This window comes from Paramormyrops kingsleyae, chromosome 13 (genome assembly GCF_048594095.1).
Source record: "Paramormyrops kingsleyae isolate MSU_618 chromosome 13, PKINGS_0.4, whole genome shotgun sequence".
Lineage (NCBI taxonomy): Eukaryota > Metazoa > Chordata > Actinopteri > Osteoglossiformes > Mormyridae > Paramormyrops > Paramormyrops kingsleyae.
In genome coordinates this window covers 26,417,628-26,472,210 of record NC_132809.1, presented here as the reverse complement: position 1 = coordinate 26,472,210, position 54,583 = coordinate 26,417,628, and the positions used below count along the sequence as shown (strand labels likewise).

Genomic DNA, 54,583 nt, shown 5'->3' with positions numbered 1-54,583 from the left:
GTGAATTTTAAACCTTCCCATGAAAGCCTTGATTGTAATGAGGAAAAAATAGCCTGGTTTTTGTTTTGCAGTTGGGGGAACCCCAAATTGTGCAATGAGTTTCACACTAGGTCATGATGGGTGTATCAGGCCCAGGTTGGGTGTTTGGGTTGTGAGGTTGAGGACAATATGAATGTGGTACCTCTGCATTCTCGTCCTCTCTGGTAAAGGGCATGATGACCATTCTGCAGCACAGTCCATGTCAGCTAGGGTTCTGCACAGGTAAGCAGCCCCCTGAGGGACGTTTTGGGCAGCCAAGGTTCTCTGGGACATCCGGCGCGGGGCAGAACTGCAGCTGTTTTTCGCAGTGAAATCCCATCTCTCTCCTTGCCAATGTCAGACGTGTTTTTCCTGCTGTTTCCTTCAGCAGAACCTTGGTGTTGTGAAGCTGAGGTGTTCCGCTTGTGCGAGCGGTGTCGGGTTGCATTCGGATGCCCGCGGGGGCGGCCTGGCATTTTCGGGGATTGGGTTGTGCTCGCCCGCGCACTCCTGCGATCTGCGGCGTCCTGACGGGTTGCTGCATCAGCGTGGTCAGGGTGCTGAGTGCAGTTTGCACAGTCAGCAAAGGCGTCAGTCTCTCTCCTCCTTCTTCTGCTGTGACTCAGCTCCACGATCTCAAATCCTTCTACCTTCCAGCGCCTCCTGGGAAGGAAGTGGGATTGAGCAGCGGCGGCTTCAACTTCAGAAGCGCACAGACTGCGGCTCTGTGTGACAGGCCGGCAGCAACAGAGCGCCAACGTTACAGACCCACCCTGAGCACGATGGCCTGAGCACAATGGTTTTCAGGTACCGTAGGCCAGCCCCAGCCACGTTCCTCTCGGTGACCCAATGCTATCAAAGAGCTCAGCACAAGGGGCCCCTCTTGTTGACTGTAGAGCTGACATTGCGACTCTCCTTATCGCCATGACAACCTCTGCCAGCTCCCCTCCCAGGTTACCGTGGTGCACACCGCCAAGCAGGCTTTGAACAGCAGCCAGGGGTGTCACGTTCAGACTGTTCAGTCACGCAGGAATGCGGTGGCGCCCCGGAGGGTAACGGCGTCACAGAATCCGGGGTTGGGATCGCTGCTCTTAACGGATCCGTTCCATGTCCGCGGCCTGGATGGAGTGTCGAATAAATAGCAGGATAACGGGACGGTGGTTTTGATGAGGCTTGAAGATGAAGTTGGTGTTGAGAAGCTCCATCTGGTGCCACTGATTGTGCTGAGGGCCGATTGCTTAATCTGACGAAGCCGGCCAGACATTTCTAACTGTATTTTCCCCTTTTTTTTAAAAAAAAGGCGTGAGTTTATTGACACAGTTTGGTCACTGTACATTTCTTACAGCCAACACCTTCGCCCATCGAAAATTACATGTTTGAGTATCGATTCATTCAGAAGAGTGAGCGAGATGTGACATAAGCATTGGACAGGAAGTTGCTGAGCCTTAGGGTAGAGGGTGGGAACGGCTGGCTTTGACGCCTTTCCTAAGAGAACCTGGGAAAAGGTGCTGGGTAGAATAAGAAAACAGCAGAAAACTTGGGACCAAAAAATCACAGCGAAACAGTAGAAGTTGATGTTAAAATGCAGTTGAAACAAAACACTGCACACCAATTTGTACTGTTTTTAGGAAACATACACAAGCAATACTAATGATAATAAAAAAACACCATTTCACCAGACTCATTCCCTGTTAAGGCCACTCGCTTCCCCATATAATCATGGGTAGGTTACTAAGTTTTTTTAAATGTGTGGACTTGCACGGAGATGCTGATTAAAAGCCTCAAATGAGCTTGATGTTTGGGAGGCGTTTCTCACAACAGCTGGATAATGGTCAACTAAATGTGTTATTTTTAAATGTCATTTCCAATATCCATAGATGAACATGGAGAGGATACCACTATCCTTCTATCTCTGCTCTATCTGGCTTTATTAAGATCCAATGTAATTCTCCAGAAGTTAAATTTATCAAAGTGTGTATAGAACAAGTCCAAAATGTGTGCATAAGAATTGCTGGTATGCGCAGGCAAATTGATATTTATCACTTGTGCGTCCAAACGGCCATATTGTAGGAGACGAATGGTGATTAATTTCACACATTCTAAACGTGACTGTCCGTGCATGGCAAGACGTATTTAAATAAAGACATGCATTCAATCAACCATATATGGGCATATAACCCAGGAAAAAATGCACTGTTAAATTTCCCAGTGAAACTGTGATGTTTACAGTTAAGTCTCAATAATTCATAGTCCTACTACCAAGTTTACATTTCTACCATGAACCTTTCATAGTAGAAGTGTGAATGCTTCTTTTCCTTTCATGGTTTCAAGTTCACGGTCACCTCTTCAGGTGTTTCATAATTCTGACAGTGAAGTTTACAGTTCAACTGTAGTTTTCATAAAAAGTGCGCCACTGAGTAACTAAGGTTTAATTTTATATTTTGTTGCCTTGGTGGGTCTGGAATGTTGTCTGGTGTTTTTGCGTAATGACAATCCTGTATCTGGTTCCATTTAACATTAGGTGACCAACAGGTTTGCTATAAGCTGCATATGGTTTTTTCTCTTCTATGTTTGACTTTTCATTAATGCTGAAAATGTTTTCCTGTACATTTTCATGTCGTTAAAAGTTCAATAAAAAAAAAAAGTGTGCCAATTCACTGTAAAAATTGATTGCCGAACTGTCAAAGTACATAGTAAACCTGTTGAACAGAGGTTACAGTTTTACAATGAAATTTCACAGTGCATTTTTTCCTGGGAACCTCCGAGTGACACATGTCAAACCACACAATAGGAGACCTTGTTGCAGAAATGGAATCTGTGAAGAGATTTATATCCATGTATCCTAATTCATGTTTGTCATCTATTTTGCATTGTACTGTATGCACGTTTTGTTACTTTTTAACTGTATTTTACGATTAAAAAATAAAGTAAAAGCATAAAAACATGACGGGGGAAAAATAGAACTTCACAGAGAATGAGGTGGAAGTTTTGCTGGGCATAATAGTGAAATAAAGAAACTATATTTTTGGCAACTTTACCAGTGTTCTGTCAAAGACAGAGAAGGACCAAGCATGACAGGGACAGGGGACACATGCAGTTGTAATGAGGCCAGGCTATCAGAAATAATAAAAATGCTTCTGTGGTTGCATTTAACTGGCTGCAGCATGTAATGCATGTCATACGGCGCAGTAGAGACCATTAAGTGAATGTAGCCGAAAATGATTTGTGCCAGACACGTCAGTTGGCTCTTAAAGTATATATTTAGTGACAGTAATATATAATTTCTTTGGGCATGGACCTAATTTGACTTTGGAATTATTTCTTGTCATTAGCATGGCCTGCGTGCATATATTTAGATCATTCTGCTTGTCTATCAAGGTTGATAAACCTTGGGGCCCCCAAGACCCCAGGACTTGGCATCCTCTTGACTTCTCTGCCTCTGTTCAGGGGCTGAGATGTAAAAGGAGTTTTTTCAACCCTTTTGAAGATCCTTGAAAACGTCAGTGCTTGGTCTAACTGGTGTGATAATGTTCCATGCTGATGCTACAGTTACCCCAGACCAAGGCTGTGCGGGAGCCAGTGCTCGTGATGGATTATTATGGGATGTTAGATGTCAGATGGGTGCTGTGTAGGAATGTGTCGGTAAAACAATCTGATACACTTTGCCAGCACGACGCCTTTCTGTTGATAATGACGAAGAACCTGACCTCTAAGGGAACACTGATATTTCTTCAAAATGTTTTGTCTGTCGTTCTGTTGGCTAATTATTCTTCTCCAAGGTTGGGGCAAAGTAGGCTTTTTTTTGGGTTGGCATGGTTCTGGAGAACTAGTAAATAACATGAGCCTACTTGATAAAGGACTAACGTAAGAGTATTCTGCTGATAAATTAGAGTGAGTTACGCATGGGTCTCGGAGCATGGCATTCTGGGAAACTCTGCAGTAAGCAGCAGCTTAGTGAAGGAAGACGTAGAGTGTATACCTTAGTCTGACACTGGTGGTACCCACCCCCTCAGATCAGTGTGAGTTGGGGGTGGGGGTCTGTCTGTCTGGTTGGAGTCAGGCAGAGGACAGGAAGTGGGCTCTTGATTTGGGCCATTTGCTGTCTGGTTTTTGAGAAGGCCGCTGTTTGGATAGACTTTGTCCCCCAGCCCTACACACCAGGAGAGATGGTTACACAACTGAAGCCATAGATTGTGGTGTGAGTGGGGTTGTGGTCCAGGACTGTAGCCCGGGGTCTGTCCAGCTGATGGGAAAACGTGTGACAGGCACCACTTGGAGAATTCATCCATCTGATTCGCAGGAGGCAGTGGGACACTTTCCCTCCTCACCCCAGTGTCCTGGTTGGTTAGCAGGGTCAATATGCCCCGGAGCAGGATGCATGCGGCGGCAGGATATTGAGGCCCTTTCGAAGGATCCGGGTTTGGCACCTTCTGAATGGGGGCCTGACGGCTTGGAAGCTCCGTCAGACTGTTTATCTTCAAATTTGGAGGCTGTTTGTGCACACGAAGACCTTTCTGTTTGTGCCAACGGAAAACAAAAGCCAGCTGGAGGAAACGTGAAAGGGTCCGTTTGACATGAGCATAGGACGCCAGGAAATGCAGTTGCCTCGTCCATTCTTCTCCGAGCCGGCGGGGGGGAACGCCGGGACCCTGATCCAAATTCCGGGTTAGACGAGTAGCCCTGTTTGGTTGGTGAGCCCTGAACGGGCCTCGTGGAGGGATCAGCACAAGCAAAGCTGAGTGCTGGAGACGGAGTATTCGCTCATATCTATGCTGAACCTTCACGCACTCCGAGCATCCACCTGTTTGCCTGAGGATGATGGTACGAGTCTGTCTGAGCAGGCTCCAAACACGAGTGTGAAGCTGGATCTGCATCTCATCCCCAAGTACGATTCCCTGACATCACAAACCGCTATGGAGGCATAATCGTGGCCCACTTCCAGAACAAGATCTCTCCTGCCCTTTCATCTTATGATGTCATCTTCATCATGGTTGGATGGTCTCGCCCCTCGATGGTGATGTCTTTCGGGATGTCCTCAAAAGAGTGGAATCTGCTCCTTCCCAGTTACCACCTCTGTCAGAAACCCACCTCTTAAAGCCAAACGACACTGAAACAAAGACCGCTGTGACTCATCCTTGGTCCTGACAGACAGCCCGGTGAAGAGCGATGTTCTACTGATTTGAAATGGAAATGAAATGATACTTCATTTGCCAGTTGTACAAGTATGAGTACAGGCACACTGGTATGTGTTAGTTTTCATATATCCCATCATGCTCTGCTTTTTAAGACACAGACACACATGCATAGGTGAGAGTGGAGCTTGGGGTCTGAGCGCAGGGTCCATCCAGGGGGATAAGGATCTTGCTCTAGAGTCCAATGGAGATGTACAGTAACTATTCTGTGGATAATGGCTTGCCAGTGCACTGCTGGGCCCTTGCGTTTCAAAGCACTCTCTGTTGCTCAAAATGAGCAGGTCTCATGGCCAAAGACTCTCCAGTAGGTGTTGGGGGGTAACATGTCACCCCACTACTTAACCCCTGGGGTAAGTCCTCACACAAGGCCCCCACTCTGCCCTCTGGATGAGTTTACATCGTTGGCACCAGTGGTTATGGCGGGGGGGGGGGGGGGGCAGGCAGAGCTGGCTTTTGTTTCTCAGCAGAGAGAGGCTGCTCAGTGCCCCAGCGCTGTTGCCAGTTCCAATAACGCTTTAAAATGAAAATGTTGGGGTGGGGGGTAATTTCACTTGCCTTTTTTTTTAAAGCTACACTGATTCTTTTTTCTGCCTGTAGAGGAGTGCCACAGCACAGCCAGTTAGCCTACACAGGGAGTAATAGGGCATTGTGCGGTCGGTCAGAGCCTGGTCCGGATGAAGCGGCGACCCGGTTCAGCCTGTGGCTCTTCAGTAGCGCCCCCTACACAGTTTTGCGTCCCCCAGGAATGGCAGACTGTGTGATATTGCGGCAACCAGCCTCCGGGAGACGCATTTCAGCACAGCTGCTTGCCTTTCAGTCTCAGATTCATGAGTTCGATGCAGCTGCATGGTTTTGGGTCACAACCCGGTTCCATCCGTCCTCGCCGGCGCCTCAGCACCAGGGGGAATTCTGGGCTCAGGATGCATCGTTGGCACAGCGGTGCAGAGAGAACGCTTTGTTGTTTTGTTGAAAGCGTTTTTCTTTCCTGAGTGGCCAGGCAGAGGCGTGCTGACGGACGCCTCGTTCTGCTTGACGTCGCGCCCCCCCCCCCCCCCCCGTCTCCAACTCTTTGAATTTCTGACACCACTGGACATTTGAGTGGGAGGTGCGTGCAGCGGTAGTATTTACAATCACTCAAAGCTAGCATTTGCATGGGGCCCCCCACAGGTCAGGGGGCCCCCTACTGGCCACGAACAGTCAGTACTCTAGGGGGCGGGGGGCCCTGAAGAGACCTTTTGAGAAACAACAAATCCAGCCCTGGGTGTGTGTTCATCCTCATGGGTGTGTGTGTATAAGTGTGTATATGCTCCCCACAATGTGAAAAAAACTCTTATTTTGATGTTGTAAGGACCATTTTTCCAGGTCCCCACAAAGATCTGTGAATACAATCATAAAACTAAAAATGCCAAAAGTCTTGTATTTTGTTTGGTTACTTGTGGTTAAGGTTAGGGCTGGGTAGGGGTTAAGGTCGACATGTTGGGGTTAGAGTTTTCCCCACAGAAATGAATGGCGAGTCCCCACAAAGATATAATTAAAAACCTGTGTGTGTGTGTGTGTTTTCTCTCTCTCTCTGTTTGAGCTGGTTTCCGCCTATAATCGTAAAACATGTGCTTAAGTGAATCAGCATCTCTGAATCACTGAGCTGTGTGATTATGCGGGTGTGAGGGACCCGCATGTTCCTGTGCTTTCTGGGATGGACACAAGGTGACTTTATTTGCCATTTGGATGGGTGTGAAGGGGAGTCCCCACCTCAATGAGCCAGGTGCTGATGTGACGGCCGCCTCTATTCACCCTCTGGTTCAGATCCAGGCATCTCCATCTTTCCTCCAGCCCAACGGCAGCTTTTCCTCAAGCGTCATCAGTGTCTTTTGCCGGCTATTGCTGAATGTTCTTAATTGTGTTTTCAGGGATTTTTTTAATGGCTTGTATGTCTTACTTTCATGATGTCAGGAAGGTTCAGACGCCTGCGACCCATTTAGCTTTGAAAGTCAATTCTCCGGGTGTCTCCGTGCAGTTTTCTCTGAGGACGAGGTGCGTCTGCATGGTGTCATGTTTTTAATTCACAAAGCTGACTCACGGGCCCTTGGCCTCACTGGAACTGGCCCCGTTTCAGACTCTCCTGACCTCCTGATGAACTTCCAGCCAGCTGACAACGTTCACACAGTGTTCTTTGGAATGTTCTACCAGCCTGTTAACATTGCAAATGAAAAAAGGTCATGTGTCAGTTCCTGAATCGCTGCCCCCCCCAGGTGTTGGTTGAATGCCTCAGTAAAACAAAAAGCCCATTTGGAGATGTTTACTTCTCATAACACAAAGCACTTCTGTCCTGGGATGTGACCGGTCGAATCCTTTACGCCTTGACCAAACTCCTCCACAGGCTTGGAGGTAACTCCATGGACCGTCTTGTTGCCTTCCTGCCTTCTGGTTCCCCATGGTCTCCCAGCAAAGGCCCCCCCAAGGACTCGACGTAAAGCTACAGTCAAAGAGACCCCCTCTCACATCTCTGGACTACAAATCCTAATTTTGTGGTCCTCAGCTCTGCTAACCTGGCCAGTGCTTCGTCCTGAAAGCTTTGAAATTTATCCCTCTAAAGCAGACTTTAATATACACATTTTTTCAGCTTCTGATGTCACCAGGAGGCTCTTTACCAGAAGCGTGTTGGAGATCTTTCTGTCCCCCTGCTTTTTAAATCTAAATATCCAGAAGGTCTAACCCTAACCCTAACCCTAACCCCACGTCCCCCCGCCTCTCTGCTTAGTCCTCCCACTTCTACGGTGCCATGATGGTGAATTATATTCGGCTGCCCTTCCCATAATCCACGAGAAAAGAAAAAAACGGTCCCTGCGCTTTTCAGCTGGAGGGAAGTTTTTGGGAGGAATTCCCCTTTCACACACAGTTTCATCCCACTGGTGCAATACAAGGTTTGCCAGAGATTAGTAGAGAGTTGCTGTCTTCAGTCTGTGGACCAGCCAGCTGGCACTGAAGACATTCACTCCCTAATTAGCGGGGAACGCCCTCCGGCTCCCTGTCAAGCTGAACCCTGGACCCCAGACTCTGGGGATTAGGCCTAGACACCTCAAAACCTCCTGCTTCTGTCCCCCATCCCCTCAGGGCTGAGCTTCGTTTCATTGGCCAGACCCAGACCTTTGTCAGCCAATGGTGTCGGGCGTTCACCTCCTGACCCGTTTCGCTGCTCCCCTTTGAAGGACCTGCCTGGTCTTGCCTCACAGTCCTGAAGGCACTTGGCTACATGCTGACTCGTGACACCGAATTTGGAGCGTGTTTTCCTGCCCCGTCGTGATGGAGGACGGACGCCAAGCAAGTAAAGTTGCGATTCGCCGCTGAAAACAGACGTCTGAAGAGCTTGCAAGCTCTGCTGGTTTTCTCAAGGCTGTCTTGTAAGTCAAGAGGAAAAGGAGGGGTGTTGGTGCCGGATAATCCGGGTTGTTGCTGCACAGGAAGTTTCACCAAAGGCTTCCCAATTGCTGTAGATCTTGGCAACATCATAATGGCATTGACAGGATCAATAAAGCCTATCTTATCTTATCTTATCTTGTCTTATCTTATCTTGTCTTGTCTTATCTTTTCTTGGGGGAATCTCAATATGTGTACTTGACCCTACTTGTTTTCTCATGTACCCATTTTATGTCATCTTCCATTGTTGAACACCAGTTCCAATACTCAAGAACACAAGTACAGAGGACAATAGTCTTGCTCCACCTCAGATATCAAGGATGCATTGGTTGCATCCTCGCTGAACGAAATCAATCCCATGATTCATTGCATCCCAAGTTCATTCTTGGAAGCCAAGTTAGCAGGACCAGGCTTGCCAAGACCACAAGTACAGTCTTTGCGTTCTTCGTATTGAGATTCACCCCTTATCTTATCTTATCTTATCTTATCTTATCTTATCTTATCTTATCTGCCTTTTGCTATGGCTGTGGTCTGTTAAACAAGGGTGGTCTTCCCCCCCCAGTCTAGACGGTATGGTGACCTTGTAATAGCTTCCATTGTCTTGTGGAGTCAGTGGCAGGGATTTTTTTTCTTTGTCCCACGCAAATCTCCTAAACTGACCTCAGATCTGTTTGGACGCCAGTGTAAACATCCATCTGAGTTGGCTGGACTTGTGACGATCGGTGGCAGCTGCAGGTTTGTCTGCAGCGTTCTGCCCCATTACCGTAGATCTCAGGAGCTAATTACATGAACTACAAAAGCATACGCCCCCCCAAAAAGCCCAAACCCGTCTGCAGGAAGAACCGAAAGCAGACTGTCTGAGCTCCGACAAGTCTGTCCAGAGCGCAGATGTGCTGCTAGCACTTTCAGGGGCTTGTATCTGCCAGGGTTCTTCAGATCTTCAGTCCGCCCCTGGTGGTCTCATGCAGGGTTTATGCCACAAACTGTTCTTTGGTCGCCAATATAAATTCACAGTGTCATAAGGAACAGAACATCAGCGAAGCGGGAACCCTGTTTATCTATGTGGGTAGGAATCTCAGCGTCAAGGGGGGTACTAAGCAGGGAGGGGGCTGGATGTCAGGTCTGAGCTCCGAGATGAAAAGTCTGGATTCTGCTATGCCAGGACATCTGTCTGCTCCAGCACCAGCCCAGTGTTGGTTCTGGGTCCCTCCCAAGTGGAGATTTGAAGTTCCCAACCCCCCATGCAAGATATTTCCAGTCCCAAAGGCAGTGGAGCCAGCTATATGTAGGCTGAGTGGAAGAGATGGGGAGAAAGCAGAGGAGGGTGGAAGGGAGGGAGTGTGCAGACCTGCAGCAGCCACAGGGGCGGCGCCGTCTGATGGGCCACTTCACTTCAGTGCTGGTAAAGATTATTGTGTGCCCAGAGCCTTTTAATTATAAGAAGGAAAGGCATACCTAACATCCTCTTTGGCTGGCAATCGATTGGGGGGGGCTGTTGTTAGCGTCTAACAATCTGACTCTGGTTCCGCCCACTAGTCCCACCCATCTTAAAGCACACAGCCTCTATTCTGTAAATAACAGTGGTCTGTGGGGAGATCACACAGTAGGTAGATATTCCTCTGTTTTAGCTTAACATTTTGTTCCACTGCACACAAAAATGCCTGTGTTCAGCCTACGAACTGCCTGATGTATGTGGTTATGGCCCCTCCCCCGGTGTAGCAGCCAGGTGGCGCTGTCCTGCGTGTGCTGAGAATGGCCTGGGGCAGAGCATACTGGCACGGTGGGAATCTGTCAGGGGAGGGCCAGCACAGCCGGTGGGGGGGAGGGGGCGCTGGGCAGCAGCAGTTACCTCTGGTGACCTGCGACCTTCTGACATCAGAGCCAGATGTTCTCCCTGTGCGCTAAAATCTCCCTTTACTGTAGCAAGGCAGATAAGCTCAGGCACGTAGCAGGATTTCTTCAGGTACCACCTCCACCCACTGGGGAGACCCACCTCCACCCACCGGGGAGACCCACCTCCACCTACTGGGGAGACCCACCTCCACCCACCGGGGAGACCCACCTCCACCTAATGGGGAGACCCACCTCCACCCACCGGGGAGACCCACCTCCACCCTCTGCTCCACCCACCTTCACCCACTGGGGAGACGCAGATATGATGCAGAACAATGGTTAGCTGTCCTTTATCTCCCCCCCCACTCCCCACAAACATGTCCCAAAACACCAGCCCCCCCCCCAGGTAGGAGGCTACCATAATGTAGCAAGTAAGTCTGAAGGCAAACATGGTAACAGCTTCTCAGATGCACTCTGTGTCAAAGTTACTCTGTGCGCTGTGGTTCGTCCTCTGGTTCCCGCTGGTCCACCCAGGGGCTGGTTTGCCGTTTCTGAGCCTCCACTCAAAAAGCCACTTCACGCCCCCTATCAGATATTTCAAAAAGCTACATAGCTAGTGAGTAGAGTCATAATATCATACCTGGCTAGCTGGTTAGCAGAACATGCTGTTTCAGCATCTCCTAAATAAGGAATGCGTTTATTTAATACTTAGTGTAGTGACTGCTAGTGGCCAACAGGGGGCCAAACCCAAACCTCAGGGGGCCCCACGCAGATGTGTGGTTTGAGTAGTGGTAAACACCTTGTAGGTCCACCCTGCTTGCTGTTCTGGATAATTCTGCTGAGCTGTTGTCCACATTTAGGGTGGTTGTGTCCTGTGCCATGGACTGACCAAGAGAATCGAGCCATCAGGGTGGTCTAGGGTCAGCAGATGATTGTTGATGACTGTGATCTGTATCAGCAGGTCGTGGGGTGGGGATCTCTGTTCGCCTTTCTGAATAATCACATTATTTGTGCCAGAACCTGGGAGTAAGAATGTGCTCTGTTTTGGTCAACACCATTCTGACCGTCCCCTACCGTTTGCCAAAAGCTAACCCCCTGCTGGGGCTGCATGTGGTGCTGGGGCCAACCTCACTCACAGACCCAGACAGTTTTACCTTCTGCACAGCGACACAGTGGGGAAATGCAGACTGTCAGGTGTTGCGTGATGATTGGTTCCCCATTCTGACTGCAGGCTATAAGAAGGGCCACCTCTGCCTGCCCTAGCTTACTGCTATGCTATGAAGCCAGGGTGGAGCTTCAGGATTGGCTCACACCTCAACCTATAAACCCTAAAGGCAGCCTCCCTATTGGCTAAAGGACAGAAACAGAGTTGTAAATTAAGGTACATGCAGTTATTGTTTTTAAAGTTGTTAGTTCTGATTTATTGGGTCCCTCCTTTGTTCCTGAGGACTGGGCTGATCTCAGTAACTGATATCTCATCAAACCTGCTTCCTCGCACCCTGGGAAGCTGCTGTGAGGTAATAAAAATGCACCAGCCGTTAAGGGGTGTGTGTGTGTGTGTGGTCCTGTATGTATTACATTGTGAGGACCAAGTGTCCCCACAATGTGATAAAAACCTTGTGGGGGACATTTCTTCAGTCTCTACAAGGGGAAGCTCAAAAATCAGTGACAAGCAAAAACCTAAAAATGCCAAAAGACTTGTAATTTGTGTGGTTAATTATGGTTAAGGTTAGGGCTTGGTAGCGGTTAAGGTTGTCACAGTTAGGATTAGGGTTAGGCCCATAGAAATGAATGGAGAATCCCCATATAGATATAGATACCTAATCTGTGTGTGTGTGTGATGCTCGTTTGTATTAAGCAGGAAGACGTACAGGAAATGCAAGGTTGTAAAATGACACAGTTCTGCATGGTGGTGCCTCCTGACTGTGATTAAAATTCCTCATGGTTGAACACACCTGGGGAGTCCTCTGCGTTCTGCTTTCCTTTGATGGCATTTCAGCGCAATCATTATCTGCAGCTAAACGAGGAAGATTGAGTAATGAGCCATCACGGCGTGGAAGGAGGAGCGGTGACAGGCCAAGAACACTGAAGATGGGCAGCGGTGGAACGCACAAGCAAGTGTGAAATTAGGTGTCATTGACTGAAATGAATTACAGTAAATCTCACGTGCTCCTGCCTCTCCTGCGTAGTCTCAGTGCCCTCAGTGCCCTCTCACAGTAGCACTGAGTAACACAGTTTAATCTTTAGTTTGAGGGTACAAATCTACCTCTGCTCTGTGTGCGTGGAGTTTGCATAATCTGTCAGTATCATGTAGGTTTCCTTTGGATACTCTGGTTTCATCTAACAGTCCACAGACATCCAGTCTGGCTAATTGGCCTCTTTTAATTGCCCAAAGTGTATGTGTGAATGTATGTCTATAAGGTGAAATCCACTGGCTTGTGGTCTCTCCAGGCAAGGCTACTCCCTGTTTCTGCCATCACAGGCTTGTGATGGGGGTGAGTTTGAATGAAGTGCTGTGATAAATCAGCTGGCTGTCATTAATAACCACCCTGCAGGAGACAAAGTCCCCGAGTTCCAGGAATATGAAACTGTGGTTTTTCATTATTGAGTCATAATAATTAAAGCTTAAATCATCATAATAACGAAAAAATTTGGTGACACCTTGTGATGAACACACACACACCCACACCCACAAATCATTTTAATGATAAATAATTTTTGTGGCAAATCATTTCAGTGGCATAATTTTAGTGACAAATCATTTCAGGGAGAAATCATTAACGTAGCTGACACCTTTGGTCTTAGGTCCCCTGTTACCCTCACCAGCAGGGGGCATCTAGGGGCAAATAAGCAATGGGGCTGAAGAAGAGCCAGTGACACCCAAGCTGAGGATGACCTTTAAGAATAGGATCTTGCCCAGCCTTGGGATGTGTCACTGTGGGTGCACGCTCAGGTCTGCATACATCAGTAGTTCTACACGCGGTTAATCGTTAATTGATTAAATGGCCGCTTGTCATCTGGCTAGTCTGAGGAAGATGTTTCCTTTCACTCCATGTTTTGAATCTGCTCCTGGCCAGCATGGACATGCTCCACAACGACCCCCCCCCCATACCGTCACGCTACACTAGGTCCTCGACAGGCCATCAGTGTCCGGGGGGGGGGGGGGCACCATGCCCGGTGATCCCGCTGGTTTCCTTGCCTCTCAGACACTGCCCACTTTGCCTTCCCCCACCCTCCCAGACCTGCCTTTAAATTTGCACGGGGGTGAGCAGCTCAGCACAGACGGCCGTAGTGACTTATTTCCATGAAGCCTTAAGGATCTGGGGCATGACGGAGTTTGTTTACATGGGGACTGTATGCTGCTTTGGTTTCTTTTATTTTAATAAGTTGCTGAGATCGGATTTGTCTGTCATTAAGCCACTTGTCTTCCAATCGTGCTTAATGAAAGATTTATCTTCATGCTAATTGGAGATGAAAGATCCTAGTTCAGCCATGATCCTGCCTCAAATGTCAGGACCGAAACAAGGAAGGAACTACAGCCAACCAATCAAGTTGCAGCATCAACATGACCGGTCGGGCTGCAGTGTCAAATTGACCAATCGGGCAGCAGCCAGAACTTGCTGTACAGATTTATGATGATGTCATTCTCTGTACCACTTCTCCATGATGGTAAGGGAGGGGTCTGATGGGGGGGAGGTCTGATGAGAGTTCAGGGGTAATCTAATGGTTTGGAAAAGACTGTGTGGGTGTTTCTCTTTCTTTTAATTAGTTCTGTATGCTTCATGAAAGAGCGGGCTGGTGATGTGAGGGGGGGGGTACAGGTGGACGTTTCCCCAGGCTGTGATGAGTTTCCTACTGGGAGTCAGATCAATGTCCTGGGGTGCTGAACCCAGCCCCCACCCCCAGGAACCCACCTGCCCCCCTTTCTGAGTGGAATCAGGACCATGTGGGGTGTGTCAGTAAGCCTAGCGGCATTGTGGGACTGCAGCCCAGTGCATAATAAAGCAGCAGGCTGTGGGGGGGAACACATTTAAGCAGCAGGCCGTGGGGGGACACACATGTTAGCAGCAGGCCATGGGGGGACACATGTTGGCAGCAGGCCATGGGGGGACACATGTTGGCAGCAGACCATGGGGGGACACATGTTAGCAGCAGGCCGTGGGGGGACACATGTTAGCAGCAGGCCGTGGAGGGACACATGTTAGCAGCAGGCCGTGGGGGGAATACATGTTAGCAGTAGGCCATGGGGGGGGACATGTTAGCAGCAGGCCGTGAGGGGAACACATGTTAGCAGCAGGCCATGGGGGGACACATGTTAGCAGCAGGCCATGGGGGGGTACATGTTAGCGGCAGGCCATGGGGGGGGACATGTTAGCAGCAGGCCATGGGGGGACACATGTTAGCAGCAGGCCGTGGGGGGACACATGTTAGCAGCAGGCCATGGGGGGGGACATGTTAGCAGCAGGCCGTGGGGGGAATACATGTTAGCAGTAGGCCATGGGGGGACACATGTTAGCAGCAGGCTGTGGGGGGACACATGTTAGCGGCAGGCCATGGGGGGGGGACATGTCAGCAGCAGGCCGTGGGGGGACACATGTTAGCAGCAGGCCGTGGGGGGACACATGTTAGCGGCAGGCCATGGGGGGGGACATGTCAGCAGCAGGCCGTGGAGGGACACATGTTAGCAGCAGGCCGTGGGGGGACACATGTTAGCGGCAGGCCATGGGGGGGGACATGTCAGCAGCAGGCCATGAGGGGGAAAAACATTAGCAGCATGCTGCTGGTGGGAGTGGGTTGGGATTATGGTTGTGTCCCAGCCATGGGGAGTGACACAGGGCATGTCACTCAACTCAACTGAGGAGAAAACCTGTTGGGGACAATAAAAAAAAGGCCTGTAATTTTATAAGCTATTAAAGTTGTTTGCAAGCGTATCTGTGCGTGACGGGTATTATGGGACATTCTGTCAGAGTCAGCTCATGTGAATATGAATATCATATGATTATATGTTAAGGATTCACACCATGTCCGTGATCAGGGCCAAGGCTCCGCCCACAACCGGCTGTACGGGGCCAAAACCGGTCGAGCTGGAACTCACAGTTCGCTAGTATGTATTTACTTGTTTGTCTATTTACTGGGGCCAGGGTTTGGGGAGTCGGTGGTGTCATGAGAACCCCCCCACCTCCCACAATCCCACATTACCTCCTGTGTGATGGGATGCGCTTGTCCCGGCCGGCAGGAGTGTCCCTTTCAGCACTGGTGTAATTATGGGGTGCCGAGCACATGGCTGCTCTCATTGTTACATGTCCCGCAACACAAACACGCTGCATTTCTGGTTTTCTTACATGGTTTGCTGGCGGCTGGTTTCCATGTGTCGGCGTGTGTGGGTGTGTGTGTGCAGGTTCCTACTCACCCCAAGCTGATATCGGTTAGCTATGCGCCTCCCAGGTAACAGGGAACGTTCCCAGAACATTAGCTAACAAAGATCTTATTTAAAGTCGGCAAAGAACGTTCCCACTGTAACATTACTGGAACCTTATTTCCACATTTTACATTTTAACAAAGGCTGCGTCTCTCACGGCACGCAGGACGAAGGACTCGAAGGCGGGCGTTAGGCAAAAAGGGGTTTTATTAACTGAACAGGAGCAGGGCAACAAACGAGGCCGCAAGGGATCAAAACAAGAATGCAAATACAGGGAAGGACACGGGCAGACAGGAGGGGCGACGTCAATGTCCGAACAGGTGCTGATGAGACAAACAGGCACTTAAATTCATAGACTAACAAGGGGCAACAGGCAACAGTCCTGGCTCATCAGGGTCACATTATAAAAGTGTGATATGTGTTTACTACAAACACACCATCAAGCCTTGAACCCATGCCCTCAGAGGTGTAAAGCAACAGTGTTACCTGCTACTCTGCCAGGACCTTTAGTTGGAGTAACATTATTATTCTTAGTTGTAGTAGAAGTTGTAGTAGTGGGAAAATATTCTGGGAGCATCAGGAAAATTGGACACTTTGAATGATACCATACTTTAATTGTAACGTTTGGTAAATGTTCCTAGAACGAAAAATAGTTAGCTGGGTAGTTTGATCTCACAATGCATTTTAGGTAGCATGGTCTCCCGCAGTGCGTTTTGGGTTGTATGGTCTCCCGCAGTACGTTTTGGGTAGTATGGTCTCCCGCAGTGGGTTTTGGGTAGTATGGTCTCCCGCAGTGCGTTTTGGGTAGTATGGTCTCCCGCAGTACGTTTTGGGTAGTATGGTCTCCCGCAGTGCGTTTTGGGTTGTATGGTCTCCCGCAGTGCGTTTTGGGTAGTATGGTCTCCCGCAGTGCGTTTTGGGTAGTATGGTCTCCCGCAGTGCGTTTTGGGTTGTATGGTCTCCCGCAGTGCGTTTTGGGTAGTATGGTCTCCCGCAGTGCGTTTTGGGTAGTATGGTCTCCCGCAGTGCGTTTTGGGTTGTATGGTCTCCCGCAGTGCGTTTTGGGTAGTATGGTCTCCCGCAGTGCGTTTTGGGTTGTATGGTCTCCCGCAGTGCGTTTTGGGTAGTATGGTCTCCCGCAGTGCGTTTTGGGTAGTATGGTCTCCCGCAGTGCGTTTTGGGTAGTATGGTCTCCCGCAGTGGGTTTTGGGTAGTATGGTCTCCCGCAGTGCGTTTTGGGTAGTATGGTCTCCCGCAGTGCGTTTTGGGTAGTATGGTCTCCCGCAGTGCGTTTTGGGTAGTATGGTCTCCCGCAGTACGTTTTGGGTAGTATGGTCTCCCGCAGTGCGTTTTGGGTAGTATGGTCTCCCGCAGTACGTTTTGGGTAGTATGGTCTCCCGCAGTGCGTTTTGGGTAGTATGGTCTCCCGCAGTGCGTTTTGGGTAGTATGGTCTCCCGCAGTGGGTTTTGGGTAGTATGGTCTCCCGCAGTACGTTTTGGGTAGTATGGTCTCCCGCAGTGCGTTTTGGGTAGTATGGTCTCCCGCAGTGGGTTTTGGGTTGTATGGTCTCCCGCAGTGCGTTTTGGGTAGTATGGTCCCCCACATTTTGTCAAGTATTGCTAATAGTTTCTGGACCCACCTGAAAGTGCTCTGTGAAACCCCCGGCTGCAAACCCTGACCCTGAGCCCCGCAGCAGTTGGGGGGAAGCTTATGGGAGCAGGAGGTCCTTCTGGGTTACTGATGGGGTTCCCCTCTCATTCAAGCAGGGGTGGGAGCCTTCCTGAGTTATGTGTATCCATATCATGGTGAAGCTGGGGGTCTATTCCTAAGGCGACTGGGCACAATATCAAAGTACATATCAGTAGATTTCAGATAAGCAGCATCTCTGTTCTGACAGACCACACTTTGCATGGGAGCTGTTCTGGTTCCCACTAGTTCAAAAATGTCCCTCTAGGATTAATGAAGTAAATCTTATATTATCTTATTTATGTTGTGGTTCAAAGCCTGTTTGAGCATCCAGTAAAATGTGTGCTGTGCGTGTCTCATCTTGGCTACAGAGGATTGCATCACCCCAAACTGGAGTGGGGGGGTTACACGATGTGTCATCACAGATCCACATCAGCTCTGCTTCTACCACTTAGGCTGCAGAATCCAGGTGTGTGTGTGGGCACCTTGGTCAGGCAACTAAGCCTCACATCTACATGCCCACACAAGGTGTTCCTCCAGCAGAGGGGTGTATGTAAATGCTCCCTTGTGCGAAATTGAATAAAGTACCATTAACTCCATTTGATCTGTGCCTGGTATCCTAGCTGTCTTTCACACTGGTTCTGTCTGTGCAGACGACATGACATACCCTAAATCCCATCTTAACAGCCACACTAGACCTCTCGCCACAAGTGATGGATCTCTGTGAGAGACTGAGAAGGAGCGTAGCCTTAAAAGAGTTCTAGGACCTCTAGGGGGGGGGGGACTGTGAGCTCTGTGTGCACCTTTAGGTGAGGCTTTAGATCAGTGTTTCCCGATCCGCTCCTGAGCGATCCCTTGACAGTTCCATTCAATTCACAGTGCTTTAGATGCATATCAGGGGTCAGTAATGGTTGTGCCTGCTGACAGAGTGAAGCTGACCTTGGTCTTGGTGATGAAGAATGAGGAGCCTCCTCCTTGAGTATTACTTGCTAGATCAGAGCCACACAGGCTCCACAATCCAAAGATCTCACCCAGGTGTTCCTCTGGCCTGTTTTCCAGGCCTACAGCAGTGCAGTGCTGGAGTAACTGAAGTTGATTAAAGCTTCTTAAATACTGTCAGAACAAAGGCTACAGTCCTGGTACGGGTTTGTTCCCCGAGGAACAAACAACAATATTGTACTGCCGGTGGTACAAAAATGTTTCTCAGAGTCCATTTCTGCACCTTAAAGGTACATTTACCTACAGCTAGGGTACAACTAGCAGACGCTTGAGGGTACAGTCCTAGTGACAAGTGATTGTACCTTCAAAGGTACAAATTGGTATTTCTTTTTCTGACAGTGGAGTGCATTAAGGACTCTTGGTATCCAGCCTTTCACAGGAGATACTGCCAGTGCTGCAAATGCTGCCACAGCTTCGATCTCACTGCTTTGTTTGTGTTGCTGCGGCCTTGTCCAGTAACAGACTGTCACGGGTCACAGATAAGGAGTCACTAAAGGCAAATGTTGCTGTGCTGGCTTATGTACTGTTTTACTCACATAAAGGGGTTTATTCCCCCAAAATAATGCATCTATGTGTGTTTCATTCTGATTATGGAGCCTGGGTCGAACCCCTCCCCCTCTTCTGAATGGTCCATCCCAAAGCATGGGAACACCAGTTGTCTCGTTTGTAAATTTCTTATGTTCTTATGGAGTTGCTTTCAAACCTCGTTTCTCTCTCCATTCATTTTCTTGAACGGGGTCGTTGTCCCAACAGCACACACTTACGGCAACTCAGACGTTTCGGAGTTGCAGCGAATCTGAGGCTGGCACAGACGCCTGAACGCAACCACCTTCCAGGCCTGGTTACTGCCAGCTTTTGATGAGGGCAGGTTTGATCTGACGAGGCCTCAGCCATCGCATTTCTGTGCTTGTGCGACAGCCTAGGGGCTGAAATCTCCCACCGCTTGGAGCCATCATCCTTGCACAGGTGCCAGCGGTTGGCCACATCCGAAAAGGTTTGTCGTGGTGCAGCAAGATTTGTGAACCATAAGTGTTTTTTAGAAAATGCTTTGTCTTAAGTTCTCTGGTGCTTCTTGGGTGGTTTTACAATTTATCCGCGATTGTTACGCAATTGTCCCTGAGGGTTTCTGCAGAAGGAAAACACATCAACTGCTCCTCTGCTCCGCTCTCTCATATACATGCACCCAAGCTTTCCACTAGATCCTACAGGGAACTTTAGTGCATTTGAGGTGCTCATGCATCTTCAGTCTTTCCAGGATTGTTAATGTCTGTATTCAGTGATCATGAGCCTGTGTTTTATTGTTTGTCTAACAGGTCTGAAATTAAATATTTATTTCCCAATCTAATCTATTCAATTGTCACTCATCATTCATTCATCATTTATCGAAATGGAGGTTGCTGCCAGAGCATGTAGATTTATTGATCATCCAGGATGGGTCCGTTGGACACAGTAATGTCATTGTATCTGGTGCCCATGATCCTAATGTATTACTCAGTCATTCTATCTGTTACTAAAATCCGTGTTCATGTTGAAAGTAACCATGTCACGATTGGGAGGAGATACCGCTGGTGCTCAATCCTTGGCTTCAGCAGTGACACATTTCTATGCTTTTCATTAAATTGTATATTGCCACATAACCCCTGAATGTTTTTTTTCCTCCGCTTGCTGTACCATTGACCTCTAATAAGAGGGATTTTCAGAACAAACAGAGAAGGCCGACCCTGGACCCTGCCTCAAGGCCGTGGGAAAGACGCTACGAAGCCGCAAGTGATTGGCTGCCCCAGATAGAACATTGTTTTTATGACAAGGAAGGGAGACGAATGAGGTAGGAGATGGAGCTGCTCCTCAGCTTCCACTCTCTTCCTAAAGCCAAGCATGTGATGGTGTTAGGAAGTGAGTGTTAGAGCCAGATTAAAGCATGTGTACACACTGAGATGAACTGCAAAACATCGGCGAATGAGCACCGATGTTGATAAAGGTTGTTAGCTTAGCTAACTCCGCTTGCTAAAAGCACTTCGTTATTAATTTTCACATTTAGCTGCCTTGCTTTCAGATGACATGTCCGCTTTTCTTCCTTCCTATACGATTTCATGAAGGTCAGTGCCGTTACCTGTCTTCTGGGCAAAATCTGTTGGCCGTAAAAATAACACCTCGTGTCTCCAGAACCTCCAGACACCTGAAGATCTTGCCTCGTCAGGTTGTCAGGGTCCTCCGCTGTGTACTTCTGCATGCTCAAATAGGAGCATATTTCAGAATTTCATCATGATTTTGGTTCAGGCAGTGGGAGCCTGTGACTTTCAGTTGAGGAGCGAACCTCTGAGAGATCTATACTCATCCACACTGGAAGAATCAGACCACAGGGATTTGAGTGGTGAATTAAGGCACATTTATCACTCTGTATTCTCATTTGGAGGAATATAGATGTGCTGCCTACAGATGATGGACTCCACAGGTCACATGACAGATGTGGCCAGGACTTCCTGTTTCCTGTGGAGCCTGTGAATTTTGGTCTGGATCTCCAGGAAGCAATAAAGAAAAGGAAACTGGCGTGTTCATGTGGAAATGATCCGGGATAATTTATGGAGTTCAGGTAAACTGGTTTAAGCCTGGACTTTCTAAGCGTTTCTCAGAGAACCATCCAGAAGGTGAAAGGTGTCCAGAAGTGATTTTCACTCCACACACTTTAAAAGCAAATAGCCAGTCTGGGGGAATCTGGGTAAATGGCTTGAACATTAACTCTGGTTTCCAGCTTGGTTTAAACTGTAATTGTGCAGGGGCCACTTCCTGAGTGTTCTGGAATTCGGGACAGCAGGTGAACTCCCTCACCTCCCCTCTGCTCCTCTCTCATCCGGCCTTTGGAAATTAGCAGGTCCCGGTTATGTTTTTGGTGTCAAGATGGACGACACTTTGTAGACCCTGCATGCCCATTGTCAGCTCACAGTGGTCTGCTCCGAGAGTAACAGGCCTGGCGCTGAATCAGTGACCTTGCCCAGTGTTATCGTGCTGTCAGACAAATCCATAGTGTGGGCTAGATTCCTGTGGGCAGCGGTAGTATATGTTTAATCCTCAAAGCATCTCTTGTGGTATTTCCCAGCCCACTAACCCTTCCTGGGAAATGATGTTTCTGATGCTAGCTAACTAGACGTATACAGAATGCTCTAGAAGTGACATGTTTGCTCCTCGCTCTCCTTGCTTGATCCTAAAAGAAAGACTCGACACCAGCTTCCTGACGTTCTTCCATCCCGGATTGTGAACTGGATCCCACGTGACGTTCCACAACCTTTGAAGGTTGGTGTCATATCTTTACGCTCCACCTGCCTGGCAACATGAAATCCCTACAGGGAAGAAGCAGACAGACTTTCCCCAAAGTCATGTTCCTGTCTTCATACCCTCATGTTCCTACAAGCGGCAGGCAAGGAAAACTGCTGCCATTCCCCACCATTATCCTGGTTCTCCTGAAACAAACACGGACAAGTGCAGGCAAGTCCACAAGCAGGACGACCCCCCAATGCTGAAGGCATCTCACCTTCTCAAGTCATACTGATTCGTTAGCAAGCTCCAAGTCACGTCTTAACGAACTTCAAATGTGGTATTCCAGGACACTCAAGGCTGAAGACACTACCTGCTGGTTGGGGTCCTGCTAAAAAGCATCCCAGTGTTGTTTTGAGTTGTATACTCACTCTGATGTCCTACTAACATGAACGATGTTTAATGCGGTATTATTTTGTGTGTGTATAAGGGAGGAAAAATTAGCATAAAGTCTTTGCTGGGCCTCTATGTTGGAAAACCAAAGAAATTTAAATTGGCCCGTGGGTAAGAATTTGATGTAAGGATGACCACCCCTTTGACTATTAATAGTTCATAAGAAATTCACGGACAGTTTGTAATTCAAGTCAAGGCCAGTGTTGACGTTGAGCGCGGCGTGCAGGACTGTCTCTAGCATGACTCTGTCTCTTTTCCTTGTTTGGGTTTTGCCTCTCTGTGTTTGCAGTCCTCTGGAGAATGACCTCCATTATTCATCGCCCTAGCGTGGTCACTCCCCCGGTGATGGGCGTCTGCTGCATCTGCACCCTCTTACCTCTATGAGATCCCAGGAGGTCGCTTGGTTCCCCTTGCCCTCCCTCCCACACAGCAAGACAGCACTGCTAACGCTGCAATAAGCCTGCTAATGCTACCGCTAACTCATATCCCGTACACTCAGGATGGGCTGTTAGTGTGAAATGTAGCCAAACACTTAAGCAATATCACAGACACTGGGCACCCTGAGGATGTTACCTAAAGCCGGCCTTCCAAATACTTTTGAGATCAGACTTTCCCTGCTTTTCAAGATTATAGACAAACTATTACTGTTACACATTATCCTGGGACACGGAAAGTAGTCTATTAGCATTAAGCCTGTTACTGAGGCTCATCTTTATAGCGGGCAACAGAATGCCGGCAGAAATCTTCAATCCCGTTCAGTCCTCCTGAGAGCTATGACAAACAGCGTCTATGGATACAATGGTGTGATCAAACCCAGAGGATCTCAGAGCGTCTATGGTGCTGTGATCAAAGCCAGAGGATCCCAGAGCGTCTATGGTGCTGTGATCAAAGCCAGAGGATCTCAGAGCGTCTATGGTGCTGTGATCAAACCCAGAGGATCTCAGCGGAGCTGTTAAGGATACGTTGAATGTTTCCTGTGACCTGCATCTAATTCTCCTGCAAGTTTTTTGGAAACTGTAGCCTGTGTCATGTATTCTTCTTCTCTCCAGCAGAACTTGCAGCCATTGTTTGAACCCAAGCTTGTAGGTTGGATCCAGCTTGTTGTGTCCATTATTTTCTATATATTCCTTTTTTAATTAATCCAGTAGACATTTTTATCTAAAGCAAGATGCATTTGAGAAGGCAGGGCCAGCCAGTTATTGGAGCAATTGGGAGTTATAGGGTTTTCTCAACAGTAAAATCACTATGCTGCCCCCTAGGATTTGAACCAACAACCTTCTGGTACTAAGCATGGCATCCTAAACCTCTGAGCCACACTCCAGCACCAAAAAGCAAACATTGAGCCCCAGTTGTCCACACACACATCCAGCTGTTGTTTTGACTATCTAGTAAATATTCATTTTAATGAACCAGTTTAAGGGTGAGCGTGCGTATGTGCGTGCTATTAGGCTGAAAGAAGTCATGGAATGTACCGGAACAGTGGTTTGGCTTTGAAGGGAGCTGGAGACACATTTACCAGAGTGAATGTTTAACCTCTCTGGTATGTACCTACTAGGTTGGATCACCCCCAAAACACCCTCCCCCCATTAATGTTCCGATCTGGGAGCTGGTTGAACTGGGAGCTTCCAGTGGGATCCTAAAGGCAGCCGTATACTTCAAACAACATTGAGACAAAATGAAATCGAAGACAATCTATGAAATCGAAAACAATCTATTTCATACTTAACACAATGCTGTGACCTTGTTCGTTCTACATCATGCTACAACCCTAGAGGATGCAGAATGTTTTTCATGCAGCAGTCTCACATGCAGAAGGCAAATATACATATTGTGGCGAGAGCGTGAGTCTTTTTATTAAAGGAGATGATAGCTGTTTTAAAATGGAAGTTGCTCTCTATTGACAGCCACTATTGGTTTTATACTACCAGTGACATAAAGAGAAAAGTCAACAATTTAAACGACACTCACGGCTACATGCTAACGAAACACACACATTCGATGGCAAACATTACACAATTAAGATATTTATTTTTTGCAACATAAATACAGGAATACACATTAATTTACACTATTTAAAGTGCAGCGCAGTACAAAGCATGTGGGTATCTATAAAATTAGTCCTGCTGACCAATCGCAGAGCGCCACATCATGTCAGCCAATCTTGGACAGTGGGTGGGATCAGAACGAATGAAAAACTACAGCTGGGGGACCCTGCACGAGCAGTACGTTGAAATGGTGATCACTACAGTGATTACAAGTTCGTATTGCCAAAACTACTTCGGCCCTGTGGATTTTGTCGGAAGTATAGGAATGCCATTGTGCTCAAGTGTCTGGTTGCCACAGAAATATTGTGTAATAGGTCCTGCATTACAATAAGCATCAGTGTGTAATGAGTGTGCATTGGCGTAATTAATAAGTATATCAGTATGCATATAGAGCGGCTGGATTAGGACACATCGCTGTCCCATCACATTCGGAATGTCCCTCCTGTTTCTTGCACGTGTGTCTTCCCCTCGCTCTCTCACCGCACGGCCATTCTTGCCCCCACTCACTCCTCAGCCAGCTTTTGCAGTCACTGACCCGTAACTCACTGCATCGGCAAACATTCGGTTCCTGAAAGGTGTCTGGCTGACTGATGTTTAGGCCCAGAGCAAACATGACAGGGTGGGGCTGCTCTGTCTGGCCGCTCACGACACTCCATCATCTGGATAGAACCGGTACTTGAACCTGAAAACACATCACCCATGCTGTGGTCATCAGACCATGGCCCATCAGAGTAGGAAGTGATATTTTAACTCCAAACCCATTAGTTGGTCCCACTGAGTGAAAAGAGAAAAATATTTGAATTTCCAAGCTGTGGGAGTGATGTTTACCTGGTAATTCTTCTGATCTCCAGTAAACTTTGGGCCACAAACCAGGACAGCCTGAAGGGAACTGGACAGCTCTACCTCATTTAACCCCCCCCCCCCCCCCCCCCGAAAAAAACACACACACACACACACATCCACTTTCTAATAAATTCCTCTAGCTGTCAGGTGCTTTAACTGCGCTCGTGACGATCCCCCCCAGGCTGATTCTCTGCACATCTGTCAGTGGAGAGTCTGGGCCTGATTAAGCTTTCCTGCCCCCGCAGGTCTGCATAGCAGCTCCCAGATGATCGCCCCTCATTCCCACAACTCACCACGCTGCTTTGTATTTACATATAAAGCATGGCAGGTAGGGGGCGCTGTGGCCTCACACCTCTGGGGTCCCCACAAAGAGGCTTTCAGCAGTGCTTTAAAATAAGTCATGATGCTTTTGAAAAGGATCTAGACTGTTTTAGTGCCTGATAATGAGTTTGGTTACCAGCTGATACACCCCTGCCCCCCTCAAGCCAGATATTTTACCCCCCAGTCGCTCTGTCTTCCCTGTAAGATAATTATACTGCCCATTTTCCACAGCTTTGTGTGTGTGTGTGTGTGTGTCTCTGTGTCTGCATGTCTGTGTGTCTACATGCCTCTGCATTACACAGCTTTCTGTCTGAGTGTCTACTTGCATCTGCGTTACACAGCGTTGCCTGTGCATCTAAGTGCCTCTGTGTTATACGCTGTGTCTGCGCGCCTACTTGCCTCTGCGTTACACAGCTTTCTGTCTGCGCGCCTACTTGCCTCTGCGTTACATAGCGTTGTGTCTGCACGCCTACTTGCCTCTGCGTTACACAGCGTTGTGTCTGCGCGCCTACTTGCCTCTGCGTTACACAGCGTTGTGTCTGCGCGCCTACTTGCCTCTGCGTTACACGGCGTTGTGTCTGCGCGCCTACTTGCCTCTGCGTTACACAGCGTTGTGTCTGCGCGCCTACTTGCCTCTGCGTTACACGGCGTTGTGTCTGTGCGCCTACTTGCCTCTGCGTTACACGGCGTTGTGTCTGCGCGCCTACTTGCCTCTGCGTTACACGGCGTTGTGTCTGCGCGCCTAATTGCCTCTGCGTTACACGGCGTTGTGTCTGCGCGCCTACTTGCCTCTGCGTTACACGGCGTTGTGTCTGCGCGCCTACTTGCCTCTGCGTTACACGGCGTTGTGTCTGCGCGCCTAATTGCCTCTGCGTTACACGGCGTTGTGTCTGCGCGCCTACTTGCCTCTGCGTTACACGGCGTTGTGTCTGCGCGCCTAATTGCCTCTGCGTTACACGGCGTTGTGTCTGCGCGCCTACTTGCCTCTGCGTTACACGGCGTTGTGTCTGCGCGCCTACTTGCCTCTGCGTTACACGGCGTTGTGTCTGCGCGCCTAATTGCCTCTGCGTTACACGCCGTTGTGTCTGCGCGCCTACTTGCCTCTGCGTTACACAGCGTTGTGTCTGCGCGCCTACTTGCCTCTGCGTTACACAGCGTTGTGTCTGCGCGCCTACTTGCATCTGCGTTACACAGCGTTGTGTCTGCGCGCCTACTTGCCTCTGCGTTACACAGCGTTGTGTCTGCGCGCCTACTTGCCTCTGCGTTACACAGCATTGTGTCTGCGCGTCCTTCCCTTCCTCCCATACCTCTCCGGCACTGTTCGCCCCCTCAGCTCCTTCTCATCACATCACCTGTTCGTCCCGCTTCTCTCATCTCCTCCCTAATCCTTATTTATTCATGTTTCATTTGTTTTTCAGTCTTTCTCCCTGCAGGTATGTCAGCCTTTCTCACTCCCCCCTATCCGTGCCAGTACAGGGTCACAGGGACTTTTTAAACTTCTGCTGAGGACAAACTAAAACCCTCAATTAGCTGCTGCTACCTGATTAACAAGAGGAGGCTTCGGCCGCCGAGGGCCAGGAGGGATCGAAGTGACCAAAAGCAATTACCCGCCGCCCTGCTGCAGACTTTACCTACGGGTAGCGCTAAGCCAAAATCACAGGACGGTGACTAGAGGTGACTCAGACCAAGATGCTAAAGTACATTGTGGTTCAGACACAAATACATAAAATGCTGATGCAGCCCCAAGCCGGGAGTCTTTTATAGTCGGTGTCCCCTGAATCATTTCCTACGCATCCAAGAATAGGCTCCAGGCTTCGGAAGATGAATGGGTCGACTTCTCGTACAACAAAGTCCCACAAAGAATAAATGGGACAGAATAAGACTTAGTCAGTACAGAGTCCATAGTAAAAGCTTTTTTTTCCCAGTAAATGTAGGCTTGGTGTAACTAAGGTAAGTGTTTTTGAGAGTGTTAGAGTGTGTAGTGGTGATGTTTTCTGTTTGAACAGAAAGCTAAACTCTGAAGCAAGCAGATGGGTTATGGATGTCGACATCAACACCAAAGGTCCAGCTGTCTAAAGAGTATTTCATCTGGCACCAGGATTTTGGGGTTTGGATTAATCAGGAGAAGATGCAGCCTGGCAGATCCCATCCTCCATCACACTGACACAAACATCAGTTAACTTCAAGGAAACACTCTTTACTGCAAGATTTAGCTGTTCGCATTGCGGATTACCTTTATTTTTCAGATAAGATACGCTTCAGTTAAGTTATGACGGCCCAGGACACAGACGCTGCGATCTTAAACTGTGTTTATAATGCTACCACAAAATGCTGAGAAGCGTACTGCCAGCCCCCTTAATCCCAGAACAACCTTTTTATCTGTTTAAAAACAGGTTGCTCCAGATTGCAAGACTTCGATTTCCTGCAGATACAATGCAGTCGTTTATTACCCCATAACTCTGCGCGTTTGTCATAAATAACACCTGTGGTTCGCATTTACAGAATAACGAAATTACATTCCATTCCCCGACTTGTGCATGAATAACAAGTCGCCATGCAATGCTGTGTGATTGCACTGGCGAATGTTTTAGACAAACCGTCGTTATTATACTTCCGAACCCCTTGTTACCGGGATCCTTCGTCTTGTTTCGCGGAGTCTCGGATTTATACCAGGGACTCGCACACAGCCGCGCTGTCTGAGTCCTGGCTGTGCAGGGAACTCAGCCCCGTGTCCGAGTCCTCGCCATCCCCTCCGCAGGTCGTCTCCTCCGTCCATCCGCTCGGCTTCAGCGAAGGCGGCTGTTGGTTCTGCGCTCCGGCAGAGGCTCTCTCGCCGGCGTTCCCAACCTCCTTGCCACCCCCAGCATCCATGGAGCGCACCCTCTCCAGCAGATTCGTGAATTCTTTCTCCTTCGCTTCCCACAACTCCTGGCTCACGTCCAGATCACTCCTGATAGCCTCCAAGTCCGCATTCAGTCGAAGTCCGATGTACAAGCAGGTGTCCAGCTGAGTTTTGATCCTGTCTTCGTCCAACAGCAATTCGTTTTCTGTCTCTATTTCCTGATCCGCTGTCTTGGAGGAGACGCTCGTCACCTTCATGATAGCCTCTTCCCCGCAGCTGTCCTGGTCCTTACCGGACATCTCCTCTTTCCGTCGTTTCATCCACCTTTTGTTGAGCTCCTCCTGGATCTCCGCTGTAATACTCTCCATCAGCGCCTCATGCTCTGCCAGCACCTCCTGAAGTTCCACTAGTTGCTCGCACCTGCCGGCGTACTCCTCAAACCGCAAGAGAGCCTCGGCGGGGCACGGCTCCCCCCCGTCTCCGGTTCGGTTCACTCCAGGCCTTGGCTCGACCAAGTACGTGTCCTGCACGTAGTTGATGCCGTGCCTCTTCATCCTATCCAAGTGAACTTTCGCCTCGTACCTGTCGATCTCCTTATCCAGGTCTTTGATCCTCTGGATCTGCTGTCGGATAGTGTGATCCTGCGATATAACGAGATGCACCAAAGTTTCCATTTTCTCTACGGAAGAAGTGTCCTTGGACAGTGTTTCTTCTTTCTTTTTATTAATCTTGTCCAGCTTTCTGAACGCCTTCCTGACGATCCGACGCTGTTTCTCCTGGATGGAAGTCGCCGTGCATTTAGCCTCTCCCTTGCAGACGCACTGGCTCTCCTTACTGGGGACCACCCGCGCCTCGGCGCTCCGGGGTCCGCTGCTGGCTAGGGACGCCTCATTCTTCACCAGCACAAATCTCACGTTCTCCTGCTCGTCTCCCCATGCGGTCCACAGGCGTAGGATCTTTGTCTTGTTGGGCAAAATCCTCTCGAAGCCTCTCCACTTTTCCACGATGCAGTAAGAGAGGGCTGAGCCGGACAGCATGGACGCAGCAGCGCCCCGTTTCAAGCTCTGATCTTCCAGCAGCACTTTGACAACATCGGCGCAGGTAGTTCGCCGGGTCAGCCCGGATATCTGCTTCTCCTCTCTGCAAACCCACACGGATATTTTGCATTCCTCCATCTCCCGGCATTAACCGGAGACCCACAGCCAGCGTGCGCCGTACTTTTTACCTTCTCTCCCCCGCCGGTGCGGTAAAGTTTTCTGTCAGTCTTTCATTCGGAGGCAGGCAGCCCTGCTGAAGTTCTCCGCACATCCCAACTCGATCCGTCCTCACCGTATAGTTTTCGGCACCGTTCACAAAGCAGAACAGGCTGAGACATTACGAGGGGGTGGGGGCAAAATCCCCTGTCCACCTCCGCTTTGAGATCACAGCCCAGATCACTACCCGAGGCTGTCAGGCTGCGTCCGCCCCGATCCTAACAATCACATGACAGTGCTGAACCGGCACAGCGCCGCCGCCTCCTCACTGAGACCTAACGCTACGTCATCACGTGTTCTCCACCCTTTTTGATCCTCCGTGTTGGCTAATCAATAGCATAAAAATACAGGATCTTTTGAAGCATCATTGTTTGGTCACGTATAATAAATTAAAATTGATGTTTTGGTCAGTCCAAGTTCAGATCGGTAAAGATCAGCTTTTTCCTGATGCGTCGATGTATTTATTTTTCACTATTTTTTAATTTTATTTTTTATCTGTAATTTACCAAGATACAAGGTACTTAACTACATTTTTGGTATAAAGTCAGAGTTTAGCCATAAACCCACCCACCACGGAAAGGAATGTCATTCTGTACCCGAACGTACAGGCAATAGTTAGAAAATAATTTAAATGTTTTTATCTTAATGTGTCTATTATTAGGATAAAAATGAAATAAGCGATGTGGAACATTTCATTCATATACATGAACATTGTATGTTCATCCTCAACTAGGGGTCCAGTTCACCTGAATGGGGAGGAGATCCGCACGAGGCGAAGGAGTTTGGAGGTTTGCGAGAACTTCGATGATCTGCTCATCCTCCGCTAAAGCGATGTGAAAGAGCGCGCCCCCTACCGACTATATGAGACGCAACCGTAGACAGGCGCATCGGACCTCCAAAGCGCGGGATTACTGTGGCCCCGAAGGGTGAAAAACACAAAGGCAGCCAATAAGTGGTTTTTGTCCGGGTGGGACGGGAAGTGTTTCCCAGCCCTGTGGTAGCGGGCTTTCATGATGCCTGTTAATGACGTACGTTGCTTGTCTACACATTTGTTACGGTAAAGGTGCCTTGGGAAAAGTGATGATGGTCTTTGTGGAGACGTGGCATCACAGCAGACACACTGGTGTGAAATTTAACATTGAGGCCGGTCCGGTAAAATGTACCCCGGGGGTCCAAAGTAACATTTTGCCTGGGTACACTTAATTTCTAGCTACACCTTCCAGCAGCAGCGCTGGAAGATTAATGACAATAAAAAAATCCATCTACTCATTTTCCAGGTATCTCCCACAACCACTTACCTACAGCACAGCCAGGAACCTAACCAGGAAACAGAGAGACCCCCTGGATGGGATGTTAGTCCATCACAAGGCATATGAAAAATAATCATATATGCATATACAGACACTGACTTGGCCAGGTTGAAGTTCTGGAAATTTCAGGTTCAGCTGGTCTAATGAGGGCCGGTGGGCTGGGAAACCAGGGCTGGACTAACTTCTTTGGTGGCCCTAGGCTGACATGGGTAGGAGCCCCCCTAGTGGACCATAGGAGATATTTCAGGAGCAGACAGAAAGAAAGAAGAGGGAATTAAAAACAATGGAACCTCAATAATATAGTAATCAAAGTGTGTGATGTATGTGGTAAAACCTACTGATCAGGGTGGGGGGCAGGAATGCAGTAGGTAAGATTTGCTGGTGGGGGGGTGAAATCACGCCAGAGGATCCATCGGTCAAATTTAAGAAGATTCATCATTCGCTCTTTTAGTCCTGAGTCTTTTGCATACGTTCATTTAATTGTGTTCACAGCTTGTCACTGTAGCGAGACAGTATCAGACAAGGGAGATGTATTGTTAAGGGAGATGTAATGTTAAGGGAGATGTAATGTTAGCCTTGTATCTTTGTGCCGGTTCGCTTGCCAGTGAACAGCCGGTAAACTCCAGTGGTAAAAGAAAGCTGGTTAGCGCAAAGTTTCCAAGTAGAATAGTCTATTACAGCTGGAACCAGGGCAACTTTGTCTATCCTGAGAACTGTCATTAAAAATGCAAATAGCGTACATGTTGCTAACATTTAAATGATATTTTATGTTATATCCTTAAATGTAACTTATGGAATTTCTGTCTTCATGGGACCCCTAGTTTTCGGGGGGCCCAGGCGGCTGCCTACACTTGCCATATGGTAAGTCTGCCTCTGGGAGAAACAAACTAGAGACCCCCCAGTTGGCGGCAAAATGTACCAAGGGGGAACCCCCCCCCCCCCACCCATATCAAATTAGTTTGACAAATGTCAGGGCTGCTTTTTGTCTTCTGCCCTTGTGCATATATGTATTTCATAAAAGGGGCGCGGGGGGGTTTGGGGGGGTGAACGCAGATGATGGTGTGTAGTGTTTCAATAGCACTATTCCCCCTCCCTCATTAAAAAACACATGACAGAGTTGAGGTTCAGACCAGGACAGACAGTCCCGCCAGTCTAAGGGGATCAGGTCCGGGGGTTAGATACACACTCCTACTGCAAACCACACAAATGGCCTTTCATTGAACCACAAATAATGTGTCTTTTGTCTACAAGCTACTAAGGAGATCCTTGATTTGTTTCCAGATTTTATTAAATAGCTGTTCACAACCTCTCTGTGACAAAGCATTTAAGTGAAACGATTTTCATACTGGCGCAATAATTCTCCCGTCTCCCGTGGCTGATCTTGCGCACTGAACCACAATGTGATATCGGGTATCTGTCTGGCTTTCACCTGGGTCATGAGCACTTAGCCAGAAACACAAGCCCAGCCACAGATATAGAATTACCAGACTGGACATGGCATTCAGAGCAAATGTTTAATATAACTCTGTATCAATATCTTTTTACAAAAAAACCTAATTTGTCCAGCCAGGTGATTGTATTTCTTTCCATCAGGATACTTTAAAATTTCAAAGTTCTGTTTGTGAAGCAAAAAGTAAACGCAACCATAGAAACGCAGCAGAAGATGTGGGACGTTTTGTGTTGATGTGTGAAAATAACGGCTTGGAGATTTAGCCACCGTGAGTTATATTGATTACTTAGTATATAGCGACCTCTACCGTGAAACTAAATATTTTTTCAACATGCACCGAAAAGGAGCTTGACTGAGTTTTTAACGGGGAACACCGGGCGCCTTAAAGGACCGGGGGGGGGGCTAGCCAACAATATCTAACCACCCCATAAATGAATGATGGTAGATATTTCACTGATGAGTAGTCAGTATATAATAGGGTGACCAGATAATCCATGTCAGGGAGGACACTCTGAGCTAGGACAGGAATTGTAAATTACCATTTCAATTAAACGGACCTGGATTTGACTTGAGCACTGAGTTCTTGCTGTGTGCTGATTGGTTAGTCTCCTATAATCATGCATGTGTCACTAATGCTGATATGAAACAGCTGGATGAGTCTTTCAGTCAAGGAAACAAACCAGTCAAAGCACAAGAAGAGCTGAACTATTTAGCCGAGCACAGGAGCCTTTCAATTTGAAAGTAGTTTGTAAAACCCGAAGTAGCTCAAAGTGTCCTCCCTGACATGGATTATCTGGTCACCCTATATAGTATATAACATATGATGTTACCCGAAAATCGAATCAGAGCTTGGTTTCTAGTTGTAGCTGCGTATTACAGCGATCCACTAGCTATTTTTCTTTAGTTTTCTGCAGTCTGTAAAAAGAAGCTCAGATTTCTTGTTTAAATTGCTTTATACGATGAATCGCACCACAGCACTTTCCCATTTTAGAAGTGTTTTCGCAGCACTCAAGCTGAAAGTTAATGCTACTACAGCCTTTTGCCACTCAGTGGGCGTAACCAGAGCCAACTGATTGACAGCTGTAAGTAATAGGGAAAGGGCAATATACGAAAGCATTTATTTTCTTAATATTTTACAGATTTATTGCTTTTTTATGGCACTTCTACGACTCCATATAACAGACAGCTTTACTTTGTACTTCATCAGGGTTGCAAACTTTCAATCACTTTTTCAGACTCTTACGCAAGAAATCTCACGCAAATCTGTATTATTCCTTTATAAACCTAAAATTAACTACATAAAAACCATTGGGGTAGTGTGCAACCGCTACAGACTATTTACAAGGTAATAAAACTCTTACCTGAATGTTAATTTGTGTACAGACTAGTCTCGCTGAAATAGTCATTAACAATGTACATATTCTGTATGTTTTTCAATAAGAAATAGCAGTCTGATTTATAATTTTCCCAAAACTAACTTGTGTGTGTATAGAAAGTAGGAAACTTGTTTATAACAACTTCGATATAGAGAATGCACAGTGCCTCTTCCTGATATATGATGGAATTGCATACAAGTAAGGAAAATTCTGGGCTCCCCACAAAAGGAACCCAGGACCGGGATTAAAAATATCCATGTTGCAGTCAAGGCAGAGTTGTGCACTGTGAGACATAGTACTGCTTTTAATCACAGGTGAATAGTTCAGGTCCAGAGAGCAAAAGTCCAGACCAATATTATGTTTCAACCAACCAGTTGAGTACTCTGTGACTGTGACTGTTTATACTCAGCTAGTTGGTTGAAGCAAAATCTTTGTGTGGACTTTTACTCTCTATACCTGAATTACCCAACTCTGGGAGGAAGCAAAAATGCCGATTATCTGGGGTCATTGTTTCTCTTGGTAAAGACATAAAGCGCATTACTTGACCTGAGTCAGCCCCTCCGCTAGGTGGGAGTATTAGTTAATATGCATACATTCTTTCTGGCATTCACTTCCGGGCCGCTCGTTAAACTTCCGTGTCGGCGCTTTTCCGGCCTCTTCTACTAACCTGATCCAACATGGTGGGTATCCCCGAGACGGTGTTCCGATCTAAATCCGTCGTAATCCTTGGCTTATATTTGCTAGATATATGTTTATATAGCAGTTTAAGCAAGTTATCACGTTATTATGTCGCGCTGTGACTTGATTTAGTAAATTTTGTTTGTAATGGTAATGTACTGATATTTTTCTCGATGACGGACGCGTCATATTGGGTCTTAATTTAGATTTTTAGTATTCGTTGATTTTTAACTCCGATTTAACAAAATTTTAGTGGAAATGGTAAGGCTTTGGCGATTACTTTTTGTTTGTTTTTTGCATGCGTTATATTTTATCTAAAGTAGCTAGCGTCTCCTATTATTTTTACGACTAGTTGGTGTGATGGTGGATTTTTTTTTACAGTCCTCTGTACTATATGTATTGTACATTAATCACACAGCTGACACTGTGAATTAAGTAATTTCTTGGGGTCCTGGTTGAGATGGTGATTACCGTTAGTTATCTGCGAAGGGATGCTGTGTTTAAAATGGACCAAATCAAATATCCTGTGTTGAACGTGACTGGTGTTATGGTTGCCATGTCATTGGTAATGTAGGAAGAGCGAGATGAGAGCCTTTCTCGCATTTGACTGGAGTCCCGTCTCTGTCAAACCGGATGTCTTTCACACATGCGGTCGTATTTGTGGCCTGACCGAAGTTTGTGTCGCTTTCTCTACAGGGACGAGTCAGGACCAAGACGGTGAAAAAGGCCAGCCGGGTCATCATTGAGAAGTACTACACCCGCCTGGGCAATGACTTCCACACCAACAAGCGGGTGTGCGAGGAGATCGCCATCATCCCCAGCAAGAAGCTGCGCAACAAGATCGCTGGGTCAGTTCAGCTAGTTCTGGGCTGCTGGAAGAGGGGGAGGGGCGACCACCGTGGGGTAATGGAGTATGGGGTGTGGGGGTTAGGCAGAATGTGCTGTGTCAACGTGGGAAGGTAACAGGATCTCACCCGGCCCAGGTATGTCACCCATCTGATGAAGCGGATCCAGAGGGGTCCTGTGAGGGGCATCTCCATTAAGCTGCAGGAGGAGGAGAGGGAGAGGAGGGACAATTACGTCCCCGAGGTTAGTGACCTGTTGGGCCACGGTCGGCTCCTTCACGCCTGCACACCACGGACTGGGGGCTGTTTTTATCTGCTCTCCTCTCTGATCCTCCACCATCTTTGTTCTGAACCCATGAGTGCTTTCATTGGCATAAATATGTATTTAAGACTTGCTTATAAGATGCTATGAGTGTAGTGGATTTTTCCAGAAAAATCCACCCATTGTTTTTCGTTTAAAAGTTTTCCTACTGTTACACAAAGTGCCTTGTTCCTGTATCGAAAGTGACTGTGGTATGATTGTTGCCAGGTCATTGATAATGCAGGAAGAGTGAATTGAAAGTCTTTCCCGTGTTTGCTGGGAGCTACGTCCCTGTCAAACCCTGTATCTGTCAAACATTTTTCTTTGTGACTCTTCTATCCCTTTAAAGGATTTTATATTGTCCCTTGGTGTTGCCGTCTACTACTTTCGGGACATTTAATCTTTATTATCAATGGTTGTAGGTCTCTGCCTTGGACCAGGAGCTCATCGAGGTCGATCCTGACACTAAGGAAATGCTGAAGCTGTTGGTGAGTTTCTCAAATGAGCCCATAAATGATTTTGATGTTCGTGAATTGGATGATCCTGAAGTTTGCCTTCTTGCAATATCCTGTATCGAAAGTGACTGTGGTATGATTGTTGCCAGGTCATTGATAATGCAGGAAGAGTGTATTGAAAGTCCTTCCCGTGTTTGTTTGGGAGCTGTGTTCCTTTCAAACCCTGTATCTTTCAGACATGTGTATAGACGATGTTCACGTTAACCAGTCTAGGCCTTCATTTTAAGAAATTTCTACAGATCTGGACTTTTGCTGATTATAGTACTGCAGTCTAAATGTCTGTCCCAACTAAAATTGATTATATCCTTGTGTGAATGTGATACTTGATGTTCGTCTGGCTGACTAGTGCAGACAGTCTGAAGGCGCTGAGCTAAGTAACCTCACAGGCCGCTGACTGTGACACGGCGGCTGTGAGATCACTCACTCTCCGTTCGGTTTCCCCAGGACTTTGGCAGCCTGTCCAACCTGCAGGTCACCCAACCCACAGTCGGAATGAACTTCAAGACACCGCGAGGGGTGTGAGACTTTGTGACATTTGTCTTAATAAAGAAAATATAAAACTGTCTTCATGGGATGTGTGTTTATTGTGTGGAGGACAGCTTTCTTGGGAACCTTAATGTCTTTGGAAATATTTCTGTGTCTGCGAGCTGTATCATGTACCTAATATGCCATTTGCCTCACTTGTACATGAGTTTGGACAAAAGCATCTGATAATTGAAATAGTGTTGTGAAAGTGTATTTATGCTTTTTGCATATTTTAGTTGGTGAGTACCGACTAAAATGGTGGTATAGGTATTGGGAAAGTTATCCTTCAATAAATGGAAAAACTTGTCCTGTTGTCTACTGAGGAAATCTGCAAAAATGTTCACGGCAACATGAATGTGGTGTATAACTTAATTTTACTAATCCAATTGAATGGGGTACATATTTCTGGTGTGGTGGTCAAGGAGGGGCCTTCCTTTGTTTATTATTGTTAACAAATGGTAATTTGGAATATTCTTGCTTAAGCAACAGGCCAGTTAACAGGATTAGTTTGTGTTTCATATGTTTAGTTTTAAGGTAAGGTTAGCATTTTGGTACCTAATGTTCCCATTCTGTCAAACTATACCATGGAAGCCACTCATGTTTTTGGAGTAATGTGTGTTATGTGGTCCCATTAAAAAAATGTTAAATATCCTATATAATATTCCTAAGTATTTTAGAATAAGAATAGCACATTATAATGGAATTGTGAAAGCTGTGTATTTTATAATGTGATAGTCTCTACTTAAGTGCTCTATTAATATTTTTTCTTGGAGGAATGATTATCACAGTTACTAGATGCATATACCACCAAATATATAATTTGTTTTAACTGGCATCCGTATTTCAGGGTTAGAAAACTACAAACTTTCAACTCATAAAGTACTTTTACATTTGAACCTTTCGCCAAATACACATTGGGACGACCTTTACCGGAACTCGCGGGCCGTAGTGCAGGTTACCTTGGAAACCAGCCGACAACTTCCTGTTTTCATCCCCTGGAAAATGGCGGAGGAGAAGCCTCGAACGGTAAGACTCAGAAAAGCGCCGCATCCAGTGTGCGGCGGTCTAATCGTGCATAGATAAATATTTTGCGTTTTCATGCTTAGCTTGCCCGCCAGTCTCAAGGTGCCACCGACACACATTCATATGTACTTTATGTTTTATTAAGGCCACAGGCTAAAGCAAGTAAGCTTTTATATACCTAGTATTAGCTTATTCAGGGCTGTTTCAACGTGTACCTCAGCTTGAAACAGAGATGAAATTGTTTTTAGGTTAGTAAGTTGCACTTATGTTCAGCCAGGTCGGAATATGAAGGGTGCTGCCTTTGTAGACTGCGTGTTTTAGGTGCATTGATTTTTCAGCTTTATTGTGTCTTTAGCTATTTTTAAAAAAAAAAAAAAAAATAACAGTATGAAGTGTGATCGATCTTTCAGTAAAGAGCTGACAAGCTGGAAACTTAAATGATATTTACAAAATTGAATTACTGATTCCCACGTTATATGGCGTCCAGAAAAATGAATCTCATTGTTTCTTTGAAAAAAGATGTACATTCTGGCTTTCCAGGCTAAGAGGATTGTATTAATCTACGCTCGGTCTATTTAATTGAAATTATAGGTACAGTGCCTTCACCACCGTGTAACCTACTGCACTCGAAGACAGGCTCTGGACGTGTTTATGCATATTAGGACATTGTCTAGTCCAGGCAAACCCCAGCACATTATTGTCAACTCAAACACAGCACACACACTTCAATGCGGTAATACAGTTAACGTGGTCACGTGGTATTCACAGTGATTTACCTGAATGGAACCCAGCTGTGCTACCCTAATGGACTTTTTAAACTTTCTGTAGGTTGGGTCTCCCAACCTTGGGAATGGTTTCAAACACATCTGCTGATCTTTTCCAGGATACTGTATCCTCTCTGGCTATGGACAGCAAGAAGAGCCACCCAAAGAAAGGTGAGTTTGCCCCAAGAATGTGGTCAGCATCTGACAGCACGACTGTGTATTTTAGAGCTTAAGATCCACTGCATTTTTATTGAATTCAAATGAAAGGTAATTTGAGATGAGATTGTGCTATGAATTTCACCTGTGTCAGATTTTAAAATGCAGTACCTGAGACTCCATTTACAGTTATTTTCTAATCATTATATAATTATTTTCAGGGAGTTTCTTTGCATTCAATTACATATTGTACAAATGCAGAATAGAAATTTGTGGGATTTCCAGAAATATGACACCCTTCCTGAAGATGGCGCCCTTAGTCTCTGATTTTGCAAAAAAAATAATGAGCCTGAATCTATGCGTAGCTTTGGCTTCATATCTTTATTGCATTATCCCCTTTATTTATTATTAAACTTTGTTGAGACTGGATTGTGTGCTGGATCAGTGTGTTGTGCCAGAGTTTGTGTGATCTCTCCTTTTTGGTGTTCAGTCCACACTGAATTAGATGTCCACAGCATGTGAATGATGCGTCCTACCAGGCTGGGCTCAGGTGCACATACCTGCTGGTTGATGGGAGTTCTGTTTTATGAAGGATGGGGTCTTGTGTGGGATGTATGGTTCTGCCTTTTGATTTGGGGGTGGAGATCGAAGCAGGCATGGGGAGAGGGTGTGTATGGAACTCTTCCAGAAATAGAGCAGCTTTAAGTCTGATCCGAAGAACACAAAGGAAGCCGTAAGATCTGTCGCTGAGACAGCTTTGGTCGGGGATGAAAGGCGACTCTTCCTCGCCCCCTGCTGTGAGAAAGCGGATCTGCGACTTGCCAACTGTGCCATGCGAGGACGCGAAAGCCGCTTTGTTTGCGGGGGCTGGAGGCCAGACTCCCTCTTTTATGGGGAGGAAAACTTTGCTGAGAGTGATCTTGTTTCCGCGCCGTGCTGCTAGCGACGATGCTGTCATGTGTGAATTTCCTTGATCTGTCATCCTGCCCGTCTGCAGTTGCTCTTACAAACACTCTGCGCTGAACCCTACTGGTTGTCTTGACAACCAGAAGAACATCTTACCCAGACTGGCTGTTGTTGCCCATGTTAATAAGTGTTATCGTCAAAGCTTGATCCCTCTTCCCCTCCAGCCAGTGGGCTGTGACTTGCTCCCTGGTGCTGATTTTCAGGATTATGGCAGAAACTTTATTAATTGTCACTTTCAGTTCAGACAGTATGTGGGTCAGCAAGTTAGTGTGATCGATTGCTTGCTGGTTCAAATCCCCTGGTCAGCAGAGAGATTTCACCATTACAGGCCCTTAAGTCCCAGTTGCTCCAAGGGTTGTCTGACCCAACTTAAATTTATATCTCTTTGGATAAAATCATGTGTGAAAATAAATAAATCTAAATATGGGTACTCAGTAGTAGAATGCCCCTGTTGGCTGGGGGGCTGGTATGGACATTTAGCTCGACCCGTCTTCGTCTGAGGAGCCCAGATGCTGGCTTGCTGTCTTTGATTTGACCTGACCTTTGACCTTACCCCAGCTCCAGAGCTGCCCATCCTGGAACGCAGGAACTGGCTCATCCACCTGCATTACATCCGCAAAGACTACGAGACCTGCAAGGTGAGCCCACCCCCCCCCCCCGTGTAGAGGTGACAGGAGAGCCCCTCCAAGGTGCCATAGCCACCCACACACACACACACACACACACACACACACACACACACACCCCTGGACCCATTTTGGCTGCGCCACTCGCCTCACAGGATGTTCTTCCCTCCACACAGGCGATAATCAGAGAGCAGCTGCAGGAGACCCAGGGAATGTGTGAATATGCTATTTATGTTCAAGGTATGTGCCTTCCCGGCGTTCTGAAGGGTCAAATGTACCCCACCTCTGGTGGCTGGAGTCTAAGAGCAGTACAGCTGGTGAGCAGTGGTGGCTCAATGGTCAGGGAAGCGCATTTGTAATTGAAAAATTGCAGGTTCGAATCCCCGACCAGCAAGGTACCACTGCGGTACCCTGAGCAAGGTCCTGCCCCCAAGCACTGCTCCCCAGCGCTGAATTAGCTGCCCCCTGCTAAGTCACAATGTCACATATGGGTTAAATGCAGAGGACACATTTTGTTGTTGTGCTGTGGTGTATCAGCAATGACCACTGATCACCAAATTCTAATTCTAAATTCTACCTTCAAGGTCACATAACTCATACCCTTCCTTTATGGAGTTCCGCAGCCTGTGAGACCCTCCCCCACCAGGTGTAGAGGGGGTGTTCAGTTTCCTACAGTGACCCCCCCCCCCCTTCTTTATGCTGGCCCAGCTCTCATCCTGCGCCTGGAGGGGGAGATCCAGCAGTCCCTGGAGCTGTTTCAGAGCTGCGCCGTGCTGAACCCCCACAACGCCGACAACCTGAAACAGGTGGCCCGCTCGCTGTGAGTAGCCCCGGACCCGCTCCTGTCGCAGTGGGCTTTAATGCTGTACCCGTCACGGGGGAGGGGTGCCAGCGTTTGTATGATCCTCATTTTACAGCCATCGAACCGACGGTCTGTCCTGAATGCAGATCAGTCTGCATGTGTAAGTCTGGGAAATGAGGTCAGCGTGAACGTGAGACGTATGTCTCTCCCGCCTCAGAAACACCTGACTGCCCCCCCCCCCCACCCCGTTATTTTCCGGCAGCTTCTTGCTGGGGAAGCACAAGGCCTCCATTGAGGTGTACAACGAAGCAGCCCGACTCAACCAGAAGGACTGGGTAAGACCTCATATGCTGTCATCACGCTGGGGGCAGTGTTTGGTGTGCAGGTTTAGATTTAGAGGTGACTCTCTATGTGTGTGTGCGCCTGTTGCCTTAGTGGGAGTGGACAGTGCTGACTCAGTCAGGGAGGGGGGTTAATCTGAGTTTTGCCAATCCTTCCATGTTGGTTTTCCTGTGCTGAGATCCATCCATATGTCCTTCCTGATGTTCCTCTCCCTGCAGGAGATCAGCCACAATCTGGCTGTGTGCTACATGTATACCAAAGACTTCAGAAATGTAAGTGTGCATGTCGTATCCAGTCCCGTGTGCTGTGGGGCTCTTCATGTCCCTTGACTTCATTCTTGAATGATATCTCCATTCATTGGCTATCTAACCAGGCTGAGAAGCAGCTGAATATTGCCTTGGACTTGAACAAGCATGACCTGACCTTCATTATGCTGGGGAAGATATTCCTCCTGGAGGGCGAGATGGAGAAGGCCATTGAGGTGTACAGAAAGGCTGTAGAGTAAGTGTGTCTTTTGGACTCTCCATACAGCTCAGTCAGGATGGTGTGCCATTGGATGGAGCATCTGTCAGTCATTTTTAGATGGCCAATGAGGAAATATTTTCTGACTGCAAGGCAGTTTTTCATGGTCCTAAATATAGGTTGCAGTATTCTCCTCTTCTCTTCTCATCCTGTTTAACGCAGCCAAAGGTTACTTACCGGGGCCATGAAAAGGCTCATTTTAGGCCTTCATAAGAGGGCTTTGTATAGGAGGAGCTGTTTAATGCCTTCGTGAAGCCCTCATTACCACCGGCCTCCCATGGTGAAGATAAATTAATAAGGTTGCCCAGCAGTGATGGATTTTTTAATGAGACACCCTGCTGTGTTTAAACACTGCCATCTCACACTTCAGTAACAGATATTTTTTAGGTTGATCATCCCCTTGAGTTATCATTAATTACTAATATCAGAATAATTAAAAACTAAACTACTTTATTATCCCGTTTGTGAATTTGTGGTGTCAGGCAGTTTGTTGTTACGCTGCATATGTGTGAATGAGAGCTGGAACCTTAATCCCACCCGTATCTCCCCTGTGTAGGTTTTCCCCGGAGAACACGGAGCTTCTGACAACTCTTGGACTCCTCTATATGCAGGCAAGTCTGCCAGGTCTAGGCAGGACAGCTGAATTCCAGCAGGTGGCGCAGTAACTAAAGACCTGGATCTATAACCTGACATTCTGGGATGTAGCCCTGGGGGGAACATTGTTCTTCGTGCTGTTTTCTAATTTGGCATAATAACATAGAGGTGGATGGTGATAGAGTATGCTAATTAAAGGTGTTTTTTACTTAAGTAGAAGTGCCTGACCTTTTTTCTGCAGAATGGAACCTACCAGAAGGCTTTTGAGCACTTGGGGAACGCCCTGACCTACGATCCCAACAACTACAAGGTGAGTGGATCAGCGTGTTCCTGTCCCTTGGGGTGACGGGGGCTGATGGTGATGATCCCATTCCTTCCCAGGCCATTCTGGCCGCTGGAAGCATGATGCAGACGCACGGTGACTTTGACGTGGCCTTAAATAAGTATCGCGTGGCAGCCAGCGCCATGCCTGAGAGCCCGCCACTGTGGAACAACATCGGCATGTGCTTCTTTGGCAAAAAGAAATATGTGGCGGTAAGTGTTTCCCGGCCTGTGGGGGGGGGTGCGCTGTCCACACCCCATGGAGGTGAAGAACCAAAGACCCCCTGTTTTCCCCACACAGGCCATCAGCTGCCTGAAGAGGGCCAACTACTTGGCACCGTTTGATTGGAAAATCCTGTACAACCTGGGCCTAGTGCACCTGACCATGCAGCAGTACGCCTCCGCGTTCCAGTTCCTGAGCGCCGCCGTGAGCCTGCAGCCCCGCATGGGCGAGCTCTACATGCTGCTGGCCGGTATCATGTTCCGCTAAGCCCTATACACGTTTATACATGCTCACAGCACACTGCTCCACTTCATACACTCTCACAATTGCGTCCATTGTACCACTTTCGCAAGGCTTTGCTGCCGGAACCTCAGACAGCAATTGCTTTTCTTGTTTGAAATATGTGGGTTTAATTTGAAGAAACCGCATGCATCCACCATGAAATCCTGACCGTGCGTATTTTTGCGTGTGAAACAGTGGCGCTGACCAATCTCGACGACGTGGAGAACGCCAAGCGATCATACGAGCAGGCCGTGGCCTTTGATAAGTAGGTGTCTGGCGACGGGTAATGGGGTGGATCTTCTGGACCTTTCCATCCATCATTTTATCCATCACCAAATATTTTTTTTTCCTTGCCTGCAGGTCCAACCCCTTGGTGAATCTGAACTTTGCCATCCTGCTGTACAACCAGGGAGACAAAGCAGGTGCCCTTCAGCAGTACCAGGAGATGGAGAGGAAGGTCAGCAGCTTGCAGGAGAGTAGCAGCAACCCGGAGTTTGACCCGGAGGTAGGATCTCCTGCGTCCCTTTCTGTGGGAGTGCTAGCATGTTCCCCAATGCCCATTGCCACCCTATTGTCTGCCAGCTGGTGGACATGGCGCAGAGGATGGGGGCAGCGCTGCAGGTAGGCGACGGGGTCTCATGGACAAGGCCGTCCAAGGACAGAAAGCCCAGGCAGCGGCCCGCAGCCTCCGCCAAAACGGGGACGTCCCAGCAGCCTCTGGGCACCAACCAGGCCCTGGGTCAGGCCATGTCCTCAGCTGCCAGTTACAGCAAGAGCATGCAGCTCTCTGCAGGTAGGTGGGGGGGGGTGTGAAACACTATGTATCCACCTGCCACTGCATTAATGCTCATGATCAGTCGGGCTGCTTTAGCTTCTGGGTCCATCACTTGGAGGTTAATGACCATGCACGCTACTGCCCCAAGCTGACCTTTGTGAGACTGTAGATGAATATTTTGTGGAGGAACACTGCACCTGTACTCAATCTCTGGGAGCAAAATCCATGAGGTACTGTATCATCTTCAGGTTAAATGCCACTAATCTCATTTTGGGGAAGATGGTGGCACAGGAGGTAGTGCTATCGTTCGGCAACTCGAGGGTTGCAGGTTCGAGCCCTGGTTCCTCCTGTCCCCATCAAAGTGTCCTTGAGCAAGACACTGAACCCCAAATTGCTCCCGGTGTGCAGGTTGGCGTGCATGGCAGCCTCTGCCACCGGTGTATGAATGTGTGTGTGGATGGGTGAGTGTGTGAGCATGAGTTGTATAGCGCTTTGAGTACTTGTTGGAGTAGAAAAGCGCTATATAAATGCAGTCCATTTACCATCTATGAGGTACCATATAACGGTGCCCCCATTCTCTCTCAGGCACCTCCCCAAGTGAGCCTGAGGACCCGGAGCCAGACATAGAGGACGCTCCGCCTCCACCCTCAGAGCCCCCTGGCCCCCCTGAGGACCCCAAACTGAAGAAGAAGCCGGTGAGCAAGCCCAAGGCGGTGGCCGAGTAACCCCCCCATCCTCACCACCGCTGCCCCCTACTGGCAGCATGTGCTCAACACTACAGATGTGTTTTCACTGTCAGTAGCAACTGATTTACGCAGGGTGCCCACTATGTTGAGCTTTTGGGAATCCGTGTTGGAGGCTTTCTGGAAAACAGCCTCCTGTAGGTTCTGGCTCAGGCCCACCCACCCCTGGCTGGGCTGGCTGGCACACAGCACTTTAGGGGCCCGCAGTTACGTACCCACACGCAGACAGGACAGGAGATGCACAGGAAACTCGTGTAGATAGTGTGAGGCAGACCCTGGCCTGGATTCAGCGCTGCTTGTGTATGATTACAGCTTTATCACACTTGTATCGTTTAGTATTCAGTCGTGTTTTTCTGAAACGTGAAAAGCTGTAAGCTGGCATCAGTGTGAGTGTTTGTGACACTGATTAATGAGCTATTGTAGTTCCGGCCAAGCTCAGCTTGTTTTGCTTTGGTTATTTAAATCGCATTTTAGGAGCAAAAGCTTAGAGTGAGAATGCTAATTTGCTAAATCCAGTCTCACGAGCAGGACCGTGAAGCAAAGTCCTAAACAGAGATCTTATTAGCATTCAGATAACTACGATTAACTATTGTGAAGTCTGAAAGTGCACCATGTGCAGTTTTATTCCTCCAAGCAATCTGTATTCAGGAATGTAAAGTGTTTTGATACATGCTAAACAGAGACAGAAATATCGGTTTATCGCTTTTGTACATAAACATAAACTGTTTCCCTTATAAGGTAAATATATAAAATGATTGCTTTCAAAGTAAACCATTTAAAATCAAGATATTTTAAAAATTATGAAATGTTTGTTGTGTAGTTGGTTTCCTGGCAGTACAGCAGGTTATGATGCGTTCCATAGTGCTAAACCTTAACTGCATACGATCATGTGACACAAACACATCTGTGTGGATGCAGATGTCACGCAATGTGACACAATAACATCTAGCAAGACAACAGTTTTAAATTGAAAACGAAGCTGGTTTATTGAGAAACATAAGCTTGGTTATTCATATAAAAAGACAGCAGACTAAGGCAGTCGACATAGAAGATTCCTGGCTTTTATCACTCAGTCTAGCATCATGATACACGTCTGTTTTGAGATGTGCTGCATACTGTGAAACATTGCTCTGTGAACCCAGACTTGGTTCTTGTTTATCATCATCCTGCTGATGCTGTTAACTCTGCTCATAATAAAATAACTACTTGCAGAACGTGTTGACCCTAGTTACTGATTAGAGCGGAACACATCTTCATGTGCCAATCTCATCTAGGCATCTATGAATAACAGCCTTCACTTAACTGGGTAATTTGAGTTAACAAGGACTGAGAGGAGTAAAAGACTGGCCATATTTATCCTGCCACTGTAGCAGCCAGCACTATCTGTTAGTAAGAACTTGTCTTCTAATCTCAAAATCAGTAAAATCAAAGCCAGTTTTCCCTTATGCTTTGTTATAATCATATTCATTGATTACATGGGCTGTTCTTTACTTCCAGTGGATTTGTGTGTCATTCTATAAGATGCTATATCAAAAGTTTTAATCTGGATCTGTAGCTATTTGCATTGATTCATTGATAATTAAAAATGGCTGTATAGTTGTCACATAATCTCTTTCAGCTTTGCAGTTTAATATGGATCTTCCTGTAGCTATTTGTGTTGATTATCCATTAATTCTTAAAAGTGGCTGTATAATTATAACCCTACCCCACATATCCCACAACTGTGCTGCTATGTACAGAAATGAGTATCCAAAAAGAAAAAGAAAATATTAACGGTGGAGTCACTTTCTAGCTTAGCAACTCATTCAACGTCTCATTCAAACAGGAAAGCACTTTGATGGAAAAAAATTAAGACATGTACTTTGAAATTAAAGTCAAATAATGTTAAATGATGAAAAGAACTTCAATTCGAGTTCTAAAAGTATGTCTGAAGCTATCCAACACCTGTATTGATATTTACATTAAAAAAAAAAATAAAAAATCATGATTCTCTGTAGCCTATCAGATGCTGTGGAGTGGGAAGGTCTCCTCCCACTGGCTCAGGCTCCACTGCTCAGCAAACCTGCCATTTCTCACCAGTAATCTAGGAGTGCTGCCCTCTATCAGTGGAGGACTGTAGTAACTGCCATACTTAGAACGTCATAAAAGTAACTCTACATTTCAAAACTGGTTGTGATAAGACCAATGCATGTAAACCTATTTTAGTATATCTCGGAAAAAGAAAAAGGTATGGAAACTAATCACACATTCAGTAACACACAGAAAAGCAACAATCAAAATAAAAGTCCCTGAATAATGAAATAAGGTGGGGATAAAAATGTCACATGCTTAAGGAAACGAATTACCTGCCAATCATATTGAATGACAGCAAGCATAAGACTTGGGTGGGGGCACATTCTTTTCAAGTATGAGATGCACAGTTGTGTTTTGTTACTGCAGGTTCACTGTAATTTAAGACCCGGGTCTCAGTGTCACGCACTGCCGCTCTGACCGGCTGTGTCCGGTTCCATCAGGAGCGTGCTCACGCCCATCTCACTAACGGGCCACTACCACTGTATTCCTCATGCAGGCTTTCTGCAGCCATCCTTTACCATCGGACGCTAATGTGAGTGCTGGCTGGCCCAGGGCTCTCTCTAATGCCTGGCAGGTGCGGCCAATTGATAACAAGACTATCAGATCGATGGTTAAACGGCAAGCTCACGGCCGTTGGACGCGAGACCTCAGTAGCAGCTGGAGCGGTGATTTCCTGCAGGTTATTATGACACTTCTCAAGTACTCATTTCAAACGAGGTCAACAGGATCAGTCGTTAGAAGTAAACAAACCTACTGCGTGGAGTTTTTTTTTTGGGGGGGGGGGAGGGGGGTCTGGCCTACAAGCCCTGTGCCCAACAGAACAGCGTCTCCCAGACAACGGCCCTGAACAAGGTGGGGGCGGGACTTCCCAGGCCACTACTGCCGCCGGAGCATGACAGAGAACAGGAGCCCCTCCGCTGAGATGGCATCGCCCAGGCCCACGGTCCGCAGTGGCTGCTGACATACCAGCACAGGGCTGAGGTGGAAGGTGACGTTCCGCCGGTGCCACACAGTGACTGGCCGCCGGGGATCCAGTGCCAGGCTCTCGCCTGGCTCAGCGTGGGAGCCGTGGAAGCGCAGCGGCGCCCGCAGCCGCACCCGCGAGGCGTCGACCTGCTGCACCCCGCAGGCCTGCGTGCTGGCCACCCGGGCCCCCGCCGCCACCGCTGCCTCCTGATTGGCCCAGTGGCCGTCCACCGTGGCCAGGATGTGGTAGGCCAGCGTGTGGAAGTGCACCCGGCTGAGGTCGGCCTCCGACTCAGGATCCGTGCGTCCGTGCGTCTCCAGGAGCCAAAGCAGGATGTCGCTGACCTGGCCCACGTCGGGAACGCTGTTCCAGGATGCCAACTGGGAATGGGGCCCAGAACCCGCCTGGGAAAGGAAGAGGAGCTCCTGCTCGTTCAGTCCGATGGAGTTCACGATGGGCATGACCTGCTAACAGAACACAGCACCGTTCAGTGGTCATTACAAAAGGACACCCCCCCATTCAGCAGAACACAGCACTGTACAGTGGTCATTACAAAAGGACACCCCTCCCCATTCAGCAGAACACAGCACTGTACAGTGCTCATTACAAAAACATGTCCCCCTACTGTCAGATGTCACAGTGCCGAACAGTGCTTAAGACACCATCCACCCAGGAGTGATTATTACAGAAAGACTCAATCTACTATTAGAACTCAGGACCTTACAGTACAAATTACAAGCCAGTGAGAACTTAAGTTCATTTTTGAGCCTTTTTCTATCCCTTTGATTTTAGGCTTACTGCATGGCATGATGTTATAAAGCTATATATATATCACATCTGAAAGAAATTGAAATAGAAAAGCATTAGCTAGTTTATGATTCAATGGATAAACACAGACATAAGAGTTTTAGAGTCTAATGCTAAATGTTTATTGCTATTATTTTTCTGTCTTCATATGCTATGATTGGTAAAGTGAAATTTGAGAATGAAACCAAGTCGTCATTTTTGCCTCAAACAACAAACTCCGTAGCACGTCATTGTGTTTACATGTGGGAGGTGTTCCAATTACACGATGGGTGCGTTCTATTTCAACAGTTTTGACGGAGCTTGACATCAGACGTACATATACAAACTATTGTGAATAAACATTACAAAAATATCAAGTAATTGTCTTCCTAATAAACAGAATTTTGCATTTTGTCATTTCCCAGAAGGGCAGTACGTGGATCACTGCACAAGTGAATTTGCGTTTTGTTTTCTGTCTAATGTAAATAAGATCAATGTTTTATGGATTATTAGGGGTGCATTTTGGTGGAAAATGTTTAAAATATATGCATCATTGCACACAGGATTACTCTTGGCGCCCAACATTGCATACTGGTTGAGCGGATCGCGTAAGTGCTCTCAATTACAAGGATATGCGACATATCTGTGCGTTATACCCATCCAAAGTTATGAGCCTAGGATTAATGGGTGCGAAAATCAACGCATTTTGTGTTTGTCGGGTTCTAAGGGTTTAACTTAATCATCCACCACACCATCAACACATGAATTTGTAAATGAAAACATCACACAGTACAGACTGCCCTACAACAGATCAGGGCTAGAGGAACTGGAACACAAACTTTCCCATATGAAGCAAGAATCGGGGTTTCCCTGTGTGGGCTATAGGCACTCCTTCTGTTAAACATACACATTTACCTCCTGCATGATGCTGTTCATATAGTCCCGGTCCGTCATGCTGGCCAGCTCCAGGTGGATGGGGACCTCGTTGCGGATGTCAGAAATCGCCACCACGGCCTGCAAGACACAGTGGGGCTAACGGTCAGGCATTGCACCCGGCTCCTAGAGGGCGGCGCTGTATACTGTAACCTCTCCCCTGTGTCAGTGAGGTCTGCTCCAGCATCAGGGCCCAGGTTTGCTAACGCTAACGTCACTAGCGGACGCGCGGGAGGCTGCCGCCCACCTCCTTCAGCCGTTCCTCCCACAGCTCACGGCCCTGGCCCTCCATCATGTGCAGGCCGGACAGCACCACCAGGTCGGGCTGGAACTCTTCTAGGCTGGCCACGAAGGTCTCCAGCAGGCTCATCTCGCTGTTGGCCACGTCGTGGGAGAAGATGAAGCGGTTGGCCTGGGGAGCTTGCGCCGGCCCCCATTGCTCACCTGCAGGGTGTGAAGACGGGAGCTTGCTCACCCACCCAGACCTCAACAGCACCCCTCCCTCCCTCCCATTCAGGTAAAGTCCCCCTTGTCACAAGATTGTCCCATGATGGCGTCCCCATGTGCTCCTACCTGCCTTGTACTCCAGGATGAGGTGGTACTCGTCTGTCTCCTGCAAGGAGGTTGGTGGGACCACGATCTGCTCGTCCAGGAGCTCATGGAGCTTTGGTCCGATGGGGCCGCACAGCAGCACCTGGGTCACATGGGGGCAAGGGTCACTCATAAAAGCCACCTGCGCTGGTCAAGCTGGCAGCTCCATGCTAGCAGAATGGGCGAGTTTAAAATGTTCTCTCTGAATGCATGTGGTGATCCAAAGGCCTATGATCAGTGTTAGGGATGAGTATCCTTAAGATTTTAACAGTACTACTGCTCTTACGATACTGCTTATCGAGCCGGTGCTTATAACCGTATTCTTATCAGTACTTTTATTTGAGAGAAAAGCACAAATTAAGAACAGAACTGACACTGCTTTATTTTGTCATATGTACCGTATATAAACAAACATTCTTGAGTTGCAAATGGCAACAACATTGTTTTGTTGTCACTATTATTATTATAGATCATAATGTGATTATTGAAATGCAATACAAAATTTTATATAAAAAAAAAACAGCAATGTTTTGAACATTTCACCAGTATCGACTGATTTTGTGATGATGGAAATGTAAAACAAAAATAATGTTCACTTTTAAGTGGAAAAACTGAATGCAGGACACAAAAAAAGTCCCTGGTTCCTGCAGTTTGAAAGCACCTCAAGACATGGTTGGGTGAGCTTGGTGTGGAAGACCTTGACTGGCTCACACAAAGCCCCGACTTCAACCTTTTGGATGAGCTAGAACGAAGACTGCGAGCCAGACCTTCATGTCCACCATCACTGCCCGACCTCACAAATGCTCTTCTGGATGGGTGGGCAAAAATTCCCCCAAACACAATTAAAAACCTTGTGGAAAGCCTTCAAAGAAGAATGGCAGCTGTTATAGCTGCAAGGGGGGAACCAACTCCATACTGATGTCTATGAATTTAGAATGGGATGTCATAAAAGTTCCTGTACAGTAGGTGTAATGGCCAGGTGTCCCAATATTTCTGTCCATAAATAATGACCTTGAAAATTCAACAGGAATTTCCTCTAATTGGTGAAGGATCCCAACATACCGTTAGTTGAGGGTAAGTAGCCAATTTCTGACCAATCAGAGCAGCATTCCCACCAACATAAAACTGGAGAGAGACAGGCTATAGTTAGTAAAAAATCCATACAGTTAAAGAAAACACCTCTACAAATGACACTCTAGAACAGGTAAAAATCTTTACACTTTAGGCACTGAGTGTAAATTCTTAAGGCTGGTTCATACTTCTCTGCACAAGTGCAACACTAGTGTATCCACTCTGTGTATGCGTACACGGAAACTTTCATAGTTCTCCTGTCAAGTCACATACTTTGCACATGCACATAACGTGCTGTATATTAATAATAATAATGCATTATTATTCTGATATTCCCTGCACACATACCACAGCAGTGAGGTTTGTGTCCATTTCTCTATGCTTTACAAATTCAGAGAGCCAGCTCACTTTGGTCAGCTGGCTGGTGTGAGATTTTCAATTCGAGACAAGTCTGCACACACATGCACAAGCATTCACATGTATGTAACAGTTTCATTACCTTGTAAATAGTCTGTAGGGTTTGCAAAGTACCCCAACGCTCGTGAAAAGCGTCCATGCTGGTATTTAAAGTGGATGCTAGCGAATCGATCGTGCGCAGTGTGCCCAGAGCTGCTCGTGCACCGGTGCCCGGAAACAAATTTGGAGTGCAGCAGGTGTTCGTCCACGGAGGTACATGACGTCAAATGCGTCATAAACGTTAGAGTGGACACGTCCACTAGTACGCGTGCGGAGAAGTATGAACCAGCCTTTAGGCTTTGTAGTGCAGTATGCCTGGTTTGAATGGCACACAGCCATTGAGGATTACCTCAGGAGATCCTGGATTAGATTATCAGATCTGGGCCTGGGGCCGGTGTGCATAATTACTGTCAGACATGTGGAATTACATTTGACACAGAAACCGTGCTCTCAGGAGACACTGCGTTAATTTAGCTACGCTCCTATTGTGAAAGCCCACAGTATAATTACCAGCGTGGCGCAACAATGAGACAGATGTGTGTGAGGGTGCTACCTGGGCCCCGGGGTACTCAGCAGCAGCCCGCGCGATCCTCTGAAAGCCCTCGCGGTCCGCGAAGAAGCGCTCGGCGGCTGCGCCCCGCCCCAGGAAGTGCGCGAAGGCCTCATTCAGGTCCTCCTTGGAGCGCAGCACATCGTGGTCCTGGCCGGGCCGTGGATCAGCCGCCAGTGCCTGGAGCAGACCCACGCCAGAGACGACCACATCCACGCAAGCATTGACCCTGGGGGGGGGGGGGGGGCACAGCATAGCCAGCAGGTCGGTGAACCTGAATCAATCAGCATTGTACACACCCTCATGTGACAGATACCTTTTTATGTTAATATTTAAGACAAAACGACAGATTTTCAGTGACACCAAAAGCACCTTGTTATTTGATACACAATTAGGTATTAAAGGCACAATGTTCCCCGTCCAGCACACGCACCCCACAGCTACTCGGCTCCACTGCTGTCCCGGGGCAGTGATCAGGGTCTCCCAGGCCACGGCGATGGTCTCCTCCACAGAGGGGGCTTCCTGCAGGGTAGCCAGGGAGTGGGACAGTACCTCCAGCAGGTGCTCTGGCAGCGTGGGGTCAGTGTGGTACACGAATCCCGCCACCAGTGCCAGCAAGGCGGCCACCAAAGCCTTCTTCCACATGCCTGCCGCCCCGTGGGCTTCTGGGAAACCTAGACACACCTGCAGAGTCACACCCAGCCAGGGAGATGGCCAGCACCACCCACAGCTATTCAGACAAAGTGGGTCAAGTGCTCTATGACTTCCTTGCCGCTTGTCATAAGAACATAAGGAGGAGGCCATTCGGCCCATCGAGCTCGCTTGGGGAGAACTTAACTTAACTTGTCAAAACAGGGGAGGCACATGTGGAAATCTGAGTGCAGTTTCCTCATATACGTGGTGTTTTTAAAGAAAAAGAGGAACCACTCCGATATACAGCATGGACATGCACGGCACAGTTACATATTACCTGTTACACACACCATTCACCAGTTTGCCAATGTAACCTGCAAACTGTACTGTAAACGTGTCCCTCTACCGTATATAGTTATTTCCATTTTTGGGGTTAGTTACCTCTATAGAAACTCTACTTTCATTGAATAAATGTTACCTGTCCCGATAAATCATTTAATATTTAATAACCGCAAAACAGGGATGCTCGGTTCAGCTAAACAGCTTATCCAAGTATTATACAGCAGTGTTTCCGCATAACGACAGCCAGCTCTTTGGCTAACACGGACTGACGCCAAACAGATAGTTAAAATAAACGGCGCCGGTAAGCAGGTACCCGGACATTTGGAACCGGGGAGAAGCTTTGAGTACTTACCAAAGGAGAGACGTCCTGGGAACCTTATCTGGGGCCTCGGCCGGGTCGAGCTCGGCTAGAAGCGAGTCGGTTTCCGTAAAAGTGCACCGAGAGCGGGGAGCACAGCCACCTCCTACCGCGTCGGCTTCCGAGGGGCTCCTTGCCACGAAGAGGATTTGCGGCGTATTCGGATTTCAGAAGTGTTGCTACGCCGCCAGCGCAAAGCACATCCTCCCGTCGGCCGGGCGACCGCAGCCTTTGCGCAACTCTCGTTGGTGAATATAGCCGGTGCGCGGAAGCTGGCCGCGCGATAAAGCGGGTGTTCAGGACGGGATGACACTCCAGGGAATAAGGGGGGGGGTCTCTGTAATCACCCAGACAATATAACACATACAGTGGCAAGTGTGGCTATTTCATATGGGTAAGCTTAATTTTTAGGTTGGAAGTGATGCTTTATACATGGCAAGCAGACCTCAACGGAAGCGTTAGGATGTGTGAGAAATTCACGGGACGAGGCGGGCAAACGGCCGCGTCATATCCGGCCGCGTGCGCGTCGTGAGTAGAGATGGTAATCTTTATTCTGCTATGTGCGTTCGCTGTCTTGATAACATTTCATTTCTACACGTAGCCCAGTAATATTTTTTCCTTCTGGGGGTAGGTGGGTGGAGTCTCTTTTATGTTTAACTAAAAAAAAAGTTTTTATTTTATTTTATTAAGTGTATATATTATATTTCTATTTTATGTTACTTAAATTGACTACACACATTTATTTTAACATCACAAACATTATACATGTTATATATATGGTAAACTTACTACCTCTTTCTGACGCCTGCACACCAGTAAGTGGCGAAAGATAGTTATGTCGGCGATCTGCTCCACTAACCACTGATTAAATGAGCTAGACACAAATCTAGTCACACGATCCGTTGAATGTGTGGAGGAATAGTCCAATTTATGCTCCCTTTGTAATCTTGACCCAAAATGTATGTGTTGTTTCCCGTTGTTTTTTTTTTTTTTTTTACTTTTTGTTTTTTTTTCTGCCAGACATTTTCCATAATAATCTAACTTTAATTTCACTGTTATTTGTAGTGACTGTATAGTATTGTAGCGTTCCTATCAGAATGATGAGTCAGACTTTGG

The 54,583-nt window shown here is 47.5% G+C and overlaps 4 protein-coding genes and 2 non-coding genes across 9 annotated transcripts; 4 read left to right on the top strand and 2 right to left on the bottom strand.

Moving 5' to 3' along the window:
• Positions 1-27,681: 27,681 nt before the first annotated feature.
• On the bottom strand, positions 27,682-29,827 carry LOC111857387 (ras association domain-containing protein 10-like). Its single transcript, XM_023838185.2, has one exon. It carries the CDS (start codon positions 29,488-29,490, stop codon positions 28,138-28,140), a length of 1,353 nt encoding a protein of 450 aa, XP_023693953.2. The 5' UTR covers positions 29,491-29,827; the 3' UTR covers positions 27,682-28,137.
• Positions 29,828-34,289: 4,462 nt separating this feature from the next.
• Positions 34,290-36,608, top strand: zgc:114188 (40S ribosomal protein S17-like). 2 transcript variants are annotated; one of them, XM_023838204.2, is made up of 5 exons: positions 34,290-34,384; positions 35,079-35,230; positions 35,366-35,471; positions 35,951-36,016; positions 36,488-36,608. In XM_023838204.2, exons 1-5 carry the CDS (start codon positions 34,382-34,384, stop codon positions 36,563-36,565), a joined length of 405 nt encoding a protein of 134 aa, XP_023693972.2. In that variant the 5' UTR covers positions 34,290-34,381; the 3' UTR covers positions 36,566-36,608. The 2 variants fall into 2 exon arrangements, with proteins under 2 accessions (XP_023693972.2, XP_072554581.1); XM_072698480.1 differs by lacking the exon at positions 34,290-34,384 and adding an exon at positions 34,623-34,643.
• LOC111857415 (small nucleolar RNA SNORA71) lies at positions 35,719-35,845 on the top strand. Its single transcript, XR_002841354.1, has one exon. It is a non-coding gene; the product is annotated as a small nucleolar RNA SNORA71 (small nucleolar RNA).
• LOC111857416 (small nucleolar RNA SNORA71) lies at positions 36,095-36,222 on the top strand. The gene has a single exon (XR_002841355.1). It is a non-coding gene; the product is annotated as a small nucleolar RNA SNORA71 (small nucleolar RNA).
• Positions 36,609-37,524: 916 nt separating the features above from the next.
• bbs4 (Bardet-Biedl syndrome 4) lies at positions 37,525-45,921 on the top strand. The gene is made up of 16 exons (XM_072698479.1): positions 37,525-37,594; positions 38,475-38,526; positions 40,036-40,115; positions 40,280-40,343; positions 40,812-40,923; positions 41,168-41,240; positions 41,466-41,519; positions 41,621-41,748; positions 42,326-42,380; positions 42,605-42,673; positions 42,745-42,897; positions 42,986-43,157; positions 43,385-43,454; positions 43,550-43,694; positions 43,772-43,982; positions 44,550-45,921. Exons 1-16 carry the CDS (start codon positions 37,571-37,573, stop codon positions 44,687-44,689), a joined length of 1,602 nt encoding a protein of 533 aa, XP_072554580.1. The 5' UTR covers positions 37,525-37,570; the 3' UTR covers positions 44,690-45,921.
• On the bottom strand, positions 45,668-53,939 carry adpgk (ADP-dependent glucokinase). Of its 3 annotated transcripts, none has more exons than XM_023838200.2 (8): positions 53,462-53,939; positions 52,568-52,818; positions 52,138-52,363; positions 51,120-51,182; positions 50,040-50,160; positions 49,714-49,910; positions 49,449-49,547; positions 45,668-48,214 (listed from the first exon to the last, which is right to left on the bottom strand). In XM_023838200.2, exons 2-8 carry the CDS (start codon positions 52,777-52,779, stop codon positions 47,657-47,659), a joined length of 1,476 nt encoding a protein of 491 aa, XP_023693968.1. In that variant the 5' UTR covers positions 52,780-52,818; positions 53,462-53,939; the 3' UTR covers positions 45,668-47,656. The 3 variants fall into 3 exon arrangements, with proteins under 3 accessions (XP_023693968.1, XP_023693967.1, XP_023693969.1); XM_023838199.2 differs by having other exon boundaries at positions 52,568-52,808; positions 53,462-53,937; XM_023838201.2 differs by having other exon boundaries at positions 45,668-48,211; positions 52,568-52,808; positions 53,462-53,937.
• Between the last annotated feature and the right edge of the window lie 644 nt (positions 53,940-54,583).

Excerpts from the sequence above, each read along its gene's own strand:
- LOC111857387 (XM_023838185.2), bottom strand. The coding sequence starts at position 29,490 with ATGGAGGAATGCAAAATATCCGTGTGGGTTTGCAGAGAGGAGAAGCAG.
- zgc:114188 (XM_023838204.2), top strand. Across the intron at positions 35,231-35,365 it reads CTGCGCAACAAGATCGCTGG|GTATGTCACCCATCTGATGA; the intron begins GTCAGTTCAGCT and ends CACCCGGCCCAG. Across the intron at positions 36,017-36,487 it reads AGGAAATGCTGAAGCTGTTG|GACTTTGGCAGCCTGTCCAA; the intron begins GTGAGTTTCTCA and ends CGGTTTCCCCAG.
- bbs4 (XM_072698479.1), top strand. The coding sequence starts at position 37,571 with ATGGCGGAGGAGAAGCCTCGAACG. Across the intron at positions 40,116-40,279 it reads AAGACTACGAGACCTGCAAG|GCGATAATCAGAGAGCAGCT; the intron begins GTGAGCCCACCC and ends CCCTCCACACAG. Across the intron at positions 42,674-42,744 it reads ACGATCCCAACAACTACAAG|GCCATTCTGGCCGCTGGAAG; the intron begins GTGAGTGGATCA and ends ATTCCTTCCCAG.
- adpgk (XM_023838200.2), bottom strand. The coding sequence starts at position 52,779 with ATGTGGAAGAAGGCTTTGGTGGCCGCCTTGCTGGCACTGGTGGCGGGA. Across the intron at positions 52,364-52,567 it reads TGGAGCCGAGTAGCTGTGGG|GGTCAATGCTTGCGTGGATG; the intron begins GTGCGTGTGCTG and ends CCCCCCCCCCAG. Across the intron at positions 49,548-49,713 it reads GGGAGGAACGGCTGAAGGAG|GCCGTGGTGGCGATTTCTGA; the intron begins GTGGGCGGCAGC and ends TGTGTCTTGCAG.